This window comes from Sceloporus occidentalis, unplaced genomic scaffold (assembly GCF_023333645.1).
Source record: "Sceloporus occidentalis isolate IW3139 unplaced genomic scaffold, rSceOcc1.0.p SCAF_4, whole genome shotgun sequence".
NCBI lineage: Eukaryota > Metazoa > Chordata > Lepidosauria > Squamata > Phrynosomatidae > Sceloporus > Sceloporus occidentalis.
The window spans coordinates 24,415,643-24,486,702 of NW_028316984.1; the positions used below are offsets into that span (position 1 = coordinate 24,415,643).

General features: G+C 42.2%; 3 protein-coding genes and 1 long non-coding RNA gene across 5 annotated transcripts; 2 read left to right on the forward strand and 2 right to left on the reverse strand.

Annotated features, from left to right (window-relative positions):
- Nucleotides 1-476: 476 nt before the first annotated feature.
- On the reverse strand, nt 477-8,095 carry HSPE1 (heat shock protein family E (Hsp10) member 1). The gene is made up of 4 exons (XM_089519503.1): nt 7,989-8,095; nt 3,644-3,808; nt 1,540-1,629; nt 477-642 (listed from the first exon to the last, which is right to left on the reverse strand). The coding sequence occupies exons 1-4, from the start codon at nt 7,989-7,991 to the stop codon at nt 592-594; spliced, it is 309 nt and encodes a 102-aa protein (XP_089375629.1). The 5' UTR covers nt 7,992-8,095; the 3' UTR covers nt 477-591.
- A 504-nt stretch (nt 8,096-8,599) lies between these two features.
- Nucleotides 8,600-22,704, forward strand: HSPD1 (heat shock protein family D (Hsp60) member 1). The gene is made up of 12 exons (XM_089519505.1): nt 8,600-8,745; nt 12,858-13,033; nt 13,788-14,040; nt 14,363-14,445; nt 14,674-14,769; nt 15,831-15,924; nt 17,083-17,251; nt 18,864-18,963; nt 19,336-19,581; nt 21,532-21,706; nt 21,846-22,024; nt 22,111-22,704. Exons 2-12 carry the CDS (start codon nt 12,860-12,862, stop codon nt 22,252-22,254), a joined length of 1,713 nt encoding a protein of 570 aa, XP_089375631.1. The 5' UTR covers nt 8,600-8,745; nt 12,858-12,859; the 3' UTR covers nt 22,255-22,704.
- On the reverse strand, nt 17,649-36,523 carry COQ10B (coenzyme Q10B). 2 transcript variants are annotated; one of them, XM_089519506.1, is made up of 5 exons: nt 36,387-36,523; nt 29,565-29,714; nt 27,688-27,880; nt 26,870-26,971; nt 17,649-24,169 (listed from the first exon to the last, which is right to left on the reverse strand). In XM_089519506.1, exons 1-5 carry the CDS (start codon nt 36,482-36,484, stop codon nt 24,002-24,004), a joined length of 711 nt encoding a protein of 236 aa, XP_089375632.1. In that variant the 5' UTR covers nt 36,485-36,523; the 3' UTR covers nt 17,649-24,001. The 2 variants fall into 2 exon arrangements, with proteins under 2 accessions (XP_089375632.1, XP_089375633.1); XM_089519507.1 differs by lacking the exon at nt 36,387-36,523 and adding an exon at nt 31,950-31,972.
- Nucleotides 36,524-43,373: 6,850 nt separating this feature from the next.
- On the forward strand, nt 43,374-47,862 carry LOC149313633 (uncharacterized). The gene is made up of 3 exons (XR_016281083.1): nt 43,374-43,543; nt 44,626-44,767; nt 47,503-47,862. It is a non-coding gene; the product is annotated as an uncharacterized LOC149313633 (long non-coding RNA).
- Nucleotides 47,863-71,060: the final 23,198 nt, after the last annotated feature.

Sequence of the window (71,060 nt, forward strand, 5' to 3'; positions counted from 1 at the left end):
GGACTATCTTGTGGCACCTTGGCAGCTCCCAGTCAAATGGTAAAAATGAAATCTTAAATAAAATATTTTTTTCTGAACTCTGAAGGAATTCTTCCATGCATTAGAATTAAGGGATAATTGTGCTTCTCATGAACACAGGAAGGTTTGCATGTTATTTTAATTTGGTTTGAAAATTGGCTGAATCAACTCAGATCCAAAAGGTTGTTCAGCACCAACATGCTACATCAAACAACTTTTGACTTCAGTTCCAAAAGATGCTTGCAGTGTGTGTGGGGGATCTCACAAAACAGGCTTCATTGTGCTTTAATTCTTATGTTTTTATCAACAGCTATCACTGCTTTATCATCTTTTTGTTAAACATATTAATAGTTTATTAGTCAATTGTGTAAAAATGGTAAAACATGATTAATAAGACAATAAGAAATTTATTTTGACTATACATATTTTTATTTTGAAGACACAATGATACTCAGTGATTTGATAGCTTTTGCATTTATTAGAAAATAAGAAATTATTTACATGATGGAACAAAAAGATTTGAGCACTTCTTGTGGAATGACAGCTTCATGATAATGCCACAATTACGAACCTTCAGTCAACATATTTCCCAAGAATATCACCATCTCTAAATATGAAGTAATCCTGCAAATAAAGAACACAAATTAGTACCAGCTGAAGACAAATAATTGGTTCAAAAGTCAAGGCACGAAAGATCTTCCATCATAGGGACTAATCTATGACCACTGGATCAGGACACTAGAAATAGTAACCAAATTGTTCTATATAAATGGAGGAGTGGAGAATAATAAATGTTCAATGCTTTAGGACAATTTTTAATCGAAGTATTCAGAGTATTTCAAATCAAATGGAAAGCAATGAAGATGATAGCTTCTAAGACAGTTGATGTACCACCTAAATATCTTTATTAGAGACCCAAAGGAATTCATTTTTACTAGAGCCAAGATTGTGAAACCTAGTGAACATCTGTACACAATCACAAGCTGCAAACCTCCCCTGCTCCTATAAAGCATGTTAGTTTTAAGTTAGTTTTGTGGATGATCTATTTCCATACCAATATATATAGATACTGAAAATTACATGTTCGTTTTTGTTTTCACTACCCTGATTAAACACTTGCATTTTAATATCAATACTGGCACATTACACAGCAAAAGGAAACCCCTACAATGGCTACAAGTAGATTTTGCCTGTTCTATACACTTGTTCTTTCTACAGGACATGAATGACAAACATTTCTTATTACTTTGTGGTAATTGGGCCTAAAAAGTCAAATCCTACATATTTCCTAGCTAAGAAAAACTAGCTGTATTGATCATTTACACAAGATAAGCAGAGAACAAACTAATGTGTATAAATGTATCTTGTGAGCTGGTCAGAACAGAATGGCTAGTATAGAGACTAGACTTGCATAGCCTCGTATAATGTGGAGTGAAGGAAATACATTACTGCAAGTTATTTTTTGATGTTAAAAAACTAAAAACTGGCATATAAAAGAACAGATTTAATTTACAAATTAACCTTATCATCCAGTACAACTTTTGTTCCACCGTACTCAGGTAGTAGGACCTTCTCACCAACTTTTACACTAACTGGGCGTGCTTCACCATCCTGAAGAGGAAGGGGAATAGTTACGGTAAGACTTCTATGGCAATGTTATATGAGCTGTTTTATATCCAGAGCACAATTTCAATTCAAAATAGCATTACTAGAATAAATAAAACCATTTTAGAAAGTGACCTCAATTCTTTTGACAGAGAAAGAAAGAGCTGCACACACAGGCTATTAATAAACCAAAATCAATGTTAAATCGTATCCTATTATCAAACAAGGGCAGTCTAAAAATATTAGACCATATGTTGTAGTTCAGGTATAAAGAAAGTGTAGCCCCACTCCCCTTTCTTGATCATTACTACTGCAGTAATAATTTGTCTCTAAACATCCCTGGGACAAGCCACAAACTGGCTAAAACTTTTAGAAGTCAAATTTACAGAGCTTTATAAATAAAGGTTAATAAAACCAGATGTAGAAGAGGAAGGGCAAAAACTCCTCCTCACACTCACTGTAGCTGCCCACCTTTATTCTAAGTGAACATTTTTGCATGTAGTCATTTGGTCCCCTCCATTATAGCAGGACAATTAATAAAAAGGCAACATCCAACAGCTTGGTTTCATATGCTGAGCCTGTAGCTGATGGCATAAGGTGGGAGAACTAGATCCCATTCTCCATAGCTCAAAAGAATGATAAGCATTTGCCTATCCCACCATTGCCACTAGGGAAGTTATGCAAGTCAGCTACAGGCAAAGGAGGATAGTACTAGAATTTTGTACCTGTGTGGCAGCTTAGGGACTTTTGTGATCCACAGCTATAGCCAGCTAGCTGAAATAGCAGGCAAATGCAGCAAGAGAGGTAAGTTTAACCTGAGAAACCATTACTCAAGTAATGATTACTTACTATCATTTATTTCCTGGGAGGAGCGCAATAGTCTGTTGCAGCAAAAACAACAACAGAACTCTTCTCCAGCACCACGTATCAAAAGAGTTGATTTTCTTTCTGTTAGCTTTCTTTACCATCCAGCTCTCACTCCCATACACAGTGATCATATGATGGCACGGATAACCCTAACTTTAGTATTCAGTTGTCGATTTTTGCACCTCAAGATCTTGTCTAGTTCTTTCACAGCTGCCCTCCCTAGCTCTAGTCTTTTTCTGATTTCTTGACTGCAATCTTTGTTCCAATTAATGAATGAGCCAAGGAAAAATCTTTATTTCAATTTCAGCTACACTGAATTTACATAAATCATCTGAGGTCATTATTTTTGTGGTATCATGGATAAAAACTTGCAAGCTACTTACCTATTTGTAATCCTACAGACAAGTCTTCTTTCTTCCCTCATCCAGCAAGGTCTACTAAGTGGAAAGAAAACACCTAACACATAGACAACACAAGCCTGTTTCCAATGGGCAGGTTTCCAACTTTCTCCTAGCTTTTTATGCAAATCCCAGGCAATTTGTTTGGAAATGTGTTCTCAGTTCAACGGTTCTTACAGGTAAGCATGCCCAGAATTACAACTCTGGAATTCCTCTCTCCTAATGCTGGAAAAGAGATGAGAGTAGCTACTGTGGAAACTGAGCTAATAGGGGAACAACGCTGTCGGTTCTAGCCCTTCCCAATGTTCCTACAGCATGGAGGTGAGATTGTAGTGCATTAGGAGTGCCAGGCTGGGTATGGCACAGGGCTTGTGTAATTTTTATCCTTACAGATTGTGTTGCAGGACAAGGTACTGGGGAGAAGGCATGGTGGTCCTTCTGCATCGCTCCCCTTCTCTCCACCAGGAGGCAGTAGCCCTGTTAGGTGAGGATGGCTAAGGCTAAAGGTTGGGAATTCAGAAGCTTAAGAGAGGATGGGTACCTTTGTCCTGCTTGTAAGGGCTTTATTATACCTTCTGCTGCTCCACAATCTGTTCAGGATTAAAGTTACATGAGCCTCATCTTGGCTCCAACCTGGCAACCCCAATGCATTATGATCTCCATGCCCCTGGAACAATGGAAGCAGCTGGAATCCTTTGTTTATTAACTGAAACCTTATGAAAAGCATACAGTAGAAAGAATGAAATTCTACTCACCTTGCCTTTAGAGCCTGTTCCAACAGCCACAACAGTGGCTTGTAGCACTTTCCCTTGAGATTTTTCTGGGATCATGATTCCTCCTTTAGTTACAGTCTCTGCTGAACATCTTTCAACCAATACTCGGTCAAACAGGGGAAGAAACTTTTTAAAGGCCTGCCCTGCCTGTTAAAATGAACCATAAAACATTATGTAGCATGAACTACAATGTCCATTATAAATGCTTCCTCTACTAAGACTCAACCAGGAAGTGATTCTATCATTTACAGAGAATATGAAAGACAAATGCTCAGATTTACACAATCACACTGTGTACAATGAAACTTTGCAAACATTTTAGCTAAAGTAGCTTAAATGTGAGTATTTCCCACAAATGATACTAGCTATGTAATTCTCAGTTTCCTGGGCCCTCAGTTGTACACCAAGTATGGAAGCAAACATGAAGGCCACTGACAGAACATACTATTAAGTGCTGTCCTGTTTGACTCCACAGTATGGGTTGTGTAAGTGTATTGTTTGATTTTATTGGTTGTAATTCCACCTTGATCTGCAGGGAGAGGTGGGAAATTTATTATTATTATTATTATTATTATTATTATTATTATAAATGTAGAATCACCAGCCTGCAGGCCAGAAACAACCATGAGTAGCAGTGGTGGTAGTGGGGTTCCTATCTTTTGCTCTTACTTGCCATCACTGATCAGGGGCAAGGGTAGGGAAAGTGAAGCTCTCCAGATATTGCTGGACCACAACTCCCATCATCCCATGCCAGCATGCTTGAAATGCTGGAAGTTGCAGCCTGACAACATCCAAAGGGCTGCACTTTGCTCAGTCCTGTAAGAGGATATTTAAAGATATTTAATTTGTTTTCTAGATCTGCCAATGCCTTTAGCTGCACCCACCCCTGGAATTTCTCCCCCAGGCAGTTTGTAAAATGGAATTCAACCCCACACCTGTAAAATGTCACTCCTCATCATAGACTATAGTAATTCTGCTGAAAAAGGTACGACTCCATCTGAGACAAAAGAAGCTAAGTCTACCTGAGTGATCTTATTTTAATTGATATTGGTCAAATTGTTAAATCACACTAAATAATTTTTGCACCAATACTGTGATGAAAGGATAGAAATGCAATGCAGAATATTATAATTATGCGCTTCAAACTGAAAAACCAAATGAGTCATTAGGAATGCTTCTGGACACATTCCAAGCTATAGTTTATTATTTCACAAATAATCTGAAAAAGAAAACAATCTAGTTAATAAGAACATGATCTTCAGTTTAACTGTGAAGCACCTCAAGGAAATTATTAACCGCAAAGGTTTATCCAGCATTTTCAGCACACCGACCTTTGAATAGTAAAATACTCATTAACTATTGTGCCAGTCTTTTCAATCTACTCATTTGGATCTGGATACCTCAAATAGTTTAACTATAGACTTTTACTGTCACCTTAAAAAAGCAATGCAATACATTTTATTATAAACTGTCAGATTGCCACGGGTTGTTTTTTTTTTAACATAAAACAAATCTGTGGCCTGTTACAGACTGCCCAAAATAAAGCTGCTTGGGGTCTCTTTGGAGGTATGCTATTTAAATGATGCATGGGTCCTAAGAGTCCGGAGATCGCACCAAAGCCACGCTCCGTTCCTAAGCACTGGAGTGCAGCTTTGGTGCAGCTTCCGGATTCTTAGGATGCATGCATCATTTAAACAGCATACCTCCAAAGAGACCCGAAGCAGCTTTATTTTGGCAGTCTGTAACAGGCCACTGTGTTTCTAAACAGGTAACAGTGAAAGGGTAAGCAACACAGACAGTAGTCACTTATTTCAGTTAAAAGTAAACTAAACAATGTTGAACAGTCCAACTCATATGGCATGGGCTGTTTCCCCAGTCTCTTCCAGCTACTTCCAGAGGTATCCTGACAAGAAACGTCCAGAAGCAGCTAGAAATCAGGAGAAAGGTCAGCTTAGCTCAAACCATTAGATGTCGCTGTTGCAAGAAGCAGAGATTGGGAAGACTCATTTTCCAATGGGGCGGCCAGGAATCAGTTACTCAAAGAACAAAATGTCCTTTTGAAGACTCTAATTCTGTTCACTTTAAGAATGGATTTCCATATTTAAAGCACTCTCCTCTGCACTTCATGGTTTCTAGCAGTCTCAAGCTGTCTTGCAAAACAGTGTATTTTAGACAAGCTGTGAATGTGCAAGTCGCCTGTTGGCTAATGACAACCCCATATATTTGATTTTTTAAAGGTAAGAATCCTCAGAGCTGGTTTTGCTAGGTCCTTCCTTTGAAATATAGCCCACAGCACCTGGTCTCCCACTCAAGAACTAACCCTTCTTAGCTTCCAATTTTGGTGCCTTTTGGGTATTTAGGCCTCTTAGCTTGCACAGACCTAAAATCTGTGTAAGGCAACAATTCTACCTATCTCCCTAACATCTGGCTGCAACATACTTTATTAAAAGTTTCACAACCACTTCCTTCAATAAATTCTTAGAGAACCTGTACTTTAAAAAGTGATTTGGACAAAGCCAGTGAAGCCTTTCTAGAATAAAGACCTGTACCAAAAATGCATTCAAATAAACTTGTTACACTTGAAAACTGCAGATTTCAATGGAAGATTATCTGTATGCATTTTTGGTACAGTTCTTTACTCTAAAACCATTTTTAAGCAAGAATTCCTTAGTTAGCCCCAATATCTCATTAGGCACCGGATCTATTCAGATGACTGCACTGCATGCTCCCACTGGCAGCAGAGGTAGATCCTGTACACTGAACGCCTGAAAAAACAATATCTACTATTAAGGCATCAGTTCATTAGAATAACCTGATTTTAGGCATTTTCAAACTTTAGATTAAGGGTCCAAAACACACTGTAGAAACAGTCCAGTCTGAGTCCGCTTTAACTACTCTGGCTCAGTGTTGGGGAGTCCTGGGAATTGGAGGTCATTGTGGCACTGGAGCTCTATGACAGAGAAAGCTAAACGTCCCACGCAACTACAGTTCCCAGAACTCCCTAGCCTTGAGCCAGGGCAGTTAAAGCGGTCTCAACCTGGGTTATATCTGCAGTGTGTCCTGGACCAAGGTTCCAGTGCTGCTCTCATGAGGATTCCTGCCTCCCATAGCATGGCTGCTCCACAGTCCTTGTCCCTGTATAGGTCCCCTTTCGCTTGAGAGAGAAAAGAGGTTACAAAGTCCTGCTACCCAGGGCACCCCAAAGATTAATGGGGTCTCTCAAGCACATAAGATGACAGAGGGGAATAAAGGGCAGGTGTGGTTGTAAAGGCCAGACCACTGAAAGGTATCCATGCGTTCAGATACTGTAGCTGCAAAGAAGAGAGCAGGAAACACGTGCCAAGTGCTTCCTCCTCCTCCTCCTCCTCCTCCTCACCGTCAGGCACATTTAACACTTTGAGTACATCTCTAGAAATAGTAAGCCCTGTATCCTAAAGGAATCTTGGGACGTATAGCTTTACAAGGTCTTCATCCTTCTCTGCCAAAGAGTGCTGGTGGCACCTCACAAAACTACAGATCCCAGGACTCTCTTTAAGGTGGAGTCTTGGCAGTTTAAGGAGTTTCAAGATGCGCCATTTCCACAGTGCAGAGATGCCCTTAGAGGAGAGGTGCATCAAAGTGGATGGCACTGCCTACCTGAGGAGCTGGAGTTTCCGCATCTCCAAGTGGTGTGCTTTTACCTTCACCTACTGGAAGATCCCTGAGAGCCAGCATAAAGTAGCGGTTTGAGCGTTGGAGGACAACTCTGGGAACCAGGGTGGGATTCCCAGCTCCGCCATGTAAACCCACTGGGTGACCTTGGGCAGGAAGTCACGCTCTCAACCCTCCTCTGAACAAGTCTTGCCAAGAAAACCCCATGACTGGGCGGCCGTAAGTCTGAAACAACCATGCTGCCTTTTAGCTTAGGAAGCGGAGAGCCCCTGGCAGGCACTGAAGAGAGGAGAGAGAGAGAGAGGAGAGAGAGGGACTCCTCCCGCCCTTCCCAGGGTCACGGGGCTTTCTTGGCAAGATCTGTCCAGAGGACGTTTGCCACTCACTGTCTTCCCCTGAGAGGCTGAGAGAGTGTGACTTGCCCCAAGGTCACCCAGTGGGGGCTGGATTATGCCCGAGAAGGGAATTGAACTCCTTGGTCTCTAGAGTCAGGGAGTCCAACACACACTACGAATCCCAGGAGGCTCCTGCTGCCACTTACTTTCTTCCCCTCCCAAAGGGGCTCCTGAAAGCTCTCTCTCTCTACCTATGCTTATTCTTATTAAAGCCTAGGGAAGCTCCTGGAAGCCCCCATTGCCCTGCTCTCCTGACACTCTGCTGGGTCCCTTTTCCTTACCATGCTCTGTCTCTCCCTCTCTCGCGCGCCGGCTCTCCTTCCAACCCAAGACCGACCCTCAGGGCGAGCGCACGTGAAAAGAGAGGAGAGGGTGGCTCACTACTGCGCATGCGCCCTCTGCACCCTGAGGGGAAGGGTGGGGAACTAATTACAGTATTACTTCCTGTGGCTACGGAGGAGGGAGGGGGCCAAAAAGCCTTTATTATTCATTCCGAAACGAAACGCTCTTCTTATCCTTTCCGAGTGCTTTCATCATCTGAGCTACCAGAACGACAGCCCTCTTTTACGTTTATACATTTTATCCCAGTCAGCAGAGAATGGAGGGAGGGGGAAAGTTTGGAGGGTCGCCAACTCCGGACGTTGCGAAACGACCTCTGACTCGGGCCCAGCATGGCCCATTCCAGAAAATTCTGGAACCACGAGCCCGGGAACCTGCATAAGTCATACTCAAAGGGGGGCAAAGGGAGGGCTTTCCCTTCGCCCCGCCCACTGAACCGTTAGAGCGCGAGAAAGGGACGAAGAGGGGTGTCTGTGTGCCTGGGTGACGTCACGGCGCTGCACAGTTAGGCTGGTTCCGGGGCCGCTTTACGCGCCAGGCTCTGGCGTGTGGGCGGGTCTAGAGGAAGGGGCGGGGCGAGGCCGCGCAGGAAGACGTGAGGGTTGCGCGAGGCTTGCAAGCAGGTTGCGCGCGCACGAGGGCTTTCAGCCTCCACGCTCTTCTTCTTCTTGCACTTGGAGGAATACTGAGCCGCTTCAAGTAAGCCCTATCCGTGTCTCTATGGGGGGTTCTTGTTTGTCTCTGATCCTGCAACCCCCCCCCCCCCTTTGGGAGAGAAGTGGTTCAGCCTGGGCGGAGGCGAAGAGCCTTTTCAATGGGGACGGAGGATTCGGACCGGGGAACTTCGTGCTTGCGGGGGGGGGGACTGAATGCGCCAATCCTTCCAGCCAATCCTTTGGAAGGATCGCGGCAGTTATATTGGATTCTCCCCCATAATTTAGTAACGGGCTTCTCAGCCCTTTAGAGTTGGAGGGTCCCCCAACACTTGGCCCACTGGGTTTGAACGCTGGGTGGGCTGCAGCTCTGCGAGACCCGGGTTCGAATCCCGCCACTGCAATGACCTTGGGCAAGAAGAGTCACACTCTCTCGGCCTCCTCTGAGAAAGAAAGCAATGGGGGACCTCCTCTGGCCAAATTTAGCCAAGAAAAGCCCCGTAATAGTATGAAAACGTCCCGTGAAGACACCCAACACACACACACAAAGGTGTGTTTTAAAGGTTAATGAGTGAATCGAGGGTCCGGGATGAACGTATCATAGACTTTTCCTTGGTCTACCATAACCAAGTGTTGGGACACAGTTGTCCTCTCCTTATCATGGCTTAGGGGATGACGGGAGTTGGAGTCCAGAGACCCTGGACGCCATGATTCCCACATTCAAGCCTCCAGGGCTTTTGGACTACAACTCCCAGAGCCCCAGAGCATTGGCCAAGGTGGCTGAGGCTTCTGGGAGATGGAGTCCACAGGAGGGCCGGAGTTCGGGAGTCACTGCGCATGCCTGAGGACGAGGGGCACGTGCTTTTCCAATGTGGCGCCCCTGGTTTCCCCTCCCGCCCTCTTATCTGGGGCCAGAAACACACTGCAGAAACAATCCACTTTGAGACCGCTTTAACTGCCCTGGCCCAGTGCTATTAGGGAATCCTGGGAACTGTAGTTTATTATGGCACCAGAGCTCTCTGACCGATAAGGCTAAAATGTCTTACAATTAGTCTTGTTTATTGGAGCAGTCTCCCAACTGGTGCAGTGTGTTTTGGACCTCAGAGCCTTACCTCCAGAAACAAGCCACCCTGAGGCCTTCTGGCTCTGGAGCCAGCCTTCTCTTTCTTTTAACCCCCTCCACTCCATGCATGTGAAGAAGGAGGGTCAGGCCTAGGAAGGCTCATGCTCCCAGATTCTTCTTTCTTTCCAAGAGTCTCAAAGGTGCTGCAAGATCCCTTTGGAAACTGATCCCCCAGATTAACACGACTATGGTCTTTGAATTCTCTTCACTGCATACGAAGGGATCTTGTTGTAACACCTTTGAGACTCAGGTCCAAAGCACACTGCAGAAATGATCCAGTTTGAGACTGCTTTAACTGCCCTGGCTCAGTGCTAGACAGTCATGGGAACTGTAGCTTGTTGCGGCACCAGAGCTCTCTGTCAGAGAAGGCTCAATGTCTCACTAAACTACACTTCTCAGGGTTCCCCAGCATTGAGCCAGGGCAGTTAAAATGGTCTCAAACTGCATTATTTCTGTAGCATGTTTTGGACCTCACTTAAAATGAAATAGCTGGGAGCATAAGCTTTTGTAGACTTAATCTTCCTTCCTGAGAGGCATTTGGTGGAGAGGAGGGTCCAGGCATAGGCCTCCAGAAGCAGGGAGTGTGTGAGAGTGGCCAGTGCCTCTTACGAAGGAGGTTCACATCTAGGAAAACACACACCAGCAGCTTCTTTCTTTCTGTGAGTCTCAAAAGGTATTGTAACAAGATCCCTTGGCACACTGGTTTTAATATCATCATTATATTTATTAATATCCCGCCTTCCTCCTGGTATAGGGACTCAAGGTGCTTAGCTTTTTTGCAAGCTTTTCACTTGCTTTGATTTCCTAAGGTAACAAGCTCAACTTTGATGTAACACACTGTCTCCTTCAAGGTTTCTGCTCCATGTGCTTGAAGAAAGTAAACCTAGTCTATGAAAGGTTGTGCTATAACTTTCTTTCACATGAAGCCAAAACACACTGCAGAAATAACCCAGTTTGAAACCACTAGAACTGCCCTGGCTCAATGCTAGGGAATTCTGGGAGCTGTAGTTTTGTGACACATTTAAGCCACCTCTGTCAGAGAGCTCTGGTGCTGCAATAAACTACAATTCCTAGGATTCCCTAGCTCTGAGCCACGGCAGTTAAAGCAGTCTCAAAACTGGATTATTTCTGCAGTGTGTTTTGGACCACAGCTTCAAAGGTGTTGCAAGCTTTGCAGACTGACTTTCCAGGCTTCCGTCCTTGCAGTTCCTGTGTGTGGCCTGCAGGGGGTGGTGGGTCCCTCTCTGTCCTTCCTTCCCTCTTTGACCTTGTGGGCCGAGGCACGTGTCTGGGGCCCAAGGAGACACGCTTGGCTTCTTCCTTGGACTTTCTTCTTTGGCCTCCTTCTCTCTTTTTGCAAGCCTTGTTCCCACCTGACCCACCTCCGCATTTTTACCTTTCATTTTTTACTTGCTATTTAAAGCTGTTTGCTTCAGTCCTTGCTCTAGTGTATTTTGCAGACTCCATTTAACTCACCATGAAACATCATTAGGGATAGCCGTGTTGGCCATACAACAAAGTGCAATACCATCCAACATCCACAAATGCTTTTATTGGGCCAACCGAAAGGCCCAAAATGCATGCTGTATTTAACACATTGTGGTTCAAAACACACTACAGAAATAATCCAGTTTGGGACCACTTTAAGTGCTAGGGAGTTCTGGAAACAGTGTTTTATGGTGGTGCCAGAGCTCTCTGGCAGAGAATGGTAAATGTCTCACAAAACTACCATTCCCAGAATTGCCTAGCATTGAGCCAGGGCAGTTAAAGCAGCCTCAAACTGGATTATTTCTGCATTTTGTTTTGTACCTGTGTTTCAATCCTGTTTGAGCTAAAGTAAATTCAACCAGGATTGACGTGAGAGAAAACAAGTTAATGGCATGGTAAAATGCAGATCAAAAGCAATGTTGGGGTAACATAACAGTAAAAGAAATGCATTAAAAATACAGGTAACAGAAAAAGAAATACATTAAAAATAACACATTCTCCCAACCAGTTGCACTTCTCTTTCACCAACGGCACAGTTTAAATGTCAAAGGCCTGGCAGAAGAAAAATATATTTGCCTGCCAATGAAAGGATAACTTCTAAAGAACAGATTAAGCTTCCCTTGGCAAGGAGTGCCCTAATATGGGGGCAGCTATACTCTCGAATTCTTGCTAGGAAGAAATTCCTTTTCCCAGTACAGATAAGTATGGAAGGAAGCAAATTCATATTGGCAGATTTGATTAGTTTGTTCTCTCTTGGGAATCTCTAGCCCCTCCAACACAGCTCTGCCAGAAGTTGATCATAGAGTCACTGGAGGATCAAGAGATTCCTAGAGAAAACACTTCTCTAGGCATCTGTATGTCCTCCAGCATGACTCTATGATCAATTTCTGGGAGATGGTGACCATAGAGTTGCACTAGAGGACATGGAGGTTCCTAGAGAGATGTTCTTGTGGGTAAAAATGGGGGGGGGGTTATATGCAATTTTTCCATATTCTAAGGAGTCCTTCACACCTAACTCCAGCAAATGTGAAGGGACTGCTGTGACACTAATAATGTTTATGTATCCAAGATCAAGCACAAGTTTCCAGAATTGCTGTAAGGCACAGGGAATAGGTTGTGGGCCAGCCCCATAATCTCCCTCTCTAAGGGGCCTGCTGGTTGGTTACCACAGACAGCCCTGTGTCATGCCTCTTCATGGCCATTTGTCAGGGGTGCTTTGGTTGGGCATTCCTGCATGGCAGGGGTTTGAACTAGATGGCCCTTGTGGTCTCTTCCAACTTTGTGATTCTGTGATGGATTAGCATTTGTAAAGGAAGGGGACTTGTCTGGAGTTCTTTACTGCTACTCTTGTGAATGACAATTGTTTACCATTAAACATTTTTAAAAAGATGATGATTTTAAAAACTTTGTATAACATACTGAAAGTTACATAAGCATTTACTTCACAGTTACATATGCTCCAGAGCATAGCATACATAATCTGAGACAATAGATCTAGCAGTGACTCTGCTGGCGCTGAACCATGTGTTTTTAATCTTCATTCATAGAAATGCTGCGTTTACCAACAGTGCTGCGTCAGATGAGGCCAGTGTCCAGGGCACTTGCCCCCCACCTTACAAGAGCCTATGCAAAAGATGTTAAATTTGGAGCGGACGCTAGAGCTCTCATGCTACAAGGCGTGGACCTTCTTGCTGATGCTGTAGCTGTTACCATGGGACCAAAGGTGAAGAAGTTAATTTTCTTGGTGTTTATTTAAAATTTGCTCATAAAATATGGGATGAACAAAACCAAAAGTATCTTCACCCAAAATTAAGAGTGCTTAAGTCCTGCTGAATTTTTTCCCCAGTGGGAGGTTAAATATGTGAGTGCGTTTAGAAGCACTTAATTCATGCCCTTGGGTTCTTATTTTTAAACTTTATTCATAAATGTTTTTCCAGTTACCATACTTGCCTGAGGTGAGTTTGCTGATAGGTAAGCGAGTCAAATATGAGGAACATGTGCTTTCATGCTTTCTTGCTGCTGATGTTTCTCACCTAACATTCTGTAAGAATTCAGAGTGACTAAAAGTGGAAGAAAACCATTGTGTTGGAGGTTTGTGGTACATTGCCAGATAAGAGAGAGATAATTACTTTCTTGCTGGAAGCGGTGTTGGCTCTTGGGAAAGAACAAAAGTAGTGGAGAAAGTGTGATTTCTTGGATAGAGGTCTACAGATAAGTGCATGGTTGAAGAGATTCCTACCCATATCAGCACTGGGACTTCAGTTGCTACATGTTGTCATATAAGAACCTACTCCTTAAAGGAGTGTATCAACATATACTGTACATTATCTTGTTTAGTGCTGTCAACCTCTGAACTGAGATGTCAGCTGTTGGTGAAATTACTTGTAAACTTCAGGTGGAGAAGGGGATTTGAATAAAAGCCAAATTGTACATGAAAAATGTAAACCGTGTTTTTCCTTCATATGTTCCGTTAACAGGGGAGAACAGTAATCATTGAACAGAGCTGGGGAAGTCCTAAGGTGACAAAAGATGGTGTGACAGTAGCCAAGGCCATTGACTTGAAGGACAAGTACAAAAACATTGGAGCCAAACTAGTTCAAGACGTTGCCAACAATACCAATGAAGAAGCTGGTGATGGTACTACAACTGCAACGGTACTGGCACGGTCAATTGCAAAGGAAGGATTTGAAAAGATCAGTAAAGGAGCAAATCCAGTGGAAATCAGGAGAGGTAAAGGTCTTGATAAAGTTGATCAAATTTGCAGAACTCTTTTAAGTTTAAGGATTCACCATACTTACTGGAATTGAAACGACATAACAGCTGCCATTATAATTGATGAGTTTTCTGAACAAGCAAAAGGTGGTTTTGTTATGTCATGTTAGTTCCATTAAACTTGCTTCATGTTTAATGTAAGTATCACTAATCCAAAAGTTATGTATTATGTGGTAACTAGTGATTTTTCTTTATTCGTTGGGGGCTCAGTAAGTCATTCTAAAGCTTTATTTGCCATTGTTGGATAACTTATTGATGTAGATATTCTGTGTTCCCACAGGAGTGATGCTAGCTGTAGATGCTGCAATTACTGAATTAAAGAAATTATCCAAACCAGTCACAACCCCAGAAGAAATTGCTCAGGTAATTCCAGGCTCTTCTCAATAATTGGACTCCTGTTCATTTTAGTTTTGCTCACAGAGGAGAGATACTATTTAATTTGGCAAGCAAAATGTGCTACCTCACTATTAGTAATAGTGTACTGATCAAAAAGTATTTCAGACTTAGGCTGTGGTTATCTTTATGACTCTCCCATTTCTTTAAAAGATTATTCTGGCAGATTTACAGGCAGATTTTTAATTTTTTTAACAGGTTGCAACAATATCAGCAAATGGAGATAAGGAAATTGGTAATATCATTTCGGATGCCATGAAAAAAGTTGGAAGAAAGGGTGTTATCACAGTTAAGGTAAGTGGTGTGAATGTCTATGAGGATGATAAAAGAGATGCTTGCCAAGTGTCGTGAATGATTTAAGTTTTATATAATAGTATCTAGGTGGTTTTTAAAAATCTAGTATAGAGGAGGACTAATATATTATTATTATTATTATTATTATTATTATTATTATTAACCTTTATTTATAAAGTGCTATAAATTTACACAGCGCTGTACATACAATCTTTTAGTTAGACAGTTCCCTGCCCTCAGGCTTACAATCTAAGAAGACACAACACAAAAGGAGAAGGGAGTGGTGGTGGGGAATGGGATCAGGTCCAGCAGTTCTTCTCCACCTCCGAGGCCTGGACCAAGGCAGATGGACTGGAGGAAGGGCTCGGCTTCTTAATGGATGGTTAAAAGGAGGCTTCCTGGGTCAGAGAGGGGCTCACCTCTGGGAATGCTTCTCTAAACAATATAGTCTTTAACTCAGTTTTGAAACTGGATAGACAAGTGATGAGGTGTGCATGTGGGGGAAGAAAGTTCCAGGAGTAAGGGGCAGCAAGCGAGAAGGGATGAATTCGGGAGGGGGCAGTGGTAGTCCTACACTGTGACAGGAGACCTTGACTACCAGAGCGGAGGGTGCGAGTAGGAATGTAAGGAGAAAGAAGGTCAGATAAGTAAGGAGAGGCCAATCCATGGAGGGCTTTGAAAGTCAATAACAAAAGCTTGTACCGGATGCGGAGGGGGAAGGGGAGCCAATGAAGGGAGGATAAAATATAATCAATCATTTCTAGAATAGGATGTTCAGAAGCTTAACAAAGGCCTGTTACAGACAGCCAAAATAAAGCTGCTTCGAGTCACTTTGGAGGTATGGTATTTCAATGATACATGCGGCCTAAGATTCCAAAGGCCGCACCAAAGCCATGCTCCAGTCCTAAGGACTGGAGTGCAGCTTTGGTGAAGCTTCCAGACTCTTAGGACTCATGCATCATTGAAATACCATACCTCCAAAGTGACTCGAAGCAGCTTTATTTTGGCTGTCTGTAACAGGCCAAAGTTTGGATCAGTGTGTTTTCTTTTATCTTGAATAGGATGGAAAAACTTTGAATGATGAGTTAGAAATCATTGAAGGTATGAAGTTTGATAGAGGTTACATCTCTCCTTATTTCATTAATACAGCGAAAGGTAAGCAAACATGACTTGTCTCTTTGAATGTCATAGTAATTTATGTAGACAAATTGACATCTGCATGGCATTAGAATCAATTACTATTAGCTTAATCGTACTACACAGGTGTGTGATATGCAAAAGACTTAAGGCCAAAACATACTGCAGAAATAATCCAGTTTGAGACCAGTTTAACTGTCCTGGCTCAGTCTAGAAAATCTTGGAAATTGTAGTTTATTTTTGCCCCAGAGCTCTCAGAGAAGGCAAAATGTCTCAAAAAAACTACAGTTACCAGAATTCCTTAGCACTAAGCTAGGGCAGTTAAAGCAGTCTCAAACAGGATTATTTCTGCAGTGTGTTTTGTCCCTTAGTTCCGTTAGAATGCTCTTGCTGATGAGACTGCTTGACAGAATGGTAATTAAATTCCTGGATTTGTAATTGCCTTGCTTGCAGAACCAGCTCAGCAGGACAAGTACGAGATGTGTTAGATAGCTGGTGACTTGACTCATAAAACTATATTCTTCTGTTACTATTAAAACAAATAAAATATTGACCTTTTTGTGGGATTTTTGATTGCTCAGAGGAGCTTAGTACAAAATATTGTTATGTTCAACACTTTGCAGCAGTGGGTTGCAAAGAGACTGGATTAACTTGTTACTTACAGTTTAAGGGAGAAAATAGATTAAGAATTGAACTGTCATTTCAAACAAAGGCAAGCAAGATGCATCTCGTGTCAGTGTATGAATCTTTAAATATTTATGCTTTTGCACATACAGATTTTGCATCCACGGATTCAACCATCTACAGGTTGAAAATATTTCTTTGAAAAAATTTCATAAAAAGCCAACCTTTATTCCCCCCCCCCTTTCTTTTTTTTTTAAACATAAGGGACACTATTTTACTACTTCAAACATCCACAGATTTTGGTATCCACAGGGAGTCCTGGAACTAAAGCCCAGCAGATAGCAAGGTCCCCCTGTATTAACTTTAGTAATTCAAGAATAAGTTAAAAGGGAGGCTAGTCATATCTTTTGTAGTGAGGCATATATTTGACATTTTGAAGCTATTCAAATGCGGCATGGCATGGCACTGATTAGCAATTTATGGATTGTTCAAGTGTCTGTTTTTTGATACAATACTTGAAAAACAGTTCAAGAATTCTGCTTTCTTTTATAGGTCAGAAATGTGAATTCCAAGATGCCTATGTTTTAATCAGTGAAAAAAAGATTTCTAATGTTCAGTCAATAGTACCAGCTCTTGAAATTGCCAATAATCACCGTAAGCCTTTAGTTATTATTGCTGAAGATGTTGATGGAGAAGCCCTCAGTACACTTGTATTAAACAGGTAGGTTTGAAACAAACATTTTTGCATGAGGTCTTCTCCCACAAAGAGACTGGGGGAGCAGTTGTTTGTTTGTTTGTTTTTTAAAACAACAACAACTGTTTGTTTGTTTGTTTGTTTGAACCAGGTTTTACTTGTCTGTTTGTTTTAGCGAGTCCTGCTAATTATATTAATAACTTGAAACATTATTTTATGTGTTACAAAGCTCAATGAGCCATGTTTTAATGCTTTCCCGCATCAAAAATCTAGAGTTATAAGGCTTTGATGTGATTTACATATTTCAATACATCAGCAATTATTAATTCTTATTATACTTATTAAATCTGAATATATGTAGATGATACATAATAAAACCTACAAAGTCTTCTCTGAGAGAGATGAAAATAAAAATAAGTAAATGTTAAACATTTGTCTTATTTATTACTTATTAATTAAATGTGAACAAATAGTAATACAAAAATGCAAAAGTACTTTTCAGAGAAACACAAAAAAGGTTAAGTAGAACTGCATTTAACATTTTAAATAAAAACTAGTTTAGATGCCTTTTCAGCAATTGCAAATAAACTGTTAAAGATAAAATGTTAACATTCAAAGAATCATTGTTTCAGTAAGAGGGTTAGAAAATAGTAATTATAGCCAGATTTTAACAAAGAATATGAATAATTAATTTGGAAAACCAGAAGAGGTGGAGTTTTTTGGTTTAACCACCCAACCCAAGAATTATGCAACATAGGATGGCCTGATCCCAATGATTTGTTGTGTTTAAGCTAAAAGGAGATGCAAAATTACTCTTGATTATCAATGGGTGGTATGTATTGACAATAACATTGTATATATCTATCATGCAGTTCAGTGAGTGTGCTGGCTAACACTGTATTCCTGTCAGCATGCGAAAGTAATTGGCTTAACTTTTCTTATTCCGAAGCCCAGGCCAGGCCAGAAATTATGCTCTTCCTCCCTGAGGAGAAGACCTCTTTCTAATTGTGATTCTGCCTTTGAGCAAAGAAGAAGGTTGCCTGTGTAATTCCAGAAATAGGCAGCCTTAAATTTACAATATTCTAATCAAATTTTTGTTACTTTGGAGGGGAGATTACTGCCATCCTGCAGGCCAGTGTGGTGTAGTGAATATAGTGCAGACTGGGACTTGGGAGATCCAGCCTCCCCTCCATAAAACTCTTTAGGTGATCTCAGATTGTTATGAGGACAGTAAAGTGGAGAGAAAGGTGCAAAACACACTGCAGAAATAATCCAGGTTTTGATTGCTGTAACTGCCCTGGCTCAATGCTAGGGAATCCTAGAAATTAGTTTTGTGAGACTACAATTCTCAGGATTCCCTAGCACTGAGTCAGGGCAGTTGAAGGAGTCTCAAACTGGATTATTTCTGCAGTTGTTTTGGACCAAGGAGAGCCATATAGCACAGAATGAAAAAGAAAATACTTAAAGGGGGTTTCTTTTCAGACAGTGAAATTGTAGTTGGCTTTTGTTAAATGCAAATATATTGCATTTCAGTCTTGTTAGTAATTGATAGTTGTTTGTAAAATACAGATATAGCATTCACATCAACAGAGCATGCAGTTTACTATTGCGAGTAGTGAATTTTTTTTTCCTGTTTCAGATTGAAGGTTGGCCTACAGGTCGTTGCAGTAAAAGCACCAGGTTTTGGTGACAATAGAAAAAATCAGCTTAAAGATATGGCAGTTGCTACTGGCGGCGCTGTAAGTAAACAGTGAAATGTCTTCTAATTACTGACAGACCCTCTGCTAAATATAATTAATATTGAAAGGTCATTGACAGTATAATGCAAAGCTATCTATTTCCCCCTCATTGGTTATAATTAATTGTGTTGGGGATGTTGATTTGAATTGCCAAAGGAAAACGGGAAGCTTTCTGATTCCAAATCAGACCTTTGGCCCTCCAGTTCACTAGTTTTACCTTTGCATATTTGTCTGGCTGCTGTGGGCATTGAACCATGGGCATGGTGTTAATAGCACTGTTTCAGTGCTAATTCAACAGTTATTGAATTCTGTAAAATTTCATCTGATAGTTAACAATATCAAGCTGTCAGTGTCCAATCTGGTTTGTTTCAGGTGTTTGGAGAAGAAGGTTTGACCCTAAATCTGGAAGATATTCAACCCCATGATTTTGGCAAAGTTGGAGAAGTCATTGTGACAAAAGATGACTGCTTACTACTTAAAGGGAAAGGGGATAAATCTCAAATTGAAAAACGTGTTCAAGAAATAGTTGAACAACTAGAAGTTACAACCAGTGAATATGAGAAGGAAAAGCTGAATGAGCGCTTGGCTAAACTTTCTGATGGAGTAGCTGTACTTAAGGTGACTATAACATGGCTTCTTTGGATGTGACTTTAAGGATTAGCTATGCATCTTTCCACCAGATCAAAGATGGAGATATAACATTCAAGGTAGTCTTGTAAAGTAGAAAGATCCTGTTTCTATGGCCTCTAACATTTGGAGAGAATTTTGTATATTAAGTATCTACTTTGCCTTTTGTAATTCTTTCCTGTTGATGTGGAAAAAAATATTATGGTTTGGGCTGAAAATAACTCTTTGTATGGTCAGTTATTGGGAGGAATTTTCAAAAATTGGAAGACAGTATACTCCAGAGTTCAAAATAGAGATAAATAATGTCCCCAACACTTTAGACTAAAGTTGTTAAATCTTACAGTGTAAACAGTAGCTACAGCTTTGTGGGCTGCTATTAAAACATTCAATACATGCCAACTGCATTTTCCATAAAACAGTATTAAAATTAATAACTAATAGCTATTAGCTTGTTAAACTGAATCGCATCCTTTTTTGGTTGAGGCAGTTAAGTGTATCAACACACTTTCTTCAGTATTACATGTAAGATGTAGCTTTGAAGGGCTCAGAGAGGTCTGTAGGAACCTTTGCAGATCTGTATGTGACCCGTCTAGTTTGGGTGACACTGGATGGTAACCCATGCCTAGGAAGTTCATTTCCACAGACTGACAATACTAGGATTGAAAACATTGTAATATTATTATTAGACATACCTTGGCAGAAGTCACATCTTCTGTAGATTAATCCATTTGTAAAGAAACTTGGAAGCTGCAGGGCAGCATGTTTTTGAATTTTAAGCTGCTAGTTAGACCTTTGGTAGGCAGTCATGCAATTCTGGTACAGTAATTCTCTACCTTTTTCTTGCCCCATAACTGCACAGAATCCTGAAAACCTTCCAAAGCAAACTTACAACTCTTCATGGTAAAAATAACTTGATAAATAGCAAGGATATTGCTCAAAGCTTTAAGGAGGGGATGCCAAGGCAACAGAGGTGGGGGTGAAGGTTCAGTACATTATCTAGTTTATTGTTTCAGTCTTTGGCATTCGGAGGATGTTAAAGAGGCAGACTTGCACATTAATATTTAATTGGAACATGATATACAGTGGTACCTCGGGATATGAAATACCCAGGTTACGAAATTTTCGGGATACGAAAAAATCCCATTGGAAAACATTGTTCCGGGTTACGAAAGTTTTTTCGGGTTACGAAAAAACTTTTGGTGCTTTTCGGCGCGATTTCACACGGAATCGCGGCTTTTCCCCATTAGCGCCTATGGGAATTCGGCTTGCGAAAGCCTTTCGGGTTACGAAATTGACAGCGGAACGAATTAATTTCGTAACCCGAGGCACCACTGTATTCTTAGAGCATATTAAGACAACCAAATGGTTGAATTGTTGCAAAGTAGCTCTTCCCAGCCCTGCAGGCATAATAATCAAAACTAGCTTGGGCACTTTACATAGAGCCCAAAAAGGGCGCTGTGCCGGCGCAAGTGTTTGCTGCACCAGGGAATCACAGTGGACAAAACGTACGATTCCCTGGTACAGTAAAAAGAACCTGCAAAAAGCGGGTTCTTTTTTGTGGCGCGGGTATGACGCTGCAAGGCACCAGTGGCACGCTTGCGGCATCATAGCTGCGCGGCAGCGTGCAGACGCTAAGTGTCTGTGATGTCAAAATGGCGGCGCCCATGTAGAATGGGTGCTGCCATTTTTTACGTACTAGGGTTAGGGCGTCCAGAAAGGACACCCTTTCCTAACCTTAGTACATACCTAGTATGTACTATTGGCGCATCTGGAATGCGACTTGGGCAGAATTGTATGGACTGAGATTAATGTTAGTCTGTGCCGCTGTTAGGCAGGATAGAGACTGGCTAATCCAGAAGAGAATAGTTGCTATAGAAATGTTTGTAAAATAACTTCCACATAAGAAAATTACAGAATTGTCTAAACTGAATTACCTTTTAGGTTGGAGGAACAAGTGATGTTGAAGTGAATGAAAAGAAAGACAGAGTCACTGATGCCCTCAATGCTACTCGTGCTGCTGTGGAGGAAGGCATAGTTCTAGGCGGTGGCTGTGCATTACTTCGGTGTATTCCAGCACTAGATGCTTTGATTCCAGCCAATGAAGATCAGAAAATTGGTAAGAAAATTCTAATACCAGTTGATTTCCCAAAAAAACCCACTATTTTTAGTGGTGTAGATCCCATTGTTGCCTATGTTAGTTCTTGCAAGCATTATATTATGCAGAAACTTATTGGAATGAAATGTTTGTTTTTTAGGGATAGATATAATCAAGAGAACACTGAAAATTCCAGCAATGACTATTGCTAAGAATGCAGGTGTCGAAGGATCACTGATAGTGGAGAAAATCATGCAGAGTGCACCTGATGTTGGTTATGATGCCATGCTTGGTGACTTTGTAAATATGGTAGAGCGAGGCATCATTGATCCAACCAAGGTAGGGTCTTCGTTTTTAAGCAGTGATAGCACTTGGTGGAGAAAAGTGGTGTACAACTTCATTTATAATGTCCTTAACTCTTTCAGGTTGTCAGAACAGCCTTGATGGATGCAGCAGGTGTTGCTTCCCTTCTGTCTACAGCTGAAGCAGTGGTAACTGAATTACCAAAAGAGGAAAAGGAAGCTCCTATGGGAGGAATGGGTGGTGGAATGGGCGGTGGTATGTTCTAATCCTGGGCTGCCTGGACATATATCATGAACTCTAATGAGGGCCTTGACAGTTTAAGTAAACTTCAGGTCAGTGAGAGGATGGATAACTGACTGCAGAAGGGGCGGTGTTCAAAGAATCACTGTAACATTAGTTACCGGATTTGAGTTAACACATGTATAATTGTTTACAGTCATTGTCCATGCCTACAGATAATTTATTTTGTACTTTCAATAAAGACATTTCTACATTCCTGATACTGGGTGCAAGATCCATGTACCAGTGCTGTGCTTGAAACTTAAACCAGTGGAAGCACTTGCCATTCTGTTAAGTCAGGCTTTATTGGTGCTTGCTGTCACTAGGAAATGAGGACGCCACTGTGTGCGAGACTAAATAGAAATTGTGTACAAAATAGACAAATATACAATTATGTGACAACTTTCTGTAATAAAAGATTGCTGAAACTTCCAAAATGTATTAACTTATTCAGAAGGCATAATCTTCTTCTGTAGATGTTTTATCAGTATGGCTTCAGAGGCAATACAATTTCAATGGCATTTAAGGCAGGGTTGGGAAATTTTCCCCCAAATTCTGATTCAGGAGTTGGGCAAATGTTGCAGATTACTTTCATCTAACTCCTTTCCCTCCAGATCATCTTCTCTTCTTAGCAAACAGGTGATTATAGGGGGAGGAAATTGACCCATGCCACAGTTGCATAGATTTAAGGCAGAGAAATTGTATTGATTTTCAGCATGGGGCATGTGTATTTAAAAATGAAGTTACATACTGTAAAACAGTTTCTGAACTGCTTTGCTCTTCAGAAAATGAAGTCCACCTGAACTCTCATCTGCCTTCAGGTAACTTAAAGTGACCACTGAGCATTACTCAGTATTAAAACTTGGGGCTTCACTTGATATTGCTACAGCTGAAATAGCAAATAAAGTCAGTTTTGAAACACTTCCAGGTATCTCTTTGGAGGGCTAGTAGATGCTCCACCACCTTCAAAATTCTGGAGAAAATGGCAAAAGCTCTGTAAATAAGATTGTCCTATTCTTATTTTAGCTCTTTAAAAGGGTAATGTCTATGGCTCTACCCAGACAACAATATAAACCTCACTTCATGTGAGTTAAGAGTAGTAATATATAAAAACAGTTAAGTTCAAACACCCTCGCTAACATTTTAAACCCCCCATTGTTTATGGGATCATCAAGCTTTCTTAAAGCTCAAGTTCATGATTATATATTTAAGACTCCAAAGTGCTTCAACCACCTATTATAGTTTAACAGTACGTTGCTGTGCGTTATAAAATTTGTTGGCTGAGCCCTTTATCTAGGATTTCTTCCTCTTACAGACTAAAGTTGCTTATTCAGTTAATCTATCACATTTTATACACTTGAGAAACAAGCTTTGATTGCAGTTTTAAAGCTTTAACAGCAAAAATAACTTAAAATATGCATTTAAAAGAATAACTTAGTTCCAATAACTATTACACACTGCAAAACAAAGCAGTGAAACTGCCACACTGCTCAGTTCATGTAAGGTGGCAAGATGAAGGCAAATCTGGTGTAAGTGAAGATGCCACTCAGTTTTCAGCACCTTGGAATTGCACTTGATGAAAGCTTCTGCATTATGTACATCTGTATCTTCCATGTTTTTGTACAGTAGTTATTATACATAATTGTCCCCAAGAAATTGGAAGCCCACATAGGAGAAGCATCCCATATCTATGTGTGGTATCCAAGTAGTTTGAGTAGACCACTTTCTCCGCTTTTATGTGTGGTGCACTTCATGAAGCATTAGCTCTCGAGGTATGCTGGTTTCTGGGCCATACAACTTGCCTGCTCTTCTCTCAAATGCAGATACCATCTGCTTAACAACTTCATCAAAGAATAGAGTAGCAAGGTGAGAATGTAGAAGGGAACGAAACTCGAAAGAAATCTGTAAATGAAAATAATTATGTTCAGAATGCTCTTCAAGTAGGGTTCACAGACTGTAGCTATGTCTAATCAGTTATGTAACTGCAGCAGTCCCCCCACCCTTTCAAATGTTTCACCTTTTCAATTATGACAATCCAAGTGGGCAAGAAATGTTAGCTGTATTTTGTTCTTTGCCATATTGCTTTGTAGCAGCAAAGCAAGCTGCCCTTGCACCTGTTTGTGTCTACTGGTCAGCTTTAGTCAAGTTATATCCCCCTTGAGTATACAGGTTGTCCCCCTTATCTGGAATTCCAAAATATTCCAAAACACAAAAGTCCCCCCCCCCTGGGGTGGCTAAAATAGTGACATCTTTGCTCTCTGATGGTTCAGTGTGCACAAATTTTGTTTCATGTACAAAATTATTTAAGGTGTTGTGTAAAATTACCTTCAGGCTATGTGAATAAGGTGCATATGAGACATAAATGAATGTTTTGTTTACACTTGAGTCCCATGTCTAGGGTATCATATTATGTATGTATATGAAATTATTCCAAAATGCTTTTGGTCCCAAGCATTTCAAATAAGGGATAGTCAACCTGAAATACTCTTGTCCAGTCACTTTTCTATTCCTTCGTTAACCAGCATCCTGTGACTGTTGGGGCATGCTCAGTCCTTACTGGGGTGTTTTGGAGGGGGTTCTTCTCTTTGATTTTTCCATCTAATATTTTATACTTTTACAAACCTTGAGGTTTCCTCAACTTGCTGATTCTTCCATCTTGAACACATTAACTGCCCAAGTAACAAAACTCAGGCATTACCAGCAACAACAGGGGAACGCGTATACAACAAGATAGGCTACTCCCTAGCACCCCTTCCTCTTAAACAGGAAATAAAGCAGTCAGAATTTCAACAAAGAACACTAATTTTGCTCTGAAGAGCAATATGTAGAGAGGTCTAAGCTATTTGAGAAAAACAGAGCACCATAAAAACCTAATGCAGTGTCTTGCATAAATACTTAGCCCCTTTGACTTCTCCATATTTTGTTGTGTAACAACCTGGAACTTGAATGGATTTAATTGGCATTGTTACTACTTGATGTACACGAAATACTCTGCACTGTAAAACTGAATCCAGTTGTAATGTAGCAAAATGGAAAAGTCAAAATGGGGAAGGGTAAATACAATTTCAAGGCATGATACATTGTTCACACTGTTTGGGAAATGAATTGATTTGCCAAACTTGTATAATAGAAACATCATTCTTATAATCTCCCCCAACAAAACATTGGAACTTTATTTTGTAAATCAGTTATAAAGGTGGGGTGTTCTTAAGTGTTCCTTGGAGAGCCTTAGAATGCTCAGAATGAAACTACAGCCTTTCCTTCTGCTGCTGCTTTGAATAGTAGGGTGAGGTGGTAAAAACTGGCCTGATGGCTGCCTGTTGTTAACAAGGTTATTTTTGCCAGCAGCACAGTTTCCTTCATATCACATGACATGCCACTTTTGAAACCAAGGGGACTTTCAGAAACAGATGGGAGAAGAATCTGTTTGGGGGCGAGGGGGACTACCTTAAAAGACAACCAAACTGTTGATACACCTAAAACTTTGGCTCTAGACAATTTGGGATGAGTTATGGTTTATCCAGTTCCTTCCTCTGAAATACACTTTATAGCACTTGCTATTCATTTGTGGTTTCCCATCTAAGTACTAACCAATGCTGACCCTCCAAAATCAGATGGGATCCAGTGCCTTTATTGTATTTAGGCCCTTGTCAATGTAATAATGAGAATTTACTTCTCTTTTTAAAAACAGCCAGTAAATGAAAAAAAGGGGAAGGATAATTTTGTTTGAACTGTAACATTTGAAACAACTCCTAAAATGACACTCCGTTACACATTGTTAAAGGACAACGTAAGTTCAGTTTATACTTGTAAACTTGTCCCTCCACATTCGATGTGGTTAGGGGCACAGGACCCCTGTGAATGGGGAAGAACTGCAAATAACAAAAACACTTTTTACCTGAGGGAATACCTCTCTAGGAATGTCTAGGTCCTCCAGTGTAACTATGTAGTCAACATCTGCCAAACATCGGCCATAGAATTACACTGGAGGAGCTACAGATACCTAGAGAAGTGTTCTCAGGAATCTTTAGGTCCTTCAGTACAAACTTTTGGATAAAGTTGATCACAGAGTTGTGCTGAAGGACCTAGATATTCCTAGAAAAACATATTAATCCACGAATAATCAAATCTGCAAAAGTCAAAGCCACAAACGTGGAGGGACAAGTGTATAACCAAAGCTGTTTGGGAGTCAGCACTTTCTCAAAACTTGACAAGAAACATATTAAAACACATTTGAAGTCGATAATGAAGATTCATATGACCTTTAGTTCAAAGAAAATTACAGATGGTGATTGAACCATTTGTCTGTACACCACAGCCAGAATTCAAAGGGTTGGTTGTGCTGATTAGTTGTCTTCTACCAATAAAATGGGGAGAAAAATTGTACTGGAGCTGAGAAATTCTCCAGAGCTAGTTCTCAGGCTTGAAGCAAAGAATTCTATGGTTTTGATAAACATGAGGTTTGGGTTTACATCAAGGTAGCAGTCATATTAAAAGGTGATTCAAAACAAAAAAGTATTGGGAACAACACATCACATCTTGTCCTAGCTTCAAAAGTATGTATTACTATTCCAAAGACCTTAGAAGGTCTCTAATACTTACTGAAAAATCCAAGGTGCATGTTCTTGGATAGCCAGGGATTCCTGGACTGAAACGCCACACTGTTTCTAGATGATTAAATAATTTTCCATCTGTGCATGATGCCTAGGAGAAAAGTTTATTGTTGAAACATATCCACTTGGGTTTTAGAATCCTCAAGCTCAACTTTAACATCCCTCAATTGTCACCTTTCTATGTACAAGAGCTATGGAGTTACTAGTGATGTTGCATCATTTATCATTAATTATTTCCTTCAAGATTTCAATTTTCAAACCTCATTGCTTATAACAGAAGGGTTGCTGTGCCCTTCCCATCTCAGAACAAAACACCAGTACCTCAAAGGGGAATTGCCCTGAACTGGGAAGTTTATGGCTTGAGTAAACATGAGAGGCTCCCCAGAGACTGCCCATACTGGAAGCTGAAGCTTACTCTCCCCTGGCTTAAAATTTGATAGAGAAAAACAAGCCCACAGACTGAGTTTGCTCTCTGTGGATACAAGGAAATGAGACTTAAAATTATGGATCCTTTACAAAATTGGGATATACTAAAATTCATGTATATAGCAATTTTACATATTGTTCCAAAACATAGACAAGGGGTTTTTTTCTGGGGGGGAGGAAGGTTTCTGAAGCATGCCTTGGAGAGGACTCAATAGCATTTTATTTAGCACATTTACATCTGGTTTCTTGACAGTTCATATGGAAATTAAATGAAATACTGCTGAAACATTATTTCATATTCAGTTATGTACAAAGAATAAGAATTAAGCCTAGAGTGGTCAATTTGTATATAACATGAAAGTACAGGAACAGAAGTATTACCTTAACCAAGTGAGGTCTTACTAGTGTTACAACTGAAGTGTACTTCTCCATCACAGGAGGAAATCCCACTTCTAAATGTGCTTTGCAATATCCTGAACGCTTGGATAACACGTCTGATTTTTTGCACCAAGGAACAAAGTCCTTGTATTCACTAACAACTGCTACCACTTCATACATTTCTTGCATAGAATACCTGATGAACAGGAAAAGGATAGCATTAGAAAGAGGAAATTGAGTTACTAAACCATGTGGCATTTTCCTACTTTTTAGTACAAAGGAAGAATGTTGCTAGTGTAAGCTTTGAAAACTCAGAGGGAATTTCAGAATTTTCCAATATATCACACACGTAAAAGCCTGGTAATAAGAACTGGTGAAATGCACTTGTCAGAGTGTCAAACTAAGATTGTGAAGACTCTGCATCACCATGTAACTGGACAGCCTTAGGACATGACACACCAGACAAAGCCGAGTCCCACCAAAGTGAATATCAGCTCATAGACTTTTCCCTCCTCCCTACCTGCCCTCCCCCTCTAAAATCTATTCTGTAGGTTCTACCCATACCTTCTGGAAGAGATTAGGGGAGTGCTTGAGAATGAGGGGAGAGAAGTGACATTATTCAGTAAGTGTTCCACTGACCTACGCTGTTCCACTAACATGATTTAACTGGATACTACCTTCTCATCCTAGCCAGTCTCATAGGGTTACTGGGAGCACAACAGAAGTGAAAAGTGAACAATTTATGTTGCTGTCGTTATGTTATTTTAGCAGCTAATGTAAATGGAACCAGAATAGGGTGTTATATGATCAAACCTTCTGGTCCTTGTGATCCATCTGGCCACTGCACTCTGCACTAGCTATATTTGTTGAACTATTTTTAAAAGCAGACCCATATACAGTGCATTGGAGAAATCTAACAAGAGCTTTGGCCACTGAAGTTATGCCATCCCTGCCCAGATAGGGAACTAGATGCACCAATAGCAAAAACTTCTAGAAGACTCTTCTCTCCATTCATGGCACTTGTCTCAAGTGACAATCATTGATCCCAGAGGGGAACCCCCCCCCCCATACACACACACACACAAAGTTATGCTCTTGCTGCAGGAGTACAACCCCATCTAGTGTACAGAATGAACACAATTCATCCATTTTAGCAAGTTGTTAAACATGCTTTAGCAAGCAAAGGGATCCTGTAGCACCTTTGAGACTATAACAAAGAAAGAAGCAGTTACCAGCTTCTTTCATATGTGGGTTTCAAAGATGCTATAAGATCCCTTTGCACACTAATTGTCCAGAATAACATGGTTATGTCTTTGAATGCTTTAGCAAGTTAACTACCTATTTATGTGTAAAAAGATTAAGACAATCCTGGACTTTAGTGGGGGGAAATAAAACCCAGTTGTTCTAGCCAAGAGGTCTGCAGTTCAGATTCAGATAAAAGACTGCAGACTGCATGATGTGTAGATATCGGATTAGATACGAGTAATACATTCTAGGACTACATTCAAGTAATCCACAAAAAACAAAAACCTTAGGTCCAAAACACACTATAGAAACAATCCAGTTTGAGACTACTTGAACTGCCCTGGCTCAATGCTAGGGGATTCTAGGAGCTGTAGTATTTTGAGACATATAGCCTTTTCTGTCAGAGAGCTCTGGTGCCACAATAAACTACAATTCCCAGGATTCCCTAGCAATAGAGCAGCTCAAGTAGTCTCAAACTGGATTATTTTTGCAGTGTGTTTTGGACATTAGATTGATTTTCAGTAAACAAAGTTTTGGCAAAACAATAGAAACTGAGATGCTGATTAAGGTTTCATTCTGCAAACTGGTGTCACAGATTTTCACATAACTAAACCACTTTATTATTTTATACAAACCCTATAATCCTTCTTTCTGAATATTCTTTCCTTTTGTTCCCCAGTGGTGAAGTAAAGTTGAAAAAACTTCTTCTTGAAAAGATACAGTATCTTCCTGGTACTTGTAGCAGGGGGGCTTTGCTCAACAAAATTTCCCAAGAAGTCAAATGCCTGCAATAAATTAAACATTTTTATAGAATAAGCATCTAGTTGGCTAAATATTATATAATTGATGTAAATGATATTAAATAAAATAGTTAACACAGGGACAATAATAGCCTACAAGCTGTTCTGGATTAAGACTTTTTATGCCCCTGACAAGCTAAATATATCTCAGTCATGAGAAAGAACCTGGCAGTAGTACAATACAAAAGCCTCCCTCCTTAAGACTTGGCTCCAAGTTAATCTGAGGCCACACACTGACTACACTCTGCTCATGTATTTCAGATGCAAACTTCCTGCCACAATATCAAGCATCCTTAATACTTTGACCCTTTCTGCTTATAAATGCAGGAAACTGATTTTGATTGAAGGACATACTGCTGAATACAATGAATACACTTATATACGTTTGTAACAAAATAATTCATGAAGTATTATTTTTTTCCTTTTTCACCACTGAAGGGTCTTGCTTTTGCACTATTTCTGGCTTTTTTTACAGCCTTACTGTAGCAGTAACTATCAGGAGGGAGCACTACCATGCCCATTTCTTGCCCATGTTTTTCTACCATCGGCACAGCCATCACGCCACCTTGAGTACACGCAATCTTGTCTGCTCTTGGAAATTAAGAAGAGTTGGGCCTAGTGAATACCTGGATGCCAAAACTATCTATGTTTATACCAGTACAGTACAGTACTACCCTAGGTGAATTTCATGGCTCAATGGACACTAGAAAGTGGAACACCCAAATACCTATCCAATATTCAGTAGTCTAGCCACTACACCACATTTGATTTGATAGGCATGAATACAGTGGTTGTCTTGGCTGATCCTGTCACATAGGTCTAAAACACATTGCAGAAATAATCTAGTTTGAGACCACTTTAACTGCCCTGATTCAGTGCTAGGGAATCCTGGGAACTGTAGTTTATTCTGGTACCAGAGCTCTGTGACAGAGAAGACTAAATGTCTCACAAAATTACAGTTCTCAGAATTCCCTAGCACTGAGCCAGGGCAGTTAAAGCAGTCCCAAACTGGATTATTTCTGCAGTGTGCTTTGGATCATAGTGTTCTGCTTCCCAACAAAGTTATCCAGATACTCTGAGAAGCCTCCAAAGCCGGTTGTAAATGTGTTGGTTTGAATAGCATTTTTGCAACAACCAGCAATTAATTTTTTTATTCTCTCCCTAAACATTGAGGCTCCACTTAGTTATCATATCTGATATTATCTCCATTGTTTAGTAGAATAGTATAATTATTTACTCATACTTGCAAACCTTTTTGGGAAAGAGATTAGAATCAGAAGAGGAAGACTGAATAACTTACCCTGAAGTTAAGATTCCCTAACATTTAGGCCACAACAAACACTTAATACTTGTGCCCAAGTATGTACCACAAATGTCAAACTGCCAGACTTTGGGACTGTGAGGAAGTAGGGAGACATTATATTCAGATTTTAATCCAGGCAGCTCCTGATTAGCTTGTTGCCACAAAAAAAGAAACTTGTCACCACTTTATCTTCTAGAAGCACATGCAACCCAAATAGTGGTTATCTTCTTAACACACACACTATGCTGTGAAACTAGCACAGCCCAAAGGTGAGCAAGTTGTTGTTATAGTTTTTGATCCAGCTAACAACCCCAAGTGAGCCAGCATGGTGTTATGGTTTGGGTGTTGGATTATGATGCTGGAGACCAGGGTTCAAAACCCTTCTTGGCCATGAAAACCCACTGGGTGACCTTGGGCAAATTAAATATTCTCAGCCTCTAAGGAGGACAAAGGCAAACCCCTTCTGAACAAACCTTACCAGGAAAACCCCCTTCCATTAATATTGGGAATGTTGTGAAGCCTTCACACTCACTCACACACACACACACACAAAAGGATGAGAACTTCAGACATGTATTTTCAGCTACAAAACTCTAGGTCAAACAGAACTGTAATGTTAGAGTCAACCCGTTATAAGGATGAGAAGTTAAAAATGGACTTGACCTTCCCTGATTAGCAGACGTGGTTGAACATAGCATTCAAGGGGATGAATCAAAGGAAGGTGTCACAATCCCCAAATCACATCTAGTTCAAATGATTAGTGTTTCTATGTACCAACTTTATATTTTTCTGCTTTGAACCATCATTTCATTTTTTGAAAAAAAAATTATGTATCCTGTGCCATAAAAGTGAGCATTTGTATCAAATAGGGCACACTGTAGGAAACGCTTATAGTACTACAGGAAAAGAGATCCCACCTCAACATTAGGAGGACCTTTCTGACAGTAAGAGTTGTGGAACTCTTCCCTCAGAGAGCGGTGGAGTCTCCTTCCTTGGAGGTTTTAAACAGAGTCTGGATGGCCATCTGTCAGGGATGCTTTGACTGAGTATCCCTGCGTGGCAGGTGGCTAGACTGGATGGCTCTTGAGGTCTCTTCCAACTCTGCTGTAGTTAGGCAACTGCAGAAATCCACAGAATCTCATAATTGTAGGAAGAAGTTCCTGTACATTAATGCCAACTCTTCACATTAAAGTTAAACTTTATAAAGAAGCTGCAGAATATGAACTTTTCTCCCAAAAAGTTATTCACAGTCAGGCAGATAAAGTGACAAACTTGTTCGGTTATGAGAAAATAGGCCATATAAACCAAGTAACATCTGAAGCGGGATAAGATGATCTAATAGATGAAAGAGAAGGCTCTGATTAGCACAAACTGATTGCCCTAACCTTCATGGTATCGAGTGTCAGTTATGGAAAATTAATGTCACCAGATTATGACTATGTGACGTTATATTTGTCTCATCCTGGTTTCTGGAAAACAGATGTAAATATTCTAAGGGAAGACTCACTGGCAAAGGCAGGAAACACATGCAGCGTCTGTATTCTAAGAAACCTTTGCTCTAGCACTCTCAACTACTGAAAGGTCAAGCCATCATTCAATTCAGCCAGCAGCTTTCATCTCCAGACAAGTGTGCCATAATGGAAACAAACTCTTACTTGTACCCCTGAACATATTGTGTGTTAGTGGTTGTTAATTAAATTGCAGTTTTCAGAGAACATGGAAAACTGAGTTTCACCCAAACCCATGTTATCATCACAATTATAAATGCATATATGTCAGTAAATCCCACCAATTTTCATCCCGGTGTGATTTACACACAAAAAAAAACATTTATAAGCAACTGTTTCAAGAAAGCAAATTATAGGGGGACACATGCAAGCAAAGACATTACATTGATTGTGCTGTATATATTTATTCCCATCCATCCCTTTCTGATTCATTAACTTCTAAACTCACACAACTTGATCAGCAGCATAATCCCACATGTGTTTATTCAGGAATCCCATTATACTCAGTAAGACTCATTAAACGTGTGTACAAGATTACTCTCCAAGTGTCAGGGCATGACAGAAAGGGGAAGGCTTTCATCCTTTCCCCTTCCCTAGACTACATGAAATTCTGCCTATATGTGTAACAGTGTGTGCGCTTTGGAGAGGAGGAAAATAATTAGCGTTTAAATAGGTTCTAAACTGTTACAGACAGAACTTGTAAATGTGATTTACTCCCAGACAAAAAACAAGGTAATGTTCCAAAAGTCACTATTCTCTCATGGTATCTCATATATCATAAAATGTCTGAAACACTAGCATTAATTTCCCCCCCTCAATACAGTGATTCTGAACCTAACCAATGCCATGAAGAAAACCTAAATGAGGAGCACAATACATTTCAAGAAACAGAGGGAATCATGGTGTAGATGGCCCCGCCATCCCCTCACCCACATTTATGGTGAGTCTCATCATACAATATCACACTGGATTTTTGAAAAGTTAACCATCACCCCAATTCAATCTGTGCTGCTTCTTTATTCTAATGGTGTTGCCCAATGTGTGGTATTAGGAGGGTAGAAATTAGATATAGCAACTGTGTTTCAGTTCATAGAATCATAAAGTTGGAAGAGACCATGAGGGCCATCCAGTCCAACCCTATTCTGCCATGCAAGAACTCACAGTCAAAGCACCCCCTGTGACAGATGGCCATCCAGCCTCTGTTTAAAAACCTCAAAAGACTCTAAGGGAGTGGGTTCCACTATTGAACATCTATTACTGTCATCCAGCACAAAAATGATTCTAACATCTAAAGCAAAAATAATGGATGAACAAGTCTAAAGACAGCTCCGCCATGTCTAGCCCCAGAGGAAGTTGAAAGGCCCTCCCACCATCTTAACTGCTACCACCCTGGCCTTGGAGGGAGAGAAGAACCAGTAGTACCTGCTGGACTTGGTCCCCTTCCCCACTGCCCTTCCCTTCTGCTTTTGTGCCCTGTCTTTTTAGACTGTAAACCTGAAGGCAGGGAACTATCTAGTTAACAATCTGTAAGCCACTCTGAGAGCCTTTGGGGCTGAAGAGGGGGGTATATGTGCAATAAATAAATAAATAAATAAAATAGATAAGGAGAGGACAATGTAGTTAAAGTTGGATATTCAATATGCATTTTCATTCTTCAGTTAGTTGAAGGAATTCACCACTCCTTGATCAACAAGAGTCAAAACTGGCATAATTTATAATTAGCAATTTAAATGCAAACTACCATTGGAGAGCATTTTCTATGCCAGAGGGCACAGCCTGCACCTGCTAGCGTTACACAAAAACAAAATGAAGTTTAACACTAGAGGAGAGAAGGGAGGCAGAACAAGAACAGGCTCAACCATTGCTGCCACAGTTAATGCAGAGCCACTGGAATGCTAGTCATGCCACGGAAGAGTCACCTGGGGAAAAGAAAAGACCTCAAACTTCCTGATGTCCCACTACATCTCTTCACCCACTCCCTCTGCTTCAACATGGAGTGGAGTCTATGGTCCAAAACACACTGCAGAAATACTCCAGTTTGAGACTGCTTGAGCTGCCCTGGTGCTAGGGAATCCTGGGAATTGTAGTTTATTGTGGCACCAGAGCTCTCTGAGAGAGAAGGCTAAATGTCTCACAAAACCACAGTTCCCAGAATTCCCTAGCACTGAGCCAGGGCAGTTAAAGCAGTCCCAAACTGCATTATTCCTGCAGTGTGTTTTGGACTACTGACAACAAAACCACCCCAGCATCAAGTCAGTGTTTGCAGAGCATGTGTCCTCCTCTGAATTCACCACCCTTCAAATGATGTTTCATAGGAGAAGCAGTCCCTTCATCAATGAAAGGCAAAAGGGAGAAGTGGCCTCAGTTTTTCCAATGTGCCGGGAACAGGATAGTGCCAGATGTGGTGCCATTCCTTCATGCCACTGGGATTTTGTTACTGGTTGTATATGTTGACAGACAACCTGAGCAAAGATCAGACTGTTTTTTTAAAGTACAAGACACAAGGCAATCTCCTCATGCGCTGTTTTCCTGAACTGAACAAAGCTGGGGAAACGAGATGAGGCAATTGGAAAGTGTTCTTTACAGTAAGGGTCTAGACGTTAATGAAGACCAGCTGTATTAATCTGCCAAGTGAAGAAATACGTTTTGTACTCTTCCCCCATCTCAAAGTATGTTTCACATACATTTCTGCTTTAAGATTTTTGGCTCTTTTAAATGCCATTTTTGCCTTTTGTCCAAACTTACTCTTAACACACAAGACTACAATTGCTCTGTTAAAACAACTAAGGGTTGGTTTTGCAGGCCAGTATAAAGCTTTACTGAGTAGCAGGAGGAAGGAAGGAAGCACAAATTCACCCTCTAATATTTAACCCTGGCTTTTCTGTGTTATTGTTGTGTGCCTTCAAGTCATTTGTGACTTGTGGCAACCCTAAGGGAAACCTATCATGGGGTTTTGTTGGCAAGGTTTGTTCAGAGGGGGTTTGCCATTGCCTTCCCTGAGGAGACTGAGAGAGTGTGACTTGTCCAAAGTCACCCTGTGGGTTTTGTGGCTGAGCTGGGAACTGAACCCTGGTCTCCAGAGTCACAGTCCAATGCTCAAACCACTAGCTGCACTGGCTCCCAATACAATGTATTGTGTATCTTTAGTGGGGGGGGGGGGGATATTGTAATAAAAATGTAATGTATGCAGAATATTTTTATTAATGTTGTAAACCGCTTTGATTGTTTGATTACAAAAAGCAGAGTATAAATAAAAGTTTTATTCTTACATGTATTATTATTATTATTATTATTGGAATGACTTTTAGATGTAAGCTGCTTAAGCTTGATGATGATGATGATGATGATGATGATGATGATGATGATAGGTGCTTATTAGGAAGCTGTCAAGGGGTTTTCCTGGCAGGGTCTGTTCAGGACCAAAGAGCTGGGAGAGACCACAAGGAAGAGTGTCGTCGGTGGCTAGGTATCTAATCTGACCAAGAATAACAAGAAAAGGTGTGTCACTGCCCTCCTCTGAGGCTGAGAGAGTGTGACTCCTCGCCCAAGGCCACCCAATGGGTTTACATGATCGAGCTGGGACTGGGAACCAAAGCCTGGTCTCCAGAGCCAGAGTCCAGCATCACTCAAAGCACAGGTGCTTATTATCATGGGGCTTTCTTGGCAAGGTTTGTTCAGGGGAGGTCTGCCATTGCCGTCCCCTGAAGAGGCTGAGAGAGAGTGACTTCTCGCCCAAGGTCAGCCAGTGCCCGAGCCAGGATTCGAACCCAGGTCCCAAAGCTTTCATTGGTTCCTTAACGATCAGAGAGGACGGAAGGGAGACCCCTCCAGAGCGTGGCTCCGTACCTGAGGGCCGCCCTGCGCGGGGACGACGACGACGACGACGACGACGCCGCCAGCCGCTCCGCCAGCGCCTTCCCCAGCGCCCGCCCGCTCCGCGCCATCTTCGCCTCTCAGAGACCCCCGCCGCCAGACCCCATCCCTCCCTAGCTCTGGCTCGCGCTGGCCCCTCAACGGCCGCCCACAACCTGGGCCCCCGCCCACCAATCGGGGCTGGACCAATCCCCGGACAGCCCTGCCGAGCCTTCAGCCTATCAGCGAAGCCCTCGCCTCTGACGTCAAGCGGCCCTCTCCTTTCTAAACCCCTCCCCCTTTTCTTTCTTCCTTAACTCCTCGCCTCAGCACGTGATTTCACGGGGGCGCGCGCTCCCCTCCCCTCTCTACGCCGGCGGCGCGCGCCCAGTCACAAGGTCCCGCGTGCCTTCAGTCCAGGGGGTTATATAAGGGCTCGAAGTTGCGCGGAAAGCTAAACTGCGCACCCTATTGGCCGGATGGGATGTCAATCACCGCCTCAGTCAAGCAGATTAATGAGGGGCGTGTGTCTCTCTGTGTAAAATGTCAAAGGGATTTCCCCCCCCTTTTGGTCCGCCTCTCTCTCCCTCAGAATGTCGTTATGAAGAAATAAACTATGTCTCCTCATAGCAACAAGCTAGGCATTAAGTTGTACTCTTAAGGGCTGACCTTTGCCAACCCAAGGCTTTTCCCCACCTGAGGCAGAGCTCCCCAAAATATAGAAATACATAAATAAACAAACCAGCCTTTGCCCTCCTCAATCGAAGTATATGATATACTTAATAAATTATTATTATTATGATTATTATTATTTGATTTACTTCTATCCCACCTTTCTCCCAATATGGGGACTCAGCAAATGTAAAACAAATACAATTTGATTATAACAATGGACCTAAAGATACATCTTCCTTTAATCCAGAAACTTGTTTATTAGGAATGATCGGAGACAAAACAGAAAGACAACATGGGAAATTGTTATTTTATTTACTAACGTGTGCAAGGGTTGTATATGCTAGATACTGGGAAAAGGGACACATTCCCATGCGGCAGACCAATGGCTAATCGAAGTATATGAAGAGGCAGAAACGGATCCAGAGAGAAAACAGAAGAAAAGACCAGACAAGATTGGGAATTGTTTTATGCTTTTTTGAAAATAAGATGGAAAAATGTTCCAATTGAATAAGTTAATTAACCTTTTGTTTAGGATAACAGCAAACACAGAGATAAAAAGATCAAATCAGAAAGGAAGGCAAAAGAAATGATAGATCAATGAGAAAGAAAATAAGAGAAAGTATAAAGGAACATAGGAATTGAAACAAGCACTGAGATTTACTCAGATGAAATAAAAGAAGTAGGTCAAGCAGATCAAGAGTAATATAGAAATGAATCTTTTTGGGAACTTATTAAGAACTAACTTTACGTGAAGACAACAGTTACATCATCACCGTAGATAAAACAAGAAAATAAACAAGATATCTTGAGATTCATGTAGTAGGAAGTGCTGTATATGTTGTGTGTAATTTTGGTTATAGTAAGTCTTGGGGAGGAGGAGGGTGTTGGTAAATGTGTATGTTGGTTATGTTGTTTTATGTGCTATATGTATTTTTTGTGGATTTAAAAAGTGAAAACATTAAAATGCAAATGTGTTAAATATAAAGGTGTAATTAATATGAAATATATCTATATCTATATATAGATATATATACAGTTTACATAGTGTGTGTGTATATATATATTTCATATTATTTATACATTTATATTATATAAATATATATTATATATATATATATATATATATATATATATATATATATAATATACACGTATGTCTTTTTAGACTGTAAGCCCGAGGGCAGGGAAATTTCCAACTAACTATCTGTAAGCCTCTCTGAGAGCCTTTGTGGTTGAAGAGTGGGTATAAATATAGTTAATAAATAAATAATAATATAAATATAAATGTGTGTGTGCGTAGACTTTAGCCTAGGCTATAGAAGCTATTCCTGGCACCTGTGGCAAGAAGTCCCACAGCCACTTCCCCCCCTCACACAAACACACACACAGAGTAAGTAAAAATACAATCATAAGAAATATCATATAGACTAGGCTGCATCTGCACTGCAGGGATAATCTGGTTTGACACCACTTTAACTGCCTTGGCTCAGTGCTATAGGAATCTGGGAATAGTTTTGTGAGACGTTTAGCCTTCTCTGTTAGAGAGTTCTGGTGCCACAGCAAATTACTCTTCCTGGAAGTCCATAACATTGAACCACAGCAGTTAAAGTGGTGTCAAACCGGATTATTTCTGCAGTGCAGATGCACCCTATGTCTAACCTAACCTGTTAAGTCAACAGAAACATGCCATTGAAATCACAGCTTTGCAGAGGCAATACAGTATGGTAATTATCACTTTATCTTACTAGCAGAAACTGTTACATGAAAGTCAGTAAGAATTACAGAGGCAGCGTGGCATAGTGGTTTGTGTGCTGGACTATGAATCTTGAGACCAAGGTTCAAATTCGCATTTGGCCATGGAAACCCACTGGGTGAGCTTGGACAAATCACACTCTCTCAGCCTCAGAGGATGGCAATGGCAACCCCCCTCTGAAGAAACTTGCAAAGAAACCCTGTGATAGATTCTCCTTTGTGGCACCATGAATTGCAAACCACTTGAAAGTGTACATAGTACATGCCTAATCTTGAACACAAGTAGCAGGCCTTGTGTATAACACAAATGAGCCTAGCTAAGGGCAATCCTCTCAAAGTTGTTTCATTCCCATACCTTCCCCTGGTTTAATCAGTTGTAGGAAATAATTGAAGGATTCAAGTGTTACATTATGGGACTAAAGCAACAGGTAACTGCATCTCTTAAGGAAAATAACCCAGTAACTCACAGACTATACATTTAAAACTGCTTACTATATTTCAGCAGCTTGAGATAGAATAACATTTAACTATGAAATATAAACAGCATATGTATATATGCGATCCCTGTGTGATCTGTGGCCAGATGTGGCCTCTTGACAGCTTCGCTGTGGTCCCCAGCATTGTAGAGCCCCCCAAAATGTCAACCCTGCAAAATATTTTTCAGCCAACTCCTCTCCCCAACTCACTGCAAAAAAAATCATTTTAAACAATCCCTGTTTTGAAAAAAATGTATGTCAGATATGGAAATGGTAGTAAAATGTTTAATCCCACCATTATTACCTCTGATACCATTTCTATGCCACCCTCTGTATAATGCCATAACTTTTCCCAACTTTGAAATTACAAAGTGAAATCTTGGCTCAGGATGACCTTTGAATAATCAGAACCACTGCAACCTTTCACCCTACGCAAAGGAAATAGCAGTTAACCTTGCTTAAGGTCTCTATTATATACACTTCTCAATGCAAGGAAAGCGTACGCAGTTCTTCAGGAAAGGTTATCTTCTAGATATCTGTTCTAAGTTTAGCACAGAGTGGCTAAATTAGGCAGCGCATTAATTGGATTCTTGTTTCGCAGGCCGAAGCACTTATGTAAGTGTAGACATCCATTCATAACATGATTTTCCTTTGAAGCACTGCACTGGGACATATTTCTGGAGATAAAATATACCCATCACCCTCAGCTTTTTCCCTGAATGAGCAAATATCAGAAAAAATGCAATAACAATATACTGTAGTAGTTTATTACAAAAATAATGCCATGCGTATTAACAAACACTGCATAAAATAAGCAGAATATAATTAAATCCCTTTGGTTATAGACTAGTGGTTTCCAACTTTTGGTACTCCAGGTGTGTCTTGACTGTGGGCTAAGTCGGCTGGGGCTTCTGGGAACTGAAGTCCAAAACAGTTTTAGATTGCACTCTCACTAATGCATTTTGCTAAGTAAGAATTTTGTAATTATCTTCTATATTATTAAAAGTCAACACTTTACAAATCCATAATGTTGATGTATATAAACATTTTTCAGAATCCACAAGCCTTTGTATTATCTTAGAGAACTTCAGAATTTCCTTTAAAAATTCATACAGGTATAAAGTTAGGGAGACATATTACGGGTTAACAAAGGACAAAAAAACTAGACATGAATTGCTACATCAAGGCTGCAAAGGAGTTGCTTGAAAACAATTTTTAGCAGCCTGGGTGGGATAAAATGTCTGACTTCAAAAATATATGACATCCTAATTTGGTCTGCCTTTCTTTGCTGGGAGGGAACCAAATATATTTCCCAACTTTAGATCTCTTTATTGATTTACAAATGGATTTGTATGTTCAATCTCAGCCTCTACTGAAGGGCAGCTATAGACTGTACATTAACTTACAGATGTATTACATATCAATTAGATCTAGTCACGTTGCTGGGAACATTTCCCCCTGAGTTAGAGGTACACTCAGAGATGGGACTCTGTTTCATAGCACTGATCAATTACCTTTCAGTTCTGGATTCTAAGAATATAGGGAGTATATTTGGAATAAACACCCCAAATCAGTGTAAACTATGGCTATGCTTTTGATCCTGAATGTAACTGAACAAGTATCTATCTGTTGCGTGCCTTGATGTCATTTCCAACATACGGTGGCCCTAAAGGGATCCTGTCTCCTATGTCACTGAAATATGGCACTGGCCACAAGGAATTGCTGGGGAGGAACTACCTTCTCTTTCACCTTGTTTTTAAGTCTGGAGTAGTGAACTCACAGAATAGCTACTTAGGATGCAGTTGCTCCCAAATGTTCTCTTGCTCCCTGGCCAATGTCCCAAACATGCAAAATCTCTCTCTATGAGACGCTTCACTCTTTGTTTGAGGCTTCTGCAAAGTTGTGAATAGTTGTGCAGCTATGAGGTGCTAAGTGCTGTCAAGTCAGCTTCCACTTATGGCCCCCTAGGAAGGAAGGATCCCCAAGACCCCTGTTATGTGAGCCACTGTTGAGCCCATCATCCACAGAGGGACCTCCTTCTTTTCTCCTCCTCCCTTTCGCCCTTAGAGAGGCTCTCCAAAGGCCTTTGCCCAAGCCTCCCTCAAGGAAGCCTCCAAAGAAGAGAGGCAGGAAATACTGGTCTAAGGAAGGAGGCTGGTGGCGGGACCATTGCTCTGCTGCCCTCTCACTTGGGAACAAGATACAAAAAGGCTGCAAGAACCTCTCCGTCTACGGAACCAGAAAGAGAAAATAAATAAATAAACAAATGAGAAAGGGCAAGTTTTTGAGGCTTCGTATACAAAGAGCCCGCCCACAAACAAGATGCAAAGCGCACCACAGAATGCATACTGAACTTTCTCCCGGCCCAGAGGGTCCTCTCCTTGCGATGTCCTTTCAGGACACAGTGAGACCTTGGCCTAACCTCATTCCTCCCTCCGCCTGCCTCCACCTCCGCTCCCCCTCCAGCCACTCCAGCCCCCTCAACCTTCCTCCCTCTTAACGGCCCCCAGACACACATCCCTCCCTCATAGCCTGGCCTCCAGGGGGACTCTAGTCCCCAAGAGAGGCTTTCGTGCTATCCTCCCATCCCATTGGTCCAATATTTGCATGGCTCCGCCCTCAACCCCGCCCACTAGCTCTCTGAACCACAGGTGTCTCCTTGTCTCCGTTCTATTGCCACTGGGAGGGAGGCGGAGCCACAGCCTTGAGGGCTAACATCCCTTCCTATTGGTCTATGATTTGCATGCACCCGCCTTCAACCACGCCCACCATCTCCACCCTCGCCCCGCCTTTCATTGGGTGTCTGGGAGGGAGGGGACCTCAGCCTTAAGTCTGGAAGAAAGAAGGAGGGAAGCAGCCCCACCTGGAGGCAGGGAGGCTCTGCGCAGAAGAAAGGCAGCTTCGTGGAGATTGATTGACTATTCCCAGGAGATAACCTCCCTTTTGGGGTTCCCTTTGCTTTGCTCTTTTTTGGAATGCAACTCCCAGAAGCTCCTAGTTAGCAGAGATTTAATATAGCCAACATAATTAATAGTTATTTATAAACTCAGTCTCATTATCTGAGACTGAGTTTATTGAACACACTCCTTTGGAGAGCAGTGGAGGCTCCTTCCCTGGAGGTCTTTAAAAGGAGATGAAGTCCATTGATGGTGAAGAAGGAAGAGGTTTATATAATAATAATAATAATAATAACAACAACAACAACAATAACAATAACAATAAATTATTATTATTTGTATACCGCCTCCTGGCAAACCAATCTGGGCGGTTAACAACAGTAAAATATAAAATATGACAATTAAAAACACTTTATCCCTCCCCCCCCTTAAGACAGTATTAAACAGTATAACATATTAAAACACAATATCAATGCATAAAAACAACAATTAAAAACTAAAAACCCTGATATCCCTCTCAGTGGAGAAATACTGGGAAGCAAGGCTTGCTGGAGAATAATCCAGAAGTAAAAATGTCTGGATGTGGGGAAAGCTGACAGAGGTAACCATGGGTCACCTGCAGCATGATAGCTAAGGAATCAGGCTCAGCTGAGTCAAAGGAAGTGTTGTCACTGCAAGGTCATCATGTGCTGGAAAGCACTACAAAGTGCTGCAAAAGTACTGTAAATACACATTGTCATCTTGCCTGGAGGACAAGGAATAAAGTGACACAGCAGGAAGAGGCTGGGCTTAGTAGCGCATGGCACAAGTGTATATAAGGACCAAGCCTCAGTAGACAGTGTGGGTTTTGTTGGTGGCGGATGTTTAGTGGGAGTAGCTTTGTAGCTGTATTTTGTAAATAGAGCAACTGATGATTAAAGAGCCTCTTTGTAGAGACATCTGTTTCAGTCTGCTTTATCAGGTTCAAGGAAGGACGGAGGAGATTCCTGAGCTCCATGACACTTTACTGGTGGCCATCCTGTGTGAAGCTTCAGTGTGAACCTACGCAGGCTGCGCAAGCCATGCTAACAAGGCTTCCTTGAGGAAAAGTTTTGTAATAGAACTGGTATAATGCATTGTGATGCTGCTGAAGGCATTCAACCATAAATTAAGGTGGCCTTTGTTCATTTTTCAGCCTGGTTTTGGGACCCACACTTGGTATCTGAAGAGAATACCTGGCTCGCAATATCCCCTGAGGAATGAGTATGTGGGAGACTTTGTCAATGGGGATCGACATGGATGTGGAAAGTACTTCTTTGCCAGTCGAGCAATGTGTGATGGTGAATGGGTTTACAACAAGAAACATGGCATGGTAAGCTTTGGCAAGTGTTGTCAATGAAGCTCTATACCAAACCTAGTAGGAGACCTCAGCCTTCTAAGTAACAACATAGGAAGCAATTTTTTTTTATTTAAGGGTAAGAAATCCCATAACTTGGAAGTGCATGTAAATGCAATGCCAGTGAAACCTTTGTTGCAACCTCTGAGAGGAATTTTGACTTACATTCGGTCAGACCTGGGCTGCAGTCTGCAGGCAGTGCCTTGGCCTAATTGCAAGAGCCTCCTGCTTGTTTGCTTATTGATTTCTTTAATATTCCACCTTTCTCTCAATATGGGACCCAAGGCAGGTCACAATATGAGTTGAAATAAAGTGCAATTAAAACAATGGATGATGCAAAGCTTAAAAAACAATGAAGCCATCATATGAAAAACATTAAAACAGTTTTAACAAGCTTTTAAAATAATAAAAATACAACAGATCTCAATTAAAAAGACCTTCTGCATCAAGACAGTTAATACTCAAAATTCTGAAGGAACAGAGCAAAACCCCCTCTGAACAAATCTTATTAAGAATACGCTGTGATAGGGCCCTTGGGTCTCCATATGTTGGAAATGACTTCAAGGCACACATCAATGTTTGTCCAGAGCTTGGCAATCTTCGTTTTTTGTACTACAGCTCCCAGAATCCCTCTCTGAAAAAGAATAATGCCAAGGCAGATCCATCTAGCTCAGTGTCCTGTTTTCCACAAGGTCCAGCCTAATGCCTGAAGAGCCTGAATGCATTAGTATTGTCTTCCTGATATTGTCACCTGATATTCAGCTGATAACACACAGACATTCAACCTGGAGGGTAATCTGAAGACTTGGCTTACACATTGTACACTGCTTAAGGAGTGCTAGTTCACTGATAAGCAATGCAGAAATGTACTTGCTACTGCTATTGCTATTGAGTAATCATTTGTAGGCCTACCTTCCATCAGTTTATCTACAGCCTCTTTGAAATCATTGTAACTTGAAGTTATTGCTAAGAACTTTTGCTCAAATAGAATCCTGAGTAGAATTATGTTGATAGTTATGTAGACAGAAATAAAAGCAGGATGTTTTCTTTCTCTTTAGGGTAAGCTTTCATTCAAGAATGGGCGTATGTACGAAGGTGAATTTATATATGATCATATAGCTGAATATCCAACTTTTCAAATTGCCATCATGAATACACAAGATCTGAGTGGCATTCGAACGAAGAGTCCCCTTGGCACAGGTGAGCGGCTTGATGTGTCCCTGGAAGAAAATATTAGGTTAAGCTTATTAGAAAGTTGAAAAATGTTTATTACACACAGTGAATTCATTCATACAGCAAAGGGATCTTTAGTTTTGTTGTGTGTTTTTGGGGCTATGTGGCCATGTTCTAGCACAGTTTCTTTCTGACGTTTCACAAGCATCTGTGGCTGGCATCTTCAGAGAATGTTTGCCTGGAAAGGACTTGGGTATATATATTGTGTGATCTGGAAAGGCGGAAGTGATTTGCATGTGTATTGTTGGTTGCTAATGGCAGTCCTCAGGGTGTGAGGGTCTGCACAAGAGGACAAATGTCTGCTTGATTAGTGCTCACTGTCTGCTGGGAAACCCCTGACCCTGGGAGATTTCTCATTTGCATTTGTCTTTATCTTGCTATCTTTCAGGACTGGTAGCCAAACCTTGTTTACTTTTAGGGATTCCTCTTTCCTGTTGAAATTGTCCAAGGGTTTGTGGATCTCAATGGCTTTACTGTGCCTCCTATAATGGTCATGGTTGGTATGGTTCAGAATTTCAGTGTTTTCAAACAGTATTTTATGCCCAGGATGGTTTGTGGCATGTTCTGCTACTGCTGATTTTTCTGGCTGGCCCAGTCTGCAGTGTCTCTCATGTTCCTTGATTCTTGTTTGCACACTGCATTTGGTGATCCCTATGTAGACTTGTCTGACGAAATGTCTGATGCTGGCGAAACGTCAGAAAGAAACTCTGCTAGAACATGGCCACATAGCCCGAAAAACCCACAAAAACCTATGGATGCCAGCCATGAAAGCCTTCGACTTTGCAAAGAGATCTTCTTTTGAGAGTAACTGACCTTTAAGATTAGCTGAGTGAAAGAAGTTGCAGGATAAGCTTTCATAGACTTGGTCTACTTAATAATAATAATTATAATAATAAATAATACTTTTTTATTTATATACTGCCCTGTGGCAAACCAATCTGGGCGGTTTACAACATTAAAATAACATACAGCATAAAAACAATATATTTCCCTCCCCCCTTAAAAAGTTATTAAACTGCATATCTAAACTAAAACCACAATAACTAGTTAAAATAACAATAAATTAAACAAATTATACCCACCGATAAACCACTGCCACTTCAGTTCTAAAAAAGAAAAGGGGGATTTGGAGACATTACTGAGGAGGGGGGGATCCTGAGATCCTGAGGCCAGGATATTTCAGTCTGGAAAGGCCTGCCTGAAGAGATCCGTCTTGACAGCCTTTTTGAAGCTGTCCAAAGATGTTAATTGACGGATCTCATCCGGCAGGTCATTCCAGATGCAAGCCAGTCTACAAAAGCTTATGCTACAATTAGTTCTGCACAATTAGTCTCAAAGGTGCTACAAGATCCCTTTGGTGGTAATTGCCTTCAAATACTTTCTGACTTACAGATTTTGAAGGCAAATCATCTTGCCATTGCCATCCTCTGAGGCTGAGAGACTGATCTGCCCAAGGTCACCCAATGGGTTTCTATGACCGAACAGGGATTCAAAGCCAGCTCTAAAATCCTTGGTGGATGGCTATACTCTAAATGTGACCCAAGCAGTGCAGAGCCAAATGTATCAATGATTTCCTATCAGCTGTATAGTGTGCTTCCGTTATGCACCATACAACTGCATTATGGCTTTGTTTTTTCCATTAATCACATCGCAAGACTGGTTTGTACTCACCTTAAGGTCCACTAAGACCTGTTAACACATACTGCTGTCAAGCCAAAGCAAGTTCACGCAAGCCTCATGAATTTTATTATTTTGCTGCCTAAATGCAAGATTTTCCATTTATCTCTTGTCAAATATCATATTTTTAATTCTAAATCACTTGGGTTTCCAGCCTCTTGTGATGATTCCATTTCCACTGACCTTAGCAATGCATTTCAGTTCTGTATCTTATGCAGATCCGATAAGCGTCCCCTCTGAGCCTTCATGCAATTTACTCAGGTCTAACTTCAAATGCCTTCCTTCCCAGCTGCTGAAAGAACCTCTGTGCCTTTTGCTGCTATCTTTGGCGCGTTACACACGCGCCGAAAGTACGTGTTAGGGTTAGGAAGGAGCATGTTAGGGTTAGAAAGTGGCATCTATTCTAGACGTCCCTAATCCTAGTACGGACTGAGTCCGTACAAAATGGCGGTGGCCGTTCCACATGGCTGCCGCCATCTTGACGTCTCGGACGCATAGCGTCTGGACATCGCACGGCAGAAGTAACGCCACGAGTGCACCCATTGGCACTTGCTGCACCACTTCCGGGGCACAGAAAGGAGCGCCAAAATGGCACTTCTTTCCTGTTGTGTCCGGGAACCGCACAGTTTGGCTGCTGCAGTTCCCGAACGTAACAACCGGCAGCGCAGGCAGACCGCCGCTTTTAGGTGGTTTGTAAAGCACCTTTGTTTTTTTGTAGTGAGAATTAGTGCAGTTGATTTCCTTCTTTGTTTTCCACTGTGTAGAGAGCATCAAGTTGGTTGATGGTCCAGGAGAGTCATCTGTATATCGGGATCAAATATTGAAATAGACATTTCAACATTATTGGCTATATTTCCAGAAAAAGACAGGGAAGAAGGAATCAAACAGATATGCAGTGTTTATACTGAGCTGGTTTTGGTTCTCTTAGGACGTGTTCCCACTTAGGTTTTAAAGCGGCTTATCTTGAAGCGATTCCTGAATCGCTTCCTAATTCTTTTTTTAACATTCGTTCCCATTTATTGTAGGGATGCAAAGTATCCCGATTTATATTACCCTCAAATCGTTCATATGAAGCCAAAACAAGCCTGGACATATCCCTATGGCTGATCAGTGGCTAGGGAGAAGAAGCTGCATCTGGCTGCACTGTTCTATGTATTTGCATAAAAAGAGTTTAAGTTTTGCTCCGATTCTACCGAATGTGATGTTGCATTTCAGCTCCAAACACATGCCTGCTTGCCTCTTTGCAGCTCCATATTTCTTGAAGTAGAGAAAAAATTAACATTTCCAGCGAACAGCTGTCAATTTCCAATACAAAATGGAGAGCCGGCATGTTTATTCATTGCAGGCCACCTGAGTGCCATTTTTTAAAATAGAAATATACAAGGTATTAATACAGGAAACAGATTATAGATAGATCGACAGTGAGATTTGATTGGTTTCATTTGAAAAAGAAACATGATGGCTCTTGTTATAGTCTGAGTACAAACTATCAATAAAAAAGATTGAAATAGATTCATACTTTGGCTTTTATCCATCCATTTGTTCTAGGCACTGGAGATCTCTATCTGAAGCACTATTTTAATTATGAAGTATGGTAGAAAAATATTACCAGAGTCCTAACATTTATTCCATCGCTGTGGGGTTGAATGTAAATGATACAGTGCATACCACATAACACAGCTGAAATATCCTTATGGTTAATTCTGTCCCATTACGTTTGGGGGAGGCATTGGTTTCCCTCACCTTTGGAAGCTTCCCCCAGTGAAATGGGGCAGAGACAGAAAAAGCCATTGCCAGAGTGCCATCACGCTGTCACATGCCATGGCACCATTTGAGCATCCCTGGATATGTCAAGGGAGAGAGATGGAAGGCTACTCTTTTTCAGCAGCAGCCTTGTTTCATTGATTTATTTATGACCTGGAATCTAGCCAGAACTGCCTGGGTCTGTACTTAAAACCCTGGAAGAGTCCATGGGGCCTCCTGCTTTTCCTCTCCTGCCTGGAGAAATTCTGCCACCTCTATTTCTCTTATGATAAAGATTTTATTATTATTTATTATTATTATTTCCCTGCCCTTCTAAAAACCTGGCAAACATGATGTCCTGATGGTTGGAAGTGCCACATCGCTTTGCACTGAAAAATGAATGCCTCAGAGTGGACAGTACAGAGTGACCAAACGCCATCATCACAATGGAGGACAAGGCACTTCAAAATGGAGGATGTTCAAGAGAAATGTAGGGTATTACAAAATAAAAGCTAAAAACACACAAGTATACATTCATGCTTCTCAGACATGCTCAAAAGGGAGGACATTTTGGAATTTCTCCTGGACAGAAGGCTGAAATGTAGGACATGTCCTGGAAAAGGAGGATGTCTGGTCACCCTGGGACAGTAGTAATAGGTTTAGATAATCTGAGTGACCTGCAAGGATCTGTCTACCTATCCTGATCCTACTGTGATGTAAACACTTAGGGACTTTTCCACTCCTCGCCCCAGACCTCTCTCAGACCTTCCCTCGAGATGCAGCTAGATTATATAGCAGCCTCAGTAACTTCCCTATCTTCCTGCAATGAAGACTTTAGTGTCTGTGTGGTGTAGTGGTTTAAGTGTTGGACTATGACTCTGGAGGCCAGGGTTTGAATCACAGCTCAGACATAGAAACCCACTGGGTTTCAGTGGAAGGCAATGGCAAACCCCTTGAGAAAAGACTTACCAAGAAAACCCTGTGACAGGTTCACTTTAGGGTCACCTTAAGTTGGAAATGACTTGAAGGCACACAACAACAACAACATGTTCTGTAAGCCATTGGCACCTTTGCTCCTTAGGATCTTTCACTGCTGCACTGCACTAATGCTAATACTCATGTGTGATTCCATCTTCCTTCTTTTGCTTCTAGGAAGTAAAATTTGGGGATTTCAACTTGAAATTGGTCCCTAGGACTTGCACTGCAGCCACAACCACAACTTTTGAGGCATCTAGCATGGTGCCTTGAATCATAGAATCAAAGAATTGTAGAGTTGGAGGGAGACCACAGGGCCATCCAGTCCAACCCCCTGCCATGCAGGAACTCTCAATCAAAGTCTTGATAAGATATGGCTGCCATAGGCAGAGAACCATTGATCAAATTCCTATTCAGTGGCAGAACACAAAGCCCTGCTGACATATGTACATGAATAAAGGTGATGGTAGCAATGGATCTTATCACATATGGGGGGGGGGGGGGTGTTTGCAGCTCAGATCCGCAATCACTCCTGTTCTAGCAATGCAAAGCGTGATGTTTTTTCATACCTGATCCAGAATCACTCCTGTGTAGCAATGTGAATTAAGGTTAAAACGTGATGTTTTACCACACCTGGTTGCCTTTCTGTTGCCATTCCAAATTGAGGGGGAAGCGAAGTCAGTTCTATTCCAAGCAAGTCACGTGATGCAGATTCAAGCAAAGCGGAGTGAGTGCACATTGTATTACCACACCGGAGGGTTCAACGATTCGAATTGGTACCCTTGCACATGCTCAATGGGGCTCTGGACGCTGTCCTCCTTCCCTGCCCCCTCCTTAGCTGTCATGGGGTTAAGAAGTAGTCAGGGGATGATGGGATAGGTCACTGGGGGTCGATGGGGCCAGGATTGGGATACAGGAGAACGCAGAGGATGATGGGATAGCTTGCTGGGGGTCCCTGGGGCCAGGATCGGGATGCAGGAGAAGGCAGGGGATGATGGAATAGTTCTCTGGGGGTCCCTGGGGCCAGGATCGGGATGCAGGAGAAGGCAGGGCATGATGGGATAGCTTGCTCGGGGTCACTGGGTCCAGGATTGGGATGCAGGAGAAGGCAGGGGGTGATGGGATTGGTCGCTGGGGATGGCTAGGGCCAGGATTGGGATGCAGGAGAAGACAGGGCGTAATGGGATTGGTTGCTGGGGATTGCTGGGGCCAGGATTGGGATGCAGGAGAATGCAGAGGATGATGGCATAGCTTGCTGGGGGTCCCTGGGGCCAGGATCGGGATGCAGGAGAAGGCAAGGGGTGATGGAACTGGTCGCTGGGGATCACTGGGGCCAGGATTGGGATGCAGGAGAAGGCAGGGGATGATGGGATTGGTCTCTGGGGTCGCTGGGGCCAGGATTGGGATGCAGGAGAAGGCAGGGGATGATGGGATAGCTCACTGGGTGTCCCTGGGGCCAGGATCAGGATGCAAGAGAAGGCAGGGGATGATGGGAATGATGGGATGGGTTGCAGGGTGGCAGAGGGGGTGAGATGGCATGAAGGAGGAGGAAGGGGATGACGGAGCAGGACGCAGGGGGCCAAGGGGGGTGACATCGGAGTGGTTTTCCACACCAGACCAATTCAATCGAAGTGAGCTTGGAAGCGAATTCTGTGAATACTTTTTTGTGGGTTTTTCGGGCTCTGTGGCCATGTTCTAGCAGAGTTTTTTTCTGACGTTTCGCCAGCATCTGTGGCTGGCATCTTCAGAGAATCTGTGAAGTCACCTTTTTTTTCGGTTTTACCAAAATGAGGGGTCACTTTTGAATCACTGCGGAAGCACCTCGCAAGGAGCTCCCATAGAAAGGAATGGCGTCTGATAACACATTCACATTACGACGTGAATGCGCATCGTTGGAAGCACAGTCACGTCGGAACTGACCTGCAAAAGCTCTAAAAAGGTCCGTGTGATATACTCAAAGGCCAGTGGTGTGTGTGTGTACATATGTGCATGTGTGTGGCTGACCACTTCCTAGCCATTCTGCTGGGCATCTGAAGGACTTTCCAGAAATGGTTCAGTCATGGGAGAGGATGTTCTATTACGATGCAGGTGAATGGGGAATTGCTTGCATAAGAGAGTACTGGATGTTAACCTGGTTGTTGTTGTTGTTGTATGCCTTCAAGTTCTTTCCAACTTATGATGACCCTAAAGCAAGGGGTTTCTTGACAAGATTTGGTGGAGGGGGGTGTAGCATTCTGGGAGCTGTGGTCCAATAAATTCTGGAGAGTCTCACAGTTTCTATCATTGCTTTACGTCGATGTGGAAGTTTCTAGATTCAATTCCAGATGCCTTTACTTAGAAGGATCAGATAACTGTTGATAGACATGATGTGAGCTTATGAAAACTATTTTTTGCATTACAGCTCTCAGACTCCTCTGGTCAAAACATCAGAATCATGTATTGTAAAAGACATATTAAGCATAGCTGATGGCTTTAGTGGTTTTTTCAGGTCTTCTCAGTCCTATTCAGGATGTATGTCATAGAAAGGCTTCTTCACTTATCTGTTACTATTATTTGCTTAATGGCCCTTACTCCGGAACAGAGTATGTGGGCCAATGAAGAGTCACTACTCAGTAGGAGGCTGGATGTTGAACACCAAAATTTCCATTCAGTCTTCTGTCCCAAATCCCTGCCAAGGGAGACTAGGAACTGGTCTATCTTTGTCATCTTTATGTGTTCTGCATATTTTCTTTGCAGTTCGCCATTACCAAATTCTTCTCTTGCACCCAACATTTTTCTCCTACACGCTGCATCATGCTCACTCCATGTTTGAGTCCTCCAATTAAAAATGTACCGTACTAAGTGTATTTCAGAAGTCTCTGCATTTACTACCTTTGCAAGTTCCAAGGGTTTCACAGACTTGAGCCACCACACTTCCAGAGGCCAACTTTTTCTTTATACCGCGCAATGACCTGAGTGATCACCCACCACTACCACCAGCTGCATTGCACAATTGTTGCAATGTGCCATCTGTACAATGTTCAGCCTGGGCAAAAATAGTAGGGGTTTATTACAGTCATAAAGAATCGATTCTATTCAGTGTTGTTGTTTTTTTAATTGGTGATTTGTTCAGTTTGATAAGGGTCCTGTGCCCAGGGAATATGGAGCGCCCTCTGTATGTGGGAAAGGGAGCATAAACCCCAAAGGGCATACCTGCACAAAACAGTACATACATCATATTTAAAAATAGTTTTATGCATGAAACCAAGTTTTTGTACACTGAACCATCAGAAAGTAAAGGTGTCATGGGTATCTCATTGTTATATATGCGTGCGTATATATATATATATATATATATATATATGATGGAAAGGTAGAACAAATTTAATTTCAAACCTTTACGAAGGAACAAATGCAAGACAATCAAGTATATTGTAAGCAATCCACTTCTTTTGAATGTAGTTAGGAGGAAGTCAGTAAGTGAAATAAGAACCTTAGGATAAAAGGAAGAATGGAATGCAAAGAAGAAATGTTGAATGCAAATGTAACGTATAATTATGTGTTCATTTTTTATATTCTTTGTTTGTCTGTTTGGTATGGCTGTGTTTCATAAAATCTATTTTAAAAAAGGAAGAAAGTAAAGGTGTCCTTATCTCAGCCACCCATCTGGAGGATTTCAGATTTTAGAATCCCAGAGAAGGGATACTGAACCTCTCTTTCCCTTTCCTTAGAAATAACTAAAATAGTTATCTTTAGTCCCCCCCCCCCAATTCCATCTGAATGGAAGGAGGCCGCAGGAGGCACACCATCAGCCAGTACTTGGACCATGAGATATGTCTCCTCCACCAGCCTCCATCATGGTAAAAGTAACAAAAAGGTGACATTTGCACTAAAACAGGAGTGATGGTATTCTTTGGTCAGTTGCAATGGTAATCAAACCTAGGCTGCTGCCATGCTGCAGAATAAATGCAGATTGGCACTGCTTTATCTGCCCTGGCTCCATCCTGTGGAATTCTGGGATTGGCAGCTTGTTCTGGGCTGAGGAAGAAGGCTAAATCTCTCGCAAAATTACAGATCCCATTGCATTGAGCCACGTCACTTAAAGTGGTGCCAAATTGCATTGTGTTATTTGCAGCATGTTCTGTCCAAGCTCTGGTTCATTCCTAAAGAACCTGCTGCCCATAATGCGATTGCTGCCACACTTTAATAATAATCTGGAAAAAGCTGGTGCCTAGAGCGCCCACTGTATGTGAGAAAGGGAGCATAAACCCCAAAGGGCATACCTGCACAAAACAGTACATACACATACACTTCTTTCTTGCATGTGCAAGAAATCCACAATCATTACACAATTTGTGCAATGTATTAGAACAACAACAACAACAAGAGTACAGAGAAGTTTCTTCAGTGGTTGATAGAGTTCCTTTTCTTCAGTGATCCATTAAATCTCAGGGTACAGCCTTCTTACCTGGACTATTTAAAATAAAAACCAGCTGGGTTAAGCAGTTTTAGACAGCTTTGGTTTCTGTGTACCCAGGACCCTCTCCATGTGCTAAATAAAGGCATGGAAGGGGTTGCAGAGGCTAAACTCATTGAGTAGCATTGCTGCATCCTACTGCCATACTCCCTTGAATGTCTATTTGAGATTCCCTCAGAAGGGTTCACTGTATCTACAGATGTTTGAGTGGAGAGCATATATTCAGGTCTCTCCCGGTATGTAGCAGCTCTTCAGGAAAAGAGATTCCACCTCAACTTCCTGACAGTAAGGGCTATTCGACAGTGGAACACACTCCCTTCCTTAGAGGTCTTTAAACAGAGGCTGGATGGCCATCTGTCAATGGGGATGTTTTGACTGAGAGTTCCTGCATGGCAGAATGGGGTTGGACTGGGTGGCCCTTGAGGTCCCTTCCAATTCTACGATTCTATGATTCATATGGCCCTCTACACTGAGAATCATTGTGATGTAGTTGTTAGTGTTAAGAGTAGAACTTAGGAGATCCACATTTTTGTCCTTACCAAGCCATGAAACGCATTGGGTAACCTTGGGTCAGTTTCCCTCTCTCAACCTGATCTATTTCACAGTATTGTTGTGAGGATAACATGAAGAGGAAGAGATGTGTGTTGTTGTTGTTGTTGTTGTTGTTGTTGCCGCCGTTGCCTTCAAGTCCTTTCCAGTTATATTGTGACCCGAAGGCAAACCTATCACACAGTTGTCTTGGCAAAGTCTGTTGCTTTTGTTGCTTGGCTTTGCCTTTCCTTGAGGTTGAGAGAATATGCTTTGCTCAGGGTCACCCAGTAGTATTCCATGGCTGAGCAGGGATTCAAACTCTGGTTTCCACAGTTGTAGTCCAATGCCCAGACCACTACCTTCAGCGCATTTATGGAAATGTACCTAATACAGTGGACCCTTGGCATCCACTGAGGTTGGGTTTCAGGATCCTCCATGGATAACAAAATCCGTTGATGCTCAAGTCTCATTAAACACAATGGCATGGTAAAATGGTGTGCCTAATATAGGCAAGATCAAGCTTTCTCTTTGGGAATTTATGTACTTTCCACATTTTCAAGCTGTGGATGGTTGAATCCGATGATAAAGAATTTGTGGATACAGATGACCAACCTTAAATAAATAATAGATATCCATGCAGAAATAACACTGGCCAATGTCAGATAGAATTTCGTAGGGGAAGGTGATCTGAGGATAACCTTTGTGGACCTGGAGAAGAAATTATACAACCCTGAAATATAGTTAAAGTCCCCCAGAAGATGCCCTACAGTTATGCAGTTTTTATTTTATCCTCCCCCCCCTTCCCCCCCCCAGAGTTACTTTAATGTATTCAAGGAAAGAATGGAAATAGAAGTTTACTGAAAGCTTAAATGAAAAAGCTGTAATATGAATTGCAGATATATGTAAACAGAAAGGTCAAACTGGAATAGTTTTGCCCTACTCCATGAAGCAGGGGGGCAGTGTGATACACAGCTCCTCTAGGGCTCCTGAGTGACCCCCCTCATGTGAGGGACCTCATGTAAAAGTTCATTATGAGATCATTCAGGGTGACAGAAGTATATATTTGACTGAAGAGAGTGGGACTCAGGCAGTGGTTTCCAGTCCTACGTCTGGAACAGAACTACTCCCCTTGCAACTCTTATAGCAATCAGGTATCTTCTATGGATTGTTTGTATTGTTTACCTAGAAGACTCCTTCATTATGTCATTGCTGTGATGTGCCACATAAAGACATAACCTATATGTTGATGGCATGTTATGCACAAAGCTATTTTTAACTTGGTGGCACTTGAGAAATTCCTTTGAAGATCAACTAGTTATGGTTATTGTTCAAAGACAAAAAAATAGCTTCTCGCCATTATGGTTATAGTTTGGAAAAAGGAATTACAGGTTGAGTCTACTTTATCCAAAATGCTTGGAACAGAAGGATTTTGAATATGGGATTATTATTATGAGGTTTTGGAATATTTGTATATACATAATGAGATATCATGAAAATGAGACCCAAGTCTAAACATGAAATTCACTTATTTTTCATGTGCATCTTATACACATCGACTGAAGGTAATTTTATACATCATATTTAAAAATAGTTTTATGCATGAAACCAAGTTTTTGTACATTGAACCATCAGAAAGTAAAGGTGTCATGGGTATTTCATTGTTATATATGTATTAATATATAATAGATAATATCTATCTATCTATCTATATCACAGAAAGGTAGCAAAATTTTAGTTTCAAACCTTTACGAAGGAAAAAATGCAAGAGAAACAAGTATATTGTAAGCAATCCACTTATTTTGAATGTAGTTAGGAAGTCAGTAAGTGAAATAAGAACCTTAAGATAAAAGGAAGAATGGAATGCAAAGAAGAAATGTTGAATGCAAATGTAACGTATAATTATGTGTTCATTTTTTATATTCTTTGTTTGTCTGTTTGGTATGGCTGTGTTTCATAAAATCTATTTTAAAAAAGGAAGAAAGTAAAGGTGTCCTTATCTCAGCCACCCATCTGGAGGATTTCAGATTTTAGAATCCCAGAGAAGGGATACTGAACCTCTCTTTCCCTTTCTTTAGAAGTAACTAAAATAGTTATCTTTAGTCCCCCCCCCCCCAATTCCATCTGAATGGAAGGAGGCCGCAGGAGGCACACCATCAGCCAGTACTTGAACCATGAGATATGTCTCCTCCACCAGCCTCCATCATGGTAAAAGTAACAAAAAGGTGACATTTGCACTAAAACAGGAGTGATGGTATTCTTTGGTCAGTTGCAATGGTAATCAAACCTAGGCTGCTGCCACGCTGCAGAATAAATGCAGGTTGGCACTGCTTTATCTGCCCTGGCTCCATCCTGTGGAATTCTGGGATTGGCAGCTTGTTCTGGGCTGAGGAAGAAGGCTAAATCTCTCGCAAAATTACAGATCCCATTGCATTGAGCCGCGTCACTTAAAGTGGTGCCAAATTGCGTTGTGTTATTTGCAGCGTGTTATGTCCAAGCTCTGGTTTATTCCTAAAGAACCTGCTGCCCATACTGTGATTGCTGCCACACTTTAATAATAATCTGGAAAAAGCTGGTGCCTAGACCATACAATACCAGGAAAATATCCCTTCTGACTCATTTTAGTATTTCTGCTCTAACTAGGAAATAGTACACTAGGCTCTTCAAACTGTTTCAGTCCAACACTTTCTAGCAGCAAATTCAATATATAAATTGATTTGTGGAAGAAAAATAAGAATAACTGTTTTGTCTAATAGTGTTAGAGTTCTGCCTTCCTTTCTGAATGGCACTTAGTCTTCTTATGAAAACTGCAGGGTAGATACTAAAGTTTTTATGGACAATGTTGATCTATTGCATTTGCAGAATGCTTCGACGCAGTGAAAGAATTGCTGCGCTCCAGCCTGTTTGCTACAGGGAAACGAAAGTGAAGAGGTACAGGAGATAATTCATTAACCTGGTTTATGTAAAAATAATGTGCATTTCAATGGATGTAGAACTTCGCTCCTTCTTTTTCTGATTCTAATTCTGCCTTTCTTGTGATGTTTTCAGCATATAAGTTAAATAAATAAGGTGATAGGATGCAACCTTGCCTGCCCCCTTTTCCTGTTGGGAACCACTCTGTTTCACCCAATTCTCTTCTAACGGTGGCCTCTTGTCCTTGGCACAGATGCCTCATTAGGACTATCAGATGTAGTGGCATGCCCATGTCTTTGAGTATATTCCATAGCTTTTTGTGAGCTATACAATCAAATGCTTTGCTGCAGTCTATAAAACACATACTGCTTCTTGTTTAGAATTCATTGGTGTGCTCCGTTAGCCATCACATGTTTGCAATGTGGTCCCTAGCGCCCCTTTCTTTTGCGAATCCTGCTTGCACCTCTGGAATTCCTTTCTCCATGTATATTGTTGGAGACTATGCTGCATAATTTTGAGCATTATTTTGCTTGCATGGAGAACAGTGCTATTGTCCTATAGTTGCTGCAGTCTTTTGTATCTCCTGGCAAGACGCGGACCTCCTCCGTTCCTCAGAACGACCTCACCTTTTTAAAAACCTTTTTCCTTTGGGATTCCTTTCCCCCCTTTTTCTCCATGAAGAAACCTTCTGCGGCTGTGGCCTCCTCACCCCTGCCACTCGCTCTGACTCTGGCGGATGCTCAGCTGGCTTCTCAGCCGGGGTTGGAGGAGCCCAAGGGAGCCCGGCCAGAGGAGGGATCTTCCCTCTCAGCTGCCGAGGCTCTGCGCCCCCAGTTGGGGTCCGGCGAGGCGCCATCGGATGGATCATCGCAGGCCCCACTGGTTGCTGTGAGTACTGGGGCCCCTTCGCGCCCTCCCCAGGCAAGCACCCATCTCCCACCAGAGTGGGCTGCTGCCTTTAGAGCCTTTCTGGCTCAGGAGGTCCCCCATGTATATGACCACCGGGGGAACTCTCCAAGGAGGTGGGGAGGACCCAGAGGGGCCCTGGAGCCCTGTGACTGTCCAGGAGGAGGCGGACCCAAGGGATCACTCCTATGCCCTCCTCCCCGCCGACTTTGGGGCCTTGCTGGCCAAGGGGGCCCCCACCAAGCCACCGCAGTCTGGGGTTAGTATGTATATCAAGGCTTCCCAGTCTGTTGGCCACCCCTTTGTTTTCCATATTTGTTGGAATATTTCAGTTAGTACTAAAGTTGCATCTACTGTTTTGATATTCATTTGTTGCCTGCTTTCGCATTCAAGTCTCCAATGATTAGTTTGAAATCTTTTGATAAAGTGATGCCAAACTGCATTATTTCTGCTGTGCAGATTCAGCCCATGTGAAACCCTGCTGTTAATGACTTTACTAGCTCACTTGGCACTATCTACCCATCTCCTGCTCCTCCTGCTCCTGTTCATTTTTGCTGCTTGTCTGGAAGACAGCTAATGAGAAAGGAGGCAGTGGCATTTCTTGGTCCTTATTTCACTACATCCAGACCTTGAGGAAGCCTAAGGGCAGGTGAAATAGTGAAGGGTGAAATAGTGAAGAGGATTATAAGCAGGCACAGGGAGTTCTTGTCAGTGATCATACTGTTGTGGCCCTAGGCACATCCCCTTGCACACTGCCCCTTGAGTATGGCACACTCATCCGATGAGCTGTAGCATCACCATTTTAAAGTGCTGATGTCTTCATTTTACCTTTGTTGATGTGCGGGTACTTAGGGTTTTGAATTAAAGTCTCTTGAAAAAACAGCTCATCTTCAGCCACTCTTCACACCTGAGCTACTACTGAGGCATCACTATCAGCACCTCTGTATATAAAAAAGTCAAGACTGGACCGTTTTAGACAGCTGGCCGGCCAATAGGGTCTGGTCCAACAGATACTAACCCAGTCTACTGACCGATGTTTCAGGATGTCCGGGCCATGCTCTGAGTCCCCAGTTTTCATAGGTCAGCACTGGATAGGAAGCAGGAGTTCAAGCTCTCTAGTTTCTGTGGGATCAGTTCTAGACAAGAATATGTTCTAGACAAGAATAAGAATTTTTTTTGCAAATTCTAATTGATTTCTGTTTCCAAATGTCAGTCTTGATTTGGTACAATGCATATGCTATTTAACAATAATAATAATAATAATTTGTTTTATTTATATACTGCTATTCCAAAGATCATAGCGGTGAACAGCAAGTAAGCTAATTTGCCCCCAACAGTCTGGGTACTCATTTTAGCGACCTCCTCGGAAGGATGCAAGCCTGAGTCGAGCTTGGGCCCTTTTGCTGGTCTTGAACTCGCAACCTTGTGGTTTTGAGTGAATGGCTGCAGTACAGGCATTTCTCATCCAGACTCCCTATGTAGGCAAGAAGGAATAAACCCCTCATATCACCTTGATCTGGGAAGAGCCCCTTTTGCTAGGTTTTCTGTCTTGATTTCCAAACGTGAAAGTGTGTTTTCTTTGTGTCTGTGTTTGAATGCCAAGCTGTGAGTAACTGTGGTTGCTGCTTAATACGCAACCTCCACAACATCACCAAGGGGCTCTTTGGTTTTGGCCAAATAATCTCAGAGCCTAGGGTGATCCTGAATGTGGGATAGCCAAGCTGAGGCTGCTGCCACACTGCAGAAATAAACCAATTTGACTGACACCACTTTAACTTACATGGCTCAATGCTATGAAATTCTGAGATTTGTAGTTTGGTGGGTTACCAGAGCAATCTGACAGGGAGGGTTAAATATCTCACTAAACTACAAATTCCAGAATCCCATGGCATTGAGTCATGGCAATTAAAGTGGTGTCAAACAGTTTTATTTCTGCTGTGTGGCAGCAGCCTGACTCACAGGCTCCAGGCCTTTACATTTAGATATGGGAGTCCAGATTGCAACAAACCATAACTCTTGGGTCCATACTATTGTGGAGTGGAGCGCATGGCATTTTACTTGTGGCCGTTGCTTTGAGGTTCTCTTCCCTTAAGGTCATGTTTATGACAGGATTTGGTCTGGAAGCCACCTTCAGTCCTTTAATCCTTCTTCTTGTGAGTTGTTCTTCCTTTGTTTCTTGGGAACAGAGAAATAAATAACAGTTCATCAGATAGTTTAATAAATTATAATTTGAGATGCAGGGTAGTCCAGAAGATAACTCCCTTTTTAATAAGCAACAATCTCTTTTCTTTTGAAGATGTTGAATCTGATTAATTTCACTGCACAGAGACTACATTGGGGCTCTGGATGAGCCAAGAAAGAGCCAAGGGTTGTTTCTTTATTCAAGCCTCTGTAGTATATATCACTGCACTTAAGAAGCACTATATACAGATCTGGAATGATTTGTGTCAGGCCTATTTCCAAGGGTCAGGAGACTGCTTTGCTACTTCCAACCCACCAAAGGTCACAACTGTTTTGTCATTGCTCTCTGATGAAGAGAGGATTAGCTTGAAGGAAGGTGATGCAGAGTTTTAGTCATCTTTTTTCTCCGTTCACTGAGGCTAAGGAGTTTATCACATTGAAAAACGGGATTTAAACTAGATTCGAATTTTTAAAAAACCTACAAATGCAGGAAGTTAATGACTGCCAAAGTGAATTAACGTGAAGTTAAACTGGAGGTAAAGCAGAGAAAAATGGAAGTTCTGAAAGTAAAAAACTGCCGTTTTTCTTTGCTTTACCTCTGGTTTAACTTTGCGTTAATTCACTTTAACAGTGATGTCGTCTGATAAACTTCCTGCATTTGTGGATTTTTAAAATTTAAATCTAGTTTAAATCCCATTTTTAAATCCCGTCTTTTACCCCGATTCCTGTTATCCAGAAGAAGAAGCGGAGATGTTTGAAAGCAGATCACGGCCGCCTCGCTGCGGGGCAGGCCGTTTTGCCGAAGAATCGGCAGAAAACTACAAGCCCCAGAATGCTCTGGGGCTTGCCCGGCTCCCTATTGGTGCGCGGGGCGGAAGGGGCGGCCCCTTCCGCCCCGCGACGCTCTGGGAGCCGGACTTTGTGGTGCGGGACTTCCGGTCCTCCAGGGCAGCTCATTGGTTGGGCTGCCCTGGGGGAGGAGCCCCGCACTGCACGTTGGAGGGGGCGGGGCCTAGGCCTTTATTAGGCCGTGTTGTTGGCCCTGTCCCCTCAGTCGGCGCTTGGCTTCGCACGGAGCGGAGCCAAGAAGGAAGGGAGGAAGACTGGAGTAGCTTCCTCCTGAGTCTTTCCTCCCTTCCTTGGAGCCGGCCGGGGCCGGGGTAAGTGGGGCGGTGTGGTGGGGGCGGTTGGTCCTCCCCCATCCCCGTTCCACTGGGGCCATTAGCCCCGGTCCGCGGCTCCGTCGCCGACGGACCCAGTGGGGGGGTCCTTGTGGCCGGTTGAGGCCTGGCCTGTGGGCGCGGCGGCCATCTTTTCTTCCCCCTCAGGGGATTTTGGCCCTCCTGCCGTTTTAGTTTTGGCGGGAAAAATCCGCCATTTTGTTTTGGCGGGAAAATCCGCCATTTTGTTTTGGCGGGAAAATCCGCCATCAATTTAGGCACTATCCTCTGTGCTGCTATTGCCAGGTCTTGCTTTTAATTTTAGTCTTTGCAAGCTTTGTTCTTTTGTTTAGACTATAGGACATTGCTTGTTGTGGTGCCTCTGTCCAGTATTAAAACAATGCCTCCTAAAAAGTCCAGGACTGGCAGGGGCCAGAGCTCAGGTGCTGTGCAGCGGCTCAGATTGTCGGTCCCTCCAAATGTTGGGACAGGTCCCAGAGACATCTCTCCCAGCTCTAGCAATGGGTCTGGGGAGAGGCATCGGCCTCCTTCTAGACCACCTGGGGACACATTGACGCAGCCAGATGGGGCTACTGGTTTGTCGGGCGAATCTTTGGCTGTACTGTCAAGATCCATTGCTGAGCTCATTCAAAAAGCTACTACCTCTAGCCAGCTTGCCAGCTCTTCGGCATCTGCGACACGTGAGCCTCAGTTATCCGGACGTCAGGTTCCCAGATCATCGGTTCCTGCATCGACATCTACGGGCGGTCAAGGCTCCAGTTCATCGGTTCCTTCATCCCGACATCGCGTCCGGCAGGTGTCCAGTTCGTCCAGCTCATCGAGCTCGAGTTCGTCCTCCACGTCATCAGCTGAGCGTCGGAAGGAGAAGAAACGTAAACGCAAGGCCAAGAGGAGACGTCGCAGAGCGCGTCGAGAGGGAGTTCTTCAGCCTGACGTGGAAGGTGGAGATCCTCATGGGGTGCCTTTTGGGAGGGACGGTTTTTGGGTTGAGCATGCTTTGGTTCCTGGTTTGCCCAAGTGGGCCATCAAAAAGAGGGCTTGGCGCCCAGGTCTTCAGGGTGTGTGGGTGGATCCGCGTGCAGCGGATTTTCCTATTTGCTCTCCTGGAGAGCGTCCTCCTGGTGCACATTTATCGAAGAAAGTGCGCAAGAATATCCTGAAGGGTTGCTATGTAGACGTTTTTACCCTTCTTCAACCTAAAGGAAAAGATGCTGTGGCTGTCACTTCAACAAAGGCTAGTAAGCACGAGCCAAAGGCAGTTCCTGCTGAGCCCACCTTTTCCAATTGGTTAGAGGGCTTTGTTATCTTCAAGGCTGTGGTTTCCATGGCCTTCCCTGAACGTGCTTGGCATTTGGACAGCCATTTTTTGAATGTTCTGCGTGCAAGGACATTCGCAGGTGATGCTGCTGCCATTGCCTACGATGCGGCCTTTCGTCAACATGCATCGCAGAATTCACGGGAGCGTTGGGACTTGCTCCATAACGAAATTTGGCTGCTAGAGGTGGGCACCCTTGCTAGGTTCAAGGGCCCACAGAAAGGACAGGTCAAGAAGGACGCAAAATTATCTTGTTGGGACTATAATGCTGGACGTTGTTCTCGCACAAATTGTAAATTTGAACATTGTTGTAGCAGTTGTAGAGGGTCTCATCCTAGGTCATCGTGTTCCCGCCCTGCTCCAGCCGCTCAGCCCTTTCGAGCTGGGCGCCCTGCCTCCGCGACCACCGGCAAACGAGAAAGTTCAGGGGGCCCAGATGCCGGTGCTGCAGGGGGCCAAAAATGAACAGGTCGCTAAGGTTTCAACCCAGGTATCAGCCATGGCTTTTACGCCCGTAAATACCAGTGCTCTTCTCCCTTTATTGTCAGCATACTCTAATAAGCAAGCTGCTTCTTATTTGGCTGATGGTTTTTCCTTTGGATTTAGGATCCCGGTTCAAGCCCCACTTTCGCATCATTTTCCTAATAATTTGTTGTCTGCTAGATCCATGCCTGAGGTTCTTAGGGCCAAGATCAACAAGGAAATACAGGCGGGACGCGTGGCCGGTCCCTTTGATGTTCCCCCTTTTGATAATCTTCATATTTCTCCCCTTGGTGTGGTGCCTAAGAAAACACCTGGGGAATTTAGAATCATTCATCACCTTTCTTACCCTCCAGGGTCTTCGGTGAATGATGCGATCCCAGAGGAGTTGTGTTCCGTCAAATATGCTTCCTTTGATCATGCGGTCCGACTTGTTCGGGCGTGTGGAAAGGGTGCACTTATGGCCAAGTGCGATATTCAGTCGGCCTTTAGACTCCTTCCGGTTCATCCTGAAGATTTCAAATTTTTAGGCTTCCAGTTCGAAGGAAAATTTTATTTTGACATGGCCATGCCCATGGGCTGCTCTATCAGCTGTGCAGCCTTTGAGTCTTTTAGCACTTTTTTGGAATGGGAGTTAAAACGCAGGGCCTCTTCCCCTTTGGTTACCCACTATCTGGATGATTTTATGTTTGTGGGTCCTGAAAACTCCTCCAAGTGTTCTGATCTGTTAAATGCCTTCACTGGGTTGGCAGCTGAGGTTGGGGTTCCCCTGGCAGCAGATAAGACGGAAGGCCCTGCTACGGCTATGTCTTTTTTAGGTATTCATTTGGATTCTGTTAAGGGCTTTTCCTCTTTGCCTCAAGAAAAGGTTGCCAACCTGTGTGGTTTGTTGGACCATGCCTTGGCTGCTTCTAAGCTCAAGTTAAAACAAGTTCAGTCTTTATTGGGGCATCTGAACTTTGCTTGCAAAGTGGTGGCTCCTGGTAGAGCCTTTTGTGCCAGGCTTGCTAGATCTCTGGCTGGCCCCACGCTTTTGCATCATCACGTTCGCATTACCAGACAAATCAAAGAGGACCTGAGAATCTGGTTACAATTTTTAAATGGCTTTAATGGTATTGCCATCTGGCAAAAATCTTGGTGTCTAGAAGATAAATTGCAAGTTCACTCTGATGCTGCTGGAAGCATCGGTTTTGGTGTTTATTTTCAAGGCCATTGGTGTGCCGAAAAATGGCCTGCAGAGTGGCATGGGTCAGATATCTTAAGAGATATGACCTTCCTGGAGCTTTTTCCCATTGTTGTAGCAGTCATCATTTGGTGTGCCGAATTTTCCAACAAAAAGGTGTGTTTTTGGTGCGACAACCAAGCTGTGGTGGCTGTCCTTAATAAGCAAACCTCTAAATCCACTAGGGTCATGGGTTTGGTCAGGAAATTTGTTTTGTGTTGCTTGGTTAACAATATTTCTTTCACAGCTCGACATGTCCCAGGATTAAAAAATGATATTGCTGATGCGATTTCTCGATTCCAGGTTCAGCGGTTTCGTCTGTTGGCCCCAGAGGCAGATCTTCGACCTACCCAGTTTCCGGTGTCCATGTGGGAGGTTGGATGTCTGAAATAATACAAGGCATTTTGGGTTCCATTGCTCCATCTACTTTTAAGAGCTATAAGAATGCTTTAAAGAAACTCTTTCAGTTTTTTGGTGAATCAGCTGTACAGCCTTGTTGGCCGGTTACCACAGAAGTGGTTTTGCAATTTTTGGTTTGGCTTAGGCACAATAACATTGCTCCCAAAACTATGGCCATTCATCTCGCTGGCATTTCTTTCTTTTCAAAGGCAGGAGGTTTTTGTGACCCTTGCGCTTCTTTTCTGGTAAAAAGGGCTGTCGAAGGATGGAGAAGAGCTCATGCGATTACTAACGATGTACGTCGCCCTATATGTTTTCAATTGTTATGCAAGCTGTATATGCATTTACCTGTTGTTTGTTCATCTCGTTTTGAAATCAAACTGTTTCGTGCAGCATTTACAGTGGCTTTCTTTGGTGCCTTCAGATTGGGAGAATTGGTGGCTGGGTCCAAGAGCGATGTGTCAGGGCGGGCGTTGGGTGCCTCTGACATCACTTTTTTAAAGCACGGTGTTTCTTTTACGGTTCGCCGGTCCAAGTGCGACCAATTGGGAGCTGGTCAGACTGTGGTGTTATATCGCTTACATGGCTCACCTGTCTGTGCTGTTAAGGCCCTTCGATCTTATTGGAAGATTCGGCCTATAGGTTTGGATTTGCTTTTTGTTCATTTGGATGGATCACCGCTTACCAGATACCAATTTGTTTCGGTGCTAAGAATGACTTTAAAAAATTTGGGGCTCCCAGCTGAGAAATTCGGAGGTCATTCTTTTCGCATAGGCGCTGCTACGGCTGCTTCCAGGGCAGGCTTGCCCGCGCAGGACATCCAAAAAATTGGAAGGTGGAGATCTAAGGCCTACGCTGGTTATGTTCGTCCGCACTTGGACCTATGCACTAATCATTAGCATCGCTCTTGGCAGGGTTGGCGGTAGGCCTTCGGTGTAGGCCTTTTGTGGCGGCAGCATAGGCCAGGATCGGCACGGTGTAGGTACCAGGGCCATGGTGCTCTGGTCTGGGAGTCACTAGGTACCCGGGGGCGAATTGGGCAGGCGTATGGCCATTGCGGGGGCCATAACGCGGGTGCGCCTCCCGGTGACTAGGGGCTTAGTGAATATGTGAACGCATGGCATGGTTTGCGGTCAATTTGTGTTCCTTAGCCCCTAGGTCATCCCAAGCGCCTGGTGGGTGCCAGGTTGGTTAATCAGACAACATCGGGTTGTTTGATTTCGCAGATCCTGACCTCATGCTTTGTGCCAACCCATACCAATGGCTTGCTAATAAAGTTGTGGCCTTTCTTCCAAGCTGGTGTTGTGTGGTTTTTTGCAGCAGCATCTAAGGCAAATCACGGCCGCCTCGCTGCGGGGCAGGCCGTTTTGCCGAAGAATCGGCAGAAAACTACAAGCCCCAGAATGCTCTGGGGCTTGCCCGGCTCCCTATTGGTGCGCGGGGCGGAAGGGGCGGCCCCTTCCGCCCCGCGACGCTCTGGGAGCCGGACTTTGTGGTGCGGGACTTCCGGTCCTCCAGGGCAGCTCATTGGTTGGGCTGCCCTGGGGGAGGAGCCCCGCACTGCACGTTGGAGGGGGCGGGGCCTAGGCCTTTATTAGGCCGTGTTGTTGGCCCTGTCCCCTCAGTCGGCGCTTGGCTTCGCACGGAGCGGAGCCAAGAAGGAAGGGAGGAAGACTGGAGTAGCTTCCCCCGCCCACCCACCGCTGTCTTGTGGGTTTTTTGTCACAACTTTGGGCGGCAGCATAGGCCAGGATCGGCACGGTGTAGGTACCAGGGCCATGGTGCTCTGGTCTGGGAGTCACTAGGTACCCGGGGGCGAATTGGGCAGGCGTATGGCCATTGCGGGGGCCATAACGCGGGTGCGCCTCCCGGTGACTAGGGGCTTAGTGAATATGTGAACGCATGGCATGGTTTGCGGTCAATTTGTGTTCCTTAGCCCCTAGGTCATCCCAAGCGCCTGGTGGGTGCCAGGTTGGTTAATCAGACAACATCGGGTTGTTTGATTTCGCAGATCCTGACCTCATGCTTTGTGCCAACCCATACCAATGGCTTGCTAATAAAGTTGTGGCCTTTCTTCCAAGCTGGTGTTGTGTGGTTTTTTGCAGCAGCATCTAAGGCAATTGCATTTTAGAGGGTAGCAAGAGTGTATGCAATGAGTAGGGACACTGTTATTATTATTTCTTTGTGTAATGAGTAATGTTTTCTACTTACGGATAAAGGGAATTTTTAGAGGTATTTAGAGACAGGGATTTTACAGGTTGTATGCCATCGCCTTCTCCGTATTAGGGAGTCCCCCTCAAAGTAGAAAATAATTAAAAAAGTAGTAAAGCAACAAGTTTTAAAATTGGGCTTGGGGTCAAAATTGGATTATTAAACTGGCTACTGAAATTTTAAACTCATTGCCCCCTCCCCACATACATACATCATGCACACACACATATATATGTGTCAGGCTATTAACAGCAATGAATTACGGTTTGGGGGCTTTGCTGCGAGTGACATACAGAATTTTAGAAAGAGTAACTTTCCAAGCTCAAATGTCAGACTTAATGTAGCTGTGGGGTTATTAATCGGGGATCAAATGGATGTGATAGTGACAGTAAATAAGACACTTGCCACATAAGTGTTCCCAGGAGAGGCCTTTTTTTGCAGCAGGAAATTACCAGGAGGTCAGCATCTGGGTTACTTTGTGTTAGGAAAAAAGGGCTCCCTAGGAGGCCCCCAAAATATGGTGAAATTGCCCTCTATTTGGGCATTCAAGAGCATTAAAATACCTGAGCCCTGGGGACCACAAAACATCCTAGGGGGGCACATATGGCTTGTGAGCTGCACTTTTTGCAGGGGGGAAAGTTTGCTGGTTAATAGAGTGATCACTTACATTTCTTATTCATCTTGGTTGGTGGTACCTATTTTTTTTCTAGAGCCCTTTCCTTTGTGTATTCATTGTTTTCTGTTGCTTAGCATGATCTAGGACACCTTCTTACGCCTCTGCAAAATAATCCATGCTGGCTGCTGCAAATTTCATTTCATTCCATTTATTATATGTATATGCCTCCTTATGCCTGCAGAGGCCCTCTAGGTAATAAAAGAAAATGTTTTCAAAACAATCATGTGAATAAGTTCAAATGAAAATGAAGATAAGCAACCACAAATGAAATCTGTAAAGAAATGAAGATGAGCGATGATTCATTGAAATCACATAGTTTAAAAATTCTGATAAATTCATCTGAAGCATATTGTTCAAGTCACAGACTGCTTCCATCAATGATGCGCATGTTAAGATTTGCATTGTACATGGATTATGACCCTGAGGCAGCTCAAGATCCATATGTTTATAATCCAGTTTTGTAGTTGTTAATGAAATTAAAATAAATGTAAAAGTAACCACAAATTAACTGCTATGTGCACTTGAGGTACCATTGCATGAAATCAGACTTATAGCCTCAAATGACAGTCTTTAGAGCATGTATGGCTATGGCTAATTAGAATTGGAAATTAAAGCTGTGGCTATGAGAAGTTTTAACTGGTGTCAAATAAAATAAGATAACTAATTGTTCACAAATGGGAGATTCTTTGTTTTAGCATTAAACAGCAAAGGCAATTGCACTGTGGAAATATGCTTGCAGACTCTTGCTTTTATGATTCTTACAGCGATTTGCGATTACTTGATAAAGGCGCATTTCACGTACGCCAAGAATCTATGGAGCTCTCCTTCTTCCAGAATATCGTTGTGAAGCATATGGAATCTGCCAAAGATACTCTTTTTAAAAAGTAAGATCAGTGTATATTTTATTAGTGATGGTGTTATGTACCTTCAAGTCAACTCCAGCTTATGGTGACCCAGTTATAGGTTTTTCTTAGTTTGCTATTGGATTCCTATGAGGCTGAGAGAGTGTAACTTGCTTAATGTCACCCCATGGGTTTCCATGGCTGAGCAAGGATTTGAACCCTGGTTTCCCTGGTTTCCCTGGTTCCTCATCCAGCACTTCATGGGATGTTTTAGTTTTATTTTGTTGCTGAATACACTAGACTTATAATGTCAGTTTTCCATTGGTTGTCACCTGAACAGTTGTATACAGTTTTCCTGCTTGCCATACACATTTCTTTTCTGATGTTGTTCATTGTTGCTTCCCGCCTCAATTAATAATAATAATAATAACAATAATAATACAATAAAAAAGCCTGGACCAAAAATAGTCCCAATAAATCTACTGCTTTTCCTCACAGCGATTCTTTTTGTTTTGTACTAGACAATGTCACATTTTTGGACAAAAATGTTCTATGTCATTGTCTTGTGAAGCATGATGCAGAGATCAAAGTGGCATACTCTCATTGCCAGTATGTTGGCATTATTCAGGTGGAGATGGGATTCTTCTTGGATGAGGAAATAAAAAGCTTAGATGGCACTCTGACCTGACCTTTACCCTGGCCTTAGACACATCCCTGCACACACAGTGGAATTCTCTGGTTAGAAAAGGCCCTCGAACTCACTTAATGCTATATTTTTATGCTGGTACATGCAGCTTAAAAGTCAGTCACACCTAATCTTGGGATTTTGTGTTCTCGATCAGTTGTCAAGAAGGATTTTTCTTCCTGTCAGTGAAGAAATAATTGATTTCGAGATGAGGTTTCTAATCTCATCCCATAGTGGGCTGTTGCATGCAGATAGCACTGGCCATAAAATTGGCAATCATACTGACATTTATTTGGGTTGGGTGTGTGAAGAAGGTAAGGGTTACATGTGGAAAGAACTTTCTTAGCAATAGTGCACTCACTACAGAGTGCTCTTCCTAATGATACCATACAAAAAGATGGTTCTACGTGGGCATTTAAATTGTTTGGCAACATCAAGATTTTATCTGTTATGTTAAAAAAAAGTATGTTGTCTGTGCGTGTGTGCATGCATGCATGCATATAAAATTGATTGTACATAACCTTGAAACCTGATAAGATAAAGTGTGGTGTATAAACATTTAAAATAAATAAATATAGCAGTGTACTGCTACTTACCCTTGCATTTGCAACCCGACCTTTACTATTCAAGCATCCCAATAGACAGTGAAGAATAAATAGCCTTTAGCCACAAATTAATAATAGCATTTTCAGTATTACTCTTCGTACATTTGTTTCTACTTCAGCCATAATTTTCCTCACCAGGAAGGTACTTTGCAGGTGATTAAAAAATAGATTTTCGGTCTACTGCTTCATAGAGTAGGCAGTTGATATTGTAAGTAATTTGATTACTTCATATGAGAGGTATTCATTTGTTTGATTGATTATATTCCTCTTCTGTGAGGTCAGGATGAATAACAATTATTCTGTCTGAGACTGGGATAAAAGGCTGTGATCTTATGCATCACTTTAAGAAAGCTGAAAGGTCCTTTACTATGTGTAATGTCTGTTATAATTTTTCAATCTCAGGGAATTTAAAATGGCTTTTTAAATGGTTTGTTTGAAAACGATTTTTTTTGGTACCACGACAAAATCTTGCATAGAAGCAAAACTATTGAAAAATATGTTCAGGTGAATCCTTGCTTCAAAACTTTTCCTTATTCTTCCAGGTGGTTTCCAGAAGTGCAAAATATCTATTACCAAGGCAATAAAAGGAAGCAAGTGCCCACAAATGCCAGCAGTGCCAAATTAGAGTCTTTCTTCAACTGTGCTGCGACCTTAATGACCCAGCAACTGCAGAGTCTGGCTTTACTTTCAATGCAGGATTTCACAAATTTAATTGTACAGCCTCCAGTAAGTAGGATTCACTGGCTGGACCACAAGTCCTCTCTATGTCGGTTGCATTTTTTTCCTCACAAAATGGTATTTTTCTAAAGCGGCATTACAAGGGCAATCCTCATTTTAGAAAGATAGACTTTCGGTTTTTAAGCCTGCAGCATTTTCATGCAGTGTTCTCTTAGTAAAAGGAGAAAAAGGCATCAGCATTTCTAGACTGCCTCTGATCAACAAAGGAACACAAAACCAAGTTTTTTATTTGCCCCAGTGAGCAAGAGAGTAAAAACACAGATGACCAGAGGCAAATTTCGGAGGCAGTGCATTTGAAATATTTATTTAAATCAAAATAGAGAAACAAAGAATCAGAGTTATGAAATTAAAGTACACAAGAAATCAGAGGCAGATAAATAGATGAACGCATCCCCCCCCCCCCCCCCCCAGAAAATAGAATGTGTCAGTTAAATGAAAAACAAATTCTGTAACTATATATTTTCAGGCATGAGGTAAAGTGACTCTCACATATATATCTTACAGTATACACAATTTATAAAATTTAC

Excerpts from the sequence above, each read along its gene's own strand:
- HSPD1 (XM_089519505.1), top strand. The coding sequence starts at position 12,860 with ATGCTGCGTTTACCAACAGTGCTGCGTCAGATGAGGCCAGTGTCCAGG. Across the intron at positions 14,041-14,362 it reads TCCAGTGGAAATCAGGAGAG|GAGTGATGCTAGCTGTAGAT; the intron begins GTAAAGGTCTTG and ends GTGTTCCCACAG. Across the intron at positions 14,770-15,830 it reads AGGGTGTTATCACAGTTAAG|GATGGAAAAACTTTGAATGA; the intron begins GTAAGTGGTGTG and ends TATCTTGAATAG.
- HSPE1 (XM_089519503.1), bottom strand. Across the intron at positions 1,630-3,643 it reads GAACAGGCTCTAAAGGCAAG|GATGGTGAAGCACGCCCAGT; the intron begins GTGAGTAGAATT and ends CTTCCTCTTCAG. Across the intron at positions 643-1,539 it reads AAGTTGTACTGGATGATAAG|GATTACTTCATATTTAGAGA; the intron begins GTTAATTTGTAA and ends CTTTATTTGCAG.
- COQ10B (XM_089519506.1), bottom strand. The coding sequence starts at position 36,484 with ATGGCGCGGAGCGGGCGGGCGCTGGGGAAGGCGCTGGCGGAGCGGCTG. Across the intron at positions 29,715-36,386 it reads CCGCGCAGGGCGGCCCTCAG|GCATTTGACTTCTTGGGAAA; the intron begins GTACGGAGCCAC and ends AATTTATTGCAG. Across the intron at positions 26,972-27,687 it reads TAAGACCTCACTTGGTTAAG|GCATCATGCACAGATGGAAA; the intron begins GTAATACTTCTG and ends CTTTTCTCCTAG.